This window comes from Clavelina lepadiformis, chromosome 4, assembly GCF_947623445.1.
Source record: "Clavelina lepadiformis chromosome 4, kaClaLepa1.1, whole genome shotgun sequence".
Classification (NCBI taxonomy): domain Eukaryota; kingdom Metazoa; phylum Chordata; class Ascidiacea; order Aplousobranchia; family Clavelinidae; genus Clavelina; species Clavelina lepadiformis.
In genome coordinates, this window is record NC_135243.1 from 20,255,046 (window position 1) to 20,309,763 (window position 54,718).

At 37.0% G+C, this 54,718-nt stretch overlaps 7 protein-coding genes across 14 annotated transcripts in view; 4 read left to right on the forward strand and 3 right to left on the reverse strand.

Annotated features, from left to right (window-relative positions):
- LOC143452586 (mothers against decapentaplegic homolog 6-like) overlaps window positions 1-4,323 on the forward strand; it is a 5,829-nt gene extending 1,506 nt beyond the window's left edge. Inside the window, exon 4 of the mRNA XM_076953617.1 lies at window positions 3,579-4,323. Coding sequence (XP_076809732.1) covers window positions 3,579-4,174 — 596 coding nt within the window. The 3' untranslated portion in view covers window positions 4,175-4,323. The remainder of the gene's footprint in view (window positions 1-3,578) is intronic.
- Window positions 4,324-14,442: 10,119 nt separating this feature from the next.
- On the forward strand, window positions 14,443-17,464 carry LOC143451965 (uncharacterized). 3 transcript variants are annotated; one of them, XM_076952755.1, is made up of 4 exons: window positions 14,443-14,797; window positions 16,681-16,767; window positions 16,910-17,013; window positions 17,125-17,464. In XM_076952755.1, exons 1-4 carry the CDS (start codon window positions 14,788-14,790, stop codon window positions 17,227-17,229), a joined length of 306 nt encoding a protein of 101 aa, XP_076808870.1. In that variant the 5' UTR covers window positions 14,443-14,787; the 3' UTR covers window positions 17,230-17,464. The 3 variants fall into 3 exon arrangements, with proteins under 3 accessions (XP_076808870.1, XP_076808871.1, XP_076808869.1); XM_076952756.1 differs by lacking the exon at window positions 14,443-14,797 and adding an exon at window positions 15,551-15,871 and having other exon boundaries at window positions 17,125-17,462; XM_076952754.1 differs by lacking the exon at window positions 14,443-14,797 and adding an exon at window positions 15,558-15,866 and having other exon boundaries at window positions 17,125-17,451.
- Window positions 17,465-17,719: 255 nt separating this feature from the next.
- Window positions 17,720-20,839, forward strand: LOC143451966 (microfibril-associated glycoprotein 4-like). Its single transcript, XM_076952757.1, has 9 exons — window positions 17,720-17,849; window positions 18,347-18,400; window positions 18,579-18,632; window positions 18,789-18,830; window positions 18,948-19,099; window positions 19,186-19,282; window positions 19,418-19,514; window positions 19,600-19,667; window positions 19,747-20,839. The coding sequence occupies exons 1-9, from the start codon at window positions 17,783-17,785 to the stop codon at window positions 19,992-19,994; spliced, it is 879 nt and encodes a 292-aa protein (XP_076808872.1). The 5' UTR covers window positions 17,720-17,782; the 3' UTR covers window positions 19,995-20,839.
- Window positions 20,840-24,833: 3,994 nt separating this feature from the next.
- LOC143452547 (catechol O-methyltransferase-like) lies at window positions 24,834-25,562 on the forward strand. Its single transcript, XM_076953563.1, has one exon. The coding sequence runs from the start codon at window positions 24,834-24,836 to the stop codon at window positions 25,497-25,499; it is 666 nt and encodes a 221-aa protein (XP_076809678.1). The 3' UTR covers window positions 25,500-25,562.
- Window positions 25,499-28,983, reverse strand: LOC143453026 (monocarboxylate transporter 7-like). Its single transcript, XM_076954178.1, has 8 exons — window positions 28,751-28,983; window positions 28,418-28,564; window positions 27,944-28,119; window positions 27,469-27,588; window positions 26,679-26,878; window positions 26,383-26,524; window positions 26,000-26,228; window positions 25,499-25,773 (listed from the first exon to the last, which is right to left on the reverse strand). The coding sequence occupies exons 1-8, from the start codon at window positions 28,935-28,937 to the stop codon at window positions 25,664-25,666; spliced, it is 1,311 nt and encodes a 436-aa protein (XP_076810293.1). The 5' UTR covers window positions 28,938-28,983; the 3' UTR covers window positions 25,499-25,663.
- Window positions 28,984-32,707: 3,724 nt separating this feature from the next.
- LOC143452548 (monocarboxylate transporter 5-like) lies at window positions 32,708-36,791 on the reverse strand. Of its 6 annotated transcripts, none has more exons than XM_076953565.1 (9): window positions 36,696-36,791; window positions 36,236-36,475; window positions 35,928-36,071; window positions 34,546-34,740; window positions 34,035-34,154; window positions 33,707-33,905; window positions 33,407-33,534; window positions 33,034-33,262; window positions 32,708-32,866 (listed from the first exon to the last, which is right to left on the reverse strand). In XM_076953565.1, the coding sequence occupies exons 4-9, from the start codon at window positions 34,591-34,593 to the stop codon at window positions 32,757-32,759; spliced, it is 834 nt and encodes a 277-aa protein (XP_076809680.1). In that variant the 5' UTR covers window positions 34,594-34,740; window positions 35,928-36,071; window positions 36,236-36,475; window positions 36,696-36,791; the 3' UTR covers window positions 32,708-32,756. The 6 variants fall into 6 exon arrangements, with proteins under 6 accessions (XP_076809680.1, XP_076809684.1, XP_076809683.1 ...); XM_076953569.1 differs by having other exon boundaries at window positions 34,035-34,117; window positions 34,565-34,740; window positions 36,232-36,475; XM_076953568.1 differs by having other exon boundaries at window positions 34,035-34,123; window positions 34,565-34,740; window positions 36,232-36,475.
- Window positions 36,792-39,277: 2,486 nt separating this feature from the next.
- On the reverse strand, window positions 39,278-43,023 carry LOC143451802 (uncharacterized). The gene has a single exon (XM_076952540.1). It carries the CDS (start codon window positions 42,873-42,875, stop codon window positions 40,635-40,637), a length of 2,241 nt encoding a protein of 746 aa, XP_076808655.1. The 5' UTR covers window positions 42,876-43,023; the 3' UTR covers window positions 39,278-40,634.
- Window positions 43,024-54,718: the final 11,695 nt, after the last annotated feature.

A 54,718-nucleotide genomic window follows, 5' to 3' on the forward strand; every position in this document is an offset into this window, starting at 1 on the left:
ACCCGCAAACTCCTTTTTGTAATGTACCGTATATAAATTGTATACTAAAAATTGCTTTGTCGTCACAAATCTGCCTTTATGCGTGGTGGTATGTGACTCGTTGGCGCCAGGGAGGTTCTACTCATGAATGAAATGAATTTAAACTCCAACAAGCGGTCTTTTGTCGTTTTCATTGTTCCCCACTTCGCATTTTGTAATCTATCTTATCAGTAACTGATCATTTAGCTTAGGCATGACTGTCCAATGTCCATTGTCCCTAGACCTTGCCTAGACACTTACTTGATTGGTTTAGCGTTTCAAGTGCACAAGTTTGGAATATTTTTGCAGTCGGTAATCGTTACATTTATGATGTTTAGTTAATTTTGAAGAGTAATACGAATTTATTAGCTCATATACTCCGCAAGCACGCAGTGTCAACGCTTCTTGGCGAGAATCCGAAACAATACTTTTCAGTGTTAAATAGCCAAGTCGCAATAAATGCGATAAAATTAAAAGTTAAAGTACTTCCTTGCGCAAGCAAACCCTAACCCGTAGGACACCAACCGTTGTTTATATTGAAGCGGATCCCAACTTGCTTTTTGGTTAAAATAATAGCATGTATTTTTATCATTGTTCTCCAAGGCTACGCCACTTCGTTGATGAAGATTTATGGAATCGAACCGACTCGATCATTGAATGATTTTATTTCAACATTTAGGGTCTTGGGTTAGAGATGTCTTTACACACGGAAGCGTATTAATTACATCAGTGAAGAAGCTATTGCTGTTTTTAAATTGTGTGTTTTTTAACAAAGAATGTTGAAACCAGATTAAAAGCAAATATAGCGATTAACTGGCCAGTTCGGCGGCATAATACTTGACTATTTCTGGTAATGACCGTTTTCTCTAAGAGTTTAATCCATTTTTTCGTTGGCCCAGTGTCACGAAATTTGTGTAAGACAAAAACAGTACGTCAATGTCTTGACGCCAGATTTAAAAGATAATGGCAGCTTCTTCATAGCACAACGCTACTTCGTCATGTATGTGGCGTCGCCTGGTAATACTAATTAAGTGCAACCGCCTCACAGTCTTGTCTATCGGTTGGTAAACATGAGAACGCGTACGTCCGCCGTGTTTGGTTCGTGCTTGTGGTTTAAACGAGTTTGAATGCGGTAAAAATATAAATCTGAATTCGATTTTGGCGAATTCGCACAGCAATATTGTAAAGCGGTCGTTTTTGATACGCGCAGGCAGTTTTTGTACAGAAAATTTTACCTTACCGCGCGGGGTCTTAGTTTAACTTTTCTCGTAGTTTATCTAACGCTCTTCCGACACTGATTTCACTCCTGCACCGCACAGGTAATTCTTTATGACCGGCCAAGCGGATCGTGGATCTACCTTAGTGTTTGTTTGAAAGACGCGCACTGCCGCGAAGACCATTGTGACAACATTATGTGTCCTTATGTTTTGTTACAAGACACGGCATCTCTTTAGTTTCTTACGAAACGGTCCTGGCCGCTATCCAAATAAGAAGCCTTAACTTGGCCGGTTGCTTGAGTAAACCGCGCGTTGTACCAATAACCCTTTCTGTCACTGCCATAGCACCCGAACTACTTTTTCAGCGTTTTACCAAAGCACAACTGCGTTTTGCGGAGTGTTTTGAGCGCTGTTTCCAATATAAAAAAGCATACGTACCTTGTCTTAACAAAACACCAATTTTCATGCACAAATATACCGTATATTAAAAAAGCACGACAAAATGACTTTTTAGGCATTTTGCATTTGCTTGTTACAGAAAGCCCCGACTCCGAGAGTAATATTTGAGTTGGGATTGTTGTAGCCTTGTAGGTATAATCTCAGCCATCGTTTACTTACATGCGGATACGAAAGTGAACGAACGACATTAGAACACGATCTAATACTGTACTATACTTGAATTCTTCCCGTAGCTTTATACTTTATACCGTAGCATACTTTAGTGGACGTGCGTTTAGCGTTTGGAATATTTTTAGTATTCATAACGTATCTCATTGGCGTGAATACTAACTGATCTTTGGAGTATTACTCATTTTTCAATTAAAATTTTTCTGAGATTTTTCTATAGCAGGAAATGATTAAATTGAAGTTCAATTTTAAACTCGTCAGTTAAACCAAACATTTTTATGCATTGAGATGTAGAACACAAACACTTAGTAAAAGGCTTCTTTAATCTCGTTTAGTTTGCAATATCTTGCAAAGGAATTGGTAATTTTAAAATAGATATTCTTTACTCATTTTTAAATGGGAAACTTTTTAGAAGAAACTGTAGAGGCTCTTTTCCACAAAGCTAACTTACTCTTGTATTGAGCCAACTCAAAGCTAAGAAAACTTTTTTGTGATTGTAAGATGAACAGTCAGTAGTTTGTTGCGTTGTTTTTTTAATTTCAACGTTTATTAAAATGTATGAATTTGGTCTATAATTCGTCGAAAATTCCAGGTGTATTGTTTTCTTCGCCGAAAATGGGTAGTTCGGTCTATGAAGTGTTTTTGTTTGTTGAATTATAGAATTTGTGTCGGGACGTAAGAAAATAACGGCCGAGTCATTACCAGATCCAACCCCAAGTTTCTCATAAAAAAATGAGTGTCTTATCGATTTTTCGACCTAAAGAGTTGTTTTTATAACGTATAAAAAACATTTGACGGACCTGTGCGTAATATTTACTGTATAGGTCATAAATGCACCGCATCATCATTTTATATTTACTTAGATGTATGTATATTACAAATTAGTTTATCTTAATTTTTTTCGTAAACCTTTTCATAAACATAAATTGCTGACTGGTTGTTTAAACATCCAATCTATGGATAGAACGGCGTCACTGGGGCTCGTAATACGTAATACTAACCGGTTTTCCAAATCTAACTTTGACGCTGATGTTATTAGAATATATTGTAAGTATATCGTATAATAAAAGTCCGGAGCCAGACTAATAAACGCCGCAGTGCTCGCCGTCTACCGATCCTCAGGCACGCGACAGAAATAGGTATAATAGAGATAACATTTTGAAAGAAAGCAATCGACTTGGGCCCACTCACGTTTCATAAAGACTGTCGCCGAGAGATTTTACTTAAACTTTTATAAGGTCCTTTCCCAAATCCCCAGCCTTTCTGCCGTGACGAAGCCACGCGACTTTGTGTCCCCAAACCAAAACCACAGTGGCACCAGTATGCCATTATTGACCTTTTTTTCAAAATGCGTCTTGCTTTTGCGTCGCCACGTAAGGTCCACGGCGTCAGTACGTCGGTCTTTATTTTCTAATTGCAGTGCATTGGCATTACGATTTTGCCTAGTTCTGTTTTTAAAAGCGTTTCAAATACAGCTGTAATTGCACACCGTTTCCTAATACTTCCGCAGTAATAGCGATGGGAATTGTTTCTGAGGTAAAATTGCATGCTTTGATGAAACATGCTGTATTTCGTTCCAACTCTCTCACGACATTTATACGTAAGGGGTAACATTTGATTTGCTTAAAAACAAATAACGTCGGTATGTCGTGTAATGTATTAACAGCTAATTTCTGGCTATCTGCACGTTCATAATCCACGTTGTTTGTTTCGCAGATGACGATAACGACGTCATTATTCCGTCTCCGCGGACACCTCCGCCAGCTGCTCCGTATCCGATGCGTACCCGTTCCCACAGCGCCGGATGGTGCTCCCTTGCTTATTGGGAGGGCCGCAACCGTATCGGAAGATTGTTTCCCGTCCACGAAGATTATGTCAACGTTTTTGAATTCTTGCCAAAAGGCGACGGCCTCTGTCTTGCCGCGATGACGTCATCAAATCCAGAATCGAAAAAGGTGAAAAAGACGATTGGTCACGGCGTTACCATAGCGATCGACCGGTTACGTCAGGTGTGGTTATTCAATCGGGGCGAGCACGCGATTTTCGTGCACTCACCTGTACTTGAACCAGCAACGTCGCGCACCCAACTCGTCCATAAACTTCACAGCGACCATTGCATGAGGGTGTTTGACTTTGGACTCGCCACCAAACTGCGAACTGTTAAGCCCCATGTGGGTCCATACGAAGCCCAGTCCGTTCGTTTAAGCTTCACAAAGGGCTGGGGCGGACCAAACTACCGAAGGCAATGTATTACTACTTGCCCGTGCTGGTTGGAAATTTTATTTAACGCAAATTCGAACGATTCGTTGTGACGCGTCTTTCGTCAGAGTGTTTTTTCTTGTTTATGATGTCATCATTCCGTTTCAGCGATGTCCACGTGTTACTGTTGTATTTTTTTTCTTTTTATGAAATTTTTCTTCATGTTTTTCTTTAACCGCAAAATAAATTATTTCAAAGTAAAGTTACGACTGATTTTGTCCTTATACAGAGAGTTGCTGCTCGCTGGTTTGTACTGCATTGCCGCCACCTAACGGCGACTAATGCGCCGCTTCAATATCTGCATTAATTTTCACGAAATACGACTTATCTTTTTTTCCAGATGGTCTAACACTGCTAGCAAAAAATTGTATTTAGATCTTTTTTTGGAAAAAGCGCTCCGTAAGGTTATACGCTAATGGAAACATTCTCCAAGTCAAAACCAGAAACCTTGATGTCATCGCCTGCTTTCTTGTTTTAAACTCAAACCAAGAATAGCTTGACTCCGGCTTCAGGGCGAGATGTATAATCACAACTTGTGCTAGACATGAACGATTGGCAAGAAAGAAAATATTAAATCAGCATCCGTGACCTTATTTCTTACTGTCTACATGTGCTGTGTGCCACATAGTTTATCCAGAACTAATTTTTTGGTATCGGATGTGTTGTGTAGCGTTATTTTATCAGAGACAAATCCGAACGCGCTTTTGTCGTAAACAATAAACCATGAAATGCTCGATATATAGTTTACATAATAGTATAGTTAGGAGATATAGTTTACATAGTAGCCTATAACATACAACTTACAGGAACATAGTATACATTGCTGCCAAAGCGCACTAAGACTTCCCCAGGGCGAATTAATTTCGAGGAATCTAACAAAAATTCCCTTAGTTCGTTGTCCGCTGAACTTACTTCTAGTCTCCGCTAAAGTCGAAGATTTAAGTTACGTTTCAAAAACCTGCTTAAAAATGTCATCATTGCAACCTGTCACAGAATATCTGTAAAAGTAGCGGACATGATTGATGTTGCACGTAACAAGGAATCTAATACGTCAGTTCATCCAATGTCAGTTACAAACCGTTTTGCCGCAGGTCGCACAGAAGTGCAAGTTATTTGAACAACCTTATTTCCTTGATCGCATTAGTCGCGATGTTGCTGCTTTGTCCGCTTACACGATATTTTCAACACTACATTCGGAGGAAATGTTTCGTTTTTTTTTCGAAAAATTCTGTTTCATATCGAACCCACAAATTACCCTTTGTTACACTTACATCTTAAGGACAAGTTAATGTTTAAAAATTTAACTTACTATGACATTCTTACTGCGTAATACTGAAAAACCAATAAACCATCCTCATTGGAACACTAGCATCGTCTAACGGATAAGTGTAGTACTTCAATATGGTTTTTGCTTATTGGAATAAAGTTAAAAATCAATGTCTTCACAAAATACTGTAACTTATTGGATAGAAAAATAAAAGAAAAAATGGGATCTAAAAATGTGGTGAACACAATACAGGGTTACTATAGCGTACTATTGGGGTATTTCTAATGTGCCTACCAGTCTTCCTCGTGCGAGAGTGACAACCTAGTCGTCAAACTCGAGTCGCAAGTAATGCCGAGTTGAGTTATTTGGAAAATAAGTGACAACAATAGGTGATCAGTGTCATTGCTATAAGTCCCGAGTCAAATCAAGTCAATTGATATGTGAAGCCAAGTCATACAATATGCAAAAATATAGCTCCCGAGAGGTTAAGAAGTTTTGAGAGACCGCGTCCGTTAAAATTTAACCTAATTTCTTGCTGTAGTTGCAGAAGTTTGAGAGAACGTTGGACAAATTTTAGAAAACGTTTTGGGCCCAAAAAACACTTTTTTTTCGAAAAAAAGCGGGAGCCAAGTATGTCTAAAACTCCATGGGGTAGAAAGTTTCAGTAAAAATTTTTCTTGGGTCGTAAAGCCCATGCCTTTCTCATGCTGACACATGTTTTCGAGACCTCTCCAATCATTTACTCTTGTTTTTTTTCTATCTTATTTGCATCGACTTTTATCGGCTATGATCGTTGCATAATATAGTTGAGTTTTATGGCATAAAATTTATGAAGACGACACTGATATGGAAAAGAAAATGCACATTTTTAAAATAATTACTTGATTGTCAGCTACAGTTGGTTGCTTATCAGTGCTTTTACGAGAATATTCTTATTAGCTTTGGTATTAACTATATTAGGATATTATTAACCATATGCAGCATAGTTGCAGTATAGAAAACTTCCGATGGCTTATTTTCAATAAAGTTGAACCTGCGGCGTATTATTCTTACTGTATAAAGCGATCTTGTTGAAACCTTTTAGGATTCTGTATTTCTTTCTGATCGATCTGTGACCATGCCCAGTCAACATATAATTGAAGTAAGGCATACTTTGCACGCACTTATTGCATTTCTTTTTTGCAATGAATACATTTAACGATTTTTTATCTTAACGGTGTTTCCGTTTTAAATTAAACATTTCCGTTCCGTTTTTCCTTCTTTTGAAAACTCTTTGTCAATTAATTACAACGATGATTTCTACACGAAAAATAAATCTGTTTTAAAGCATGTTAGTTGTTACCGGCCTTTTTCTAGTGCTGGTTCGAAGAGACCTGCAGTTAACTATAGGATTGTATTTCAAACCGGTAAAAACCAGGCACGTCTACACAGCAGTACAGGCATCGGTAGAATGTCCATCATCACTCGTTCGACAACAGGCAAGGCGTTATCACATTTATCAGTGCTTCTGGCCGAAGGCAGAAAATACAAAGGCACGTCAACCCAAGCAGAAAACAACGTAACATTAGTTACTTTGTGTGATATAAAACAAGTTATTTTTTTTTAATTTGATCTAAAAAAATTACTTATTGAAGCGCAAATCTCCTTCATCTTTAAGTTGCTTTCATTAAGTCATAAACTTATATGATGGACCTGTTCGGTTCGGTGGTGTGTTTAGTTCACTTTGTAGATGAACTCCTGATCACACCATCAGGTTAGGAACCGCAGAACGGTTGAAGGTGCGTCTGGGCAAACGTTTATGAGTCCCAAAAAGTCGGGAATACTTTTCACATCCAGAATGTTTGATTTTTCGGGCCGATTTTCTATCGCCTGCTTATAGACGTTGCTTTGCAGTAGTTGCAGTTAATGTTGCCTTTATGTTTGACTGCTACAGTAGTAAAAGCCCGACCACTTACACGATTAACGTAAAGTTGAATTCTAATTGACTGTTACGGATAGCTGTCTTATTGGCTTGACATCAATAAGCACAAGTGTTGATATTGATTTACCGGTAACTTCATTACATTGTTTCTTCGTTGATTGACATATCGATGTACAATACTGACTCGAGACAGCAAAGTAACAACCTTCGTTAAGCTGAGGTTTGGAAGAATTAATTTAGGGCGTGAACGATTATGCAATATACAGCCGTGCCAGCTTTTTGCTAACTGATTCATGAAAAATACGTCACGATGAAATAAACACCAGAGCGATACGAAGCTCACGGCATGAACTGTCGACAGGAAATTCTATGCAAGTTATTCAGAGTTCCCGAAACGTTCGGGAAGCTCATACCTTGTGAGTAATAAAAAGACATTTGTTGGAATTACATAATTTCAGTTAATATTTATTTTATTGCCGATATTTATATAGCTGTATCTTATACGTCACAGCAGACTGAAGAGACAAGATAACGAGAAAAAAAGTTGGATGCGTTTGATGTACTGCTTCCACAGCCTCATTTATAAGAGCTCTGCTATAGAAACCTTACTATTTTAGGATTTCAAGTTAGTAACTTAATGAATACTTGAGTTTTATTAGTCACTATAATTGCATTCTCATTTTATAAGGGATACCTCATGTAACATTGCCATTGCCTTATACAGCATTACTGCTTGACGCGACTTTTGTTCGAGGCTTGCAGTTTTTTTTTAAAAAAAACCGACAAACCCTTTCACTTCTAGTCGCTCGCTTCACATTTGATTGACAGCATGTTTTTGTTACAAGATTTAATATAATCAGGTAACGGGGTCATTCCATGTCAAATCACCCAAAAAAAAGTGAAATCTTAACCCCTACCTCTTCGATTTTGCTTAAATTTGGTATGTAGGGAGGTCTTAGCATAATTAGCACAAATCTAAAATATTAGCTCAATCGGACCAGTGGTTTTAGAGATATAGGCCTTCGAATTTTCGAATTTTTGCAAAAACGGACGCGGTCGCCAAATTTTAGGCCCTGATATTTTGGTAACCGGTGGACCAATTTTGATGAAACTGGTGTCATTGGAAAGGTAATTTCACAAGGAATCCAAATTTGTCATTCTTTTCTTGATAGGAGCAAGTTAAATGTGTGTGACCTTTTGACCTATTGTTTGACCTTGAATTTGACTTTGTGGATCACGTGACCTTGAAATTAAATTAAGTGCAAACTATACCCCAAGATGTTACCTACAACATATAAAAAATCCAGAGATGTAATATTTTTGGTTTATTAATAAAATACACTTTAGTGGGCATGCCTGACCATAAAATGACCATTTTGAACCTTCTAATGCATTAATGTACACAAATACACTACAGGAGATATGCCATAGTTTAGTACAAATCCAAAACTTATAATCCTTATTCAAAGTATGATGTCATATTGTATTAACACTATAACCAGGGTTGCCATACCGTCCTTATTTTAAAGGTCCGTGTCTTAGAAAATATGTTTGTCCTTTTTTCTAAGAAATGTCCTTATTTTTAGGGCGAAGGTGGGCACTTTTGTCCTTATTTTGGGCATTTTGTCACTTTTACGGATACCATTTTGTACCAAAGAGATACCAAAATTATGAACATGCAGATAGTGTCTTGTTTTTTTTTTTTTTTTTTTTTTAGGAACATTGGTTGCTTTCTCTTGTTGTACACTGTTTAAGGTGGTATTCGTCTTTCGTTTCCTAGTCGTCCTTATTTTTGAGTTGAGACTGATGGCAACCGGAACTATAACAGGCTTTGCTCATATTAATTGACATATTTTAATTAATTAATCAGGCCTTCACGATGCTTTTCATTAAAATAATGCAAACTTACATAGGCTATACAAATCAATGTAAAAGTAGGCTATTAACAATATGATAATACTCCTGAAGTTAACATTTCCATTTTTTGCATAGTCCAGTTATTTTAACATTGTCAGGCTTGCCGATGCTGTACATCCGAGTGGAAAGTGTAAGAGATGGTGTGTTGATGACACAAAGGATGCTCTTCTTGTCAAGCCAACATTTGTCTTCATCTCTAGGCCAATGAAAGAGCTTGGCGGGTCCATGGGGATGCATGAACTTTATACTGTAGTCCCCATGCTCGTCTGAAATATCCTCCACCAGGCCAATCCATGGTTCGTTGTCATAAAGACAGCAGACATAGTTCTGTTCGGCAATCTCAATGTCAATCAGCACTTCCGATATTCTGTCATGTTCGGCATCCGCTGTGGCGGCTACCACAACAGGAGGATCCACTTGTGTACTCAATTTATACACCGAAAGATGCGTTTGCGAAAGTGGTACAAATCTGTGAAACTGAAGAGTTCCTTTAATAGTTGTAGCAATATCGAATCGATTTCTTAAGTCTGTGTCAACTTTTGTCACTTCTTCGGGTGGGACATTGAAGAATTTGATTCCTGGAATCCTTTCAACACAGAATTCCACGATGGCTTCTATTGTCAGAATCGGATCCGTGTAGGGTCTCTGGAGACTTGCTTTGGTCAGGAGTCTCTTTACAGTTCCGCCAATACCATCACAAGCACTTTTGCCATGGGATGTGGCAAAGAAGTTCCATTCGGCGTCCAGGCCAAAGTCCTTCTGGTGGTTGCAAAGATTGATGAAGTTATGTTTGTTCTTATATTGCCCAGCACAGCCATCCGTGAAGTAGTGGACTTTCTTTACTACTGGGAACTCCTTCTTAATGTACTCAATCACCACTTGCTGGAAAGCATACACAGTCGAGGTTGAATGTTCCTTTACGTCACTTACTACACAAATGTTCCGGTGTTCTAACGTACTATCTTCATCATTGAGTTTGCAGTAGGCAACGAATGGATGCAGTGTGGCTTGTTTATTTTCCCAATGAAAACTTTGGATCTCATCCTGAACAACATATGAGTAATTTTCAGCGAAATCCCCCTGTAGAATAATCTCTTCCAATGGTTTCATTGATGATTTAAGGTCCTTCATGTATGTACTTTGAGATTTTGCGGTGAAACTGTGGTGGGTGAGTTTTAATAGCTGCGAGAAAAAGTTATCTATGAAGTCTTCTTTTGATTCCGTAATAGTGGTAAGTTTCGTGCGATCGGTGCTAATCCATTGCTGGTATGTCACGTCCTCAACATCGTTCAGTTCTTCACAGTTTTTAAGGTGATCGATGAGCCCTTCACGACCAAGGCAGTCCTTACAGTGACCCATCATACACTTTTCGTTCTCTGTAGAGCACACACAGAATTTCATAAGGTCACGAACAGAAGATTTCAAACACCCTTCTGCCATCAACTTAGGGTTCTGGTGGTACTTGCAGACACAGACAGAGTGAGTTCCTGATGATCCAGCAAGTACACAACACTTGGGACGCAAAGCCGCGAAAGACGAGAATCCAATCTTCTTTTCGGGATAAGTTTCTTTCCAGGAAGAATGCAGTTCCTTAAGATTGGATAATACCAGTCGCTTCTGATGTTGAACTTTCTCACCATTCTTATTTCGAACACTAACCGAATCTTTCATTCCAGGACACATTCGACTATTTTCATCACATTCATAAAAACCACAGACATCATTTTTAAGTTCTTCTGACAGCGTTTTGCCCTTGTTCTTATCACATATTCCCAAAATCCCCTTTTGCTTCTTCACATCACGACTTTTCTTCACTAGGTAGTTAGTGGCTCCAAATTCCTTCATAGTTCTATCTATTGTAAATGGTGACAATGTTAGTATCTGTACTCGTTCTTGGTAGCTCTGAGACTGTACAAACTTTTCTTTTAACTGTGTCATTTTGCTTTGGTAACGTTGGTAATCCTTTGCGCATTTTTCATCATCAGAATCTGAACTGTATAACGGAACTTCGTACGAAAGTTCTAGCTTCCTCTTCAATGTCCGGGTTGCTGATGCAAGTTTTTGTTTACCTTTAGTTATTTTAGTGGAGGTTGGCATGTGAGCGGTTTTAATTGGGGTTTCATCAAGATCAACTAATGTTGTATTGAGATTGACAAACGAGCTATTCACATTTTCAGGTGAACTATTGTCGACATCCATGTGCATTGCACGCGTTTCTTCGGTTTCATCTTGTTTTGATTGAACCTTTTTCCTTTGAAGAATCATTAAACACTCTAAACACACTTTAACACCAGGTACTACAACACATGGAGGATCACTTAGTTTCTCAAACATATCCAAACTAACGACACGTAATGATTTAGTCCTAGATTTCCCCGGATGTTTATTCGTTGGATCGCAACATTTTTTCAGCAACAGCAACCTCACAAACAAAGCTGGCTTCTTTTAGACTAACTAGTCTGCTAAACGAATGGATTGCTAGTGATCCACTCCGCTCGCAAGCTGTTAAGGTCTGGATAAACTCTCACATATCTCCTGTACTGTTAAAGTGTAAACATGTTGTGTATATTATGCATTAGAAGGTTCAAAATGGTCATTTTATGGTCAGGCATGCCCACTAAAGTGTATTTTATTAATAAACCAAAAATATTACATCTCTGGATTTTTTATATGTTGTAGGTAACATCTTGGGTATAATTTGCACTTAATTTAATTTCAAGGTCACGTGATCCACAAGGTCAAATTCAAGGTCAAACAATAGGTCAAAAGGTCACACACATTTAACTTGCTCCTATCAAGAAAAGAATGACAGATTTGGATTCCTTGTGAAATTACCTTTCCAATGACACCAGTTTCATCAAAATTGGTCCACCGGTTACCAAAATATCAGGGCCTAAAATTTGGCGACCGCGTCCGTTTTTGCAAAAATTCGAAAATTCGAAGGCCTATATCTCTAAAACCACTGGTCCGATTGAGCTAATATTTTAGATTTGTGCTAATTATGCTAAGACCTCCCTACATACCAAATTTAAGCAAAATCGAAGAGGTAGGGGTTAAGATTTCACTTTTTTTTGGGTGATTTGACATGGAATGACCCAACGGTTAATGCTTTTTTTGAGCTGTTTCTGGTTTCTGAGTCAAACATTGATGTGTCACAACTAACAAATATGAAAACTGCCGCAGACCTTTGTGTCTTTTTCATAGCAGCTATATAGATTAAACAAAGTAGCAAGGATTAGGTTAGAAATAAGAAACTAAATTCTTTCTCCTGGCAGATTACAAAGTTAATCTTTTAAATTTCTCAACTTTTGATTTTACAATAATGTTTCTGCTTGGTGACTTCCGGTTTTAAACTTCCTGTATACACGCAATTAAACATGGCTTGGCGACATAACACGTAATTAGAACTGACAACGAGTTTGGTTTAGTGGGTGTTTGTGACCAGCAAAAGGGTCTTAAAATATATTTACGTCATGCTGCAAAATTGTGTGGGTTTAACATAATGCCCTCAATGACGTTTTACCACCCTATTAGAAAAGATGTCACCTTTGTGACAACTTATTGGCTGTGTATGATATGATGGCTGTGTTTACGCATATACGTCTTTTTCATATACAGTCGAATCCGCTTAATTCGGACACCGGATAACCCGGACAACCGCTTTATTCGGCCAAAATGCTCGGGAACGGAACAAAAGTAAAAATTGAACGTAAAAAACTCCTGTTAATTCGGACAATTCTCCGCTTAATTCGGACACAGGTTCGCAATTCCATCGTTAGGTTATGATACAATAAACAATACTTCGTTCGTTTTAAGACAAGATTCAATTGCATTATGAGTGATTATGGTGAAACAATGACGATTCATGCAGTAACAATCGAGAATGAACTCATATAAGGCCGTGCCAGCTTCATAGTCGCTTTTACTTCGGTACAATTGCGTCCATCTTGTAGGACAAAATTGTACAGAAAAGTTTAGCACAAAAAGTGAAATTGCTCACTAAAGTAAACGAAGACGTTTTATGCGATCAGTGCCAGTTACTGCAGTATAGCGCAGCTGCAATTCATTTATTACGCAACAGTACAGTATTTTAAATGCATTTTTTGCCTTTACGCATGACCATGAAACGAACAATTGATTTTCTGCTTAATTCGGACAAAGCCGTTTCTCCGCTTAATTCGGCCAGAAGTGAGCGGAACCAAAGTGTCCGAATTAAGCGGATTCGACTGTACTTTGCAATCATTAGTACAAAAGGGAAACAATAAGATAAAAAAAACAAGAGCTCTTTAGCAAGCTTTTACAACCCAATTGGACCATTGGCTAACGTAAACCTTATGCGGTGTAATGTTAGTTTATTAGAACCATAACGTTAGAACATTTTCAACTTTTTGAATTTATAACGAATACGCACCGAAACTAGTCAAAGCAAAACAATACTAGAATAAAAAGCGCAAATATTCCTATAAGAAATGAAGTTTTAAATGTAAGATAAACAAAGTTTATGCTGAAATTTCAATTGCAGTAATGAAGGTACGAAGGTTATATTGAAAGAGAAGAGCTTCGAACATTTGATGTTTGTTGTAATGTGTGACAAAGTTTACTGCAGCTTGAAAATGTCATACTTAGAAGCAGAGGCCAGATTAATAAATCGCGCCTCTCGAAATAGTTTATTTTTAATTCGTAATTTACACTGTTTTAAAAAAATTTGAAAGCACTAATTTCACTATTATATTGTAATTGTAATGTAATGTTTATTTTTCGCCATTAACTGTGCGAAGCAAAAGTTACGATGATAACCGTTGTAGTTAGAGCACAGTAAAACACATGCTCACGAACAGTTAACGAACAGGAAAAAGTGGCAAAGCCCAAGGGCTTAAAACATGCAAGATAGCAATCATACAATTTTGCTATGAGATGGTAGGTTCGCATGGCCACCAAGCCTACAAAATAATTCCCAAGTTTAACTAATTTAAGGCCAAAATAACACAAACAACGGAACAACTACACTGTTGGAAGATGTAGAAGACATGTTCCCTTGCTTTAAAAACACATATATTAATAACCGAAATAAATATATAAAGTGACCTGATTAGATTAAAATGACAATGAATATCTTAAGTGCACAACAAATGGATGTTTAAAGAAAACCGCACAAAAGAAACTCCATTCTAGGGACCGGAATCCCATTTCTGTGGTCATTGTCTTCTTGTAAATGAGTATTTTCAAAATTGTTTCAAAGTAGTGCCCAAAATTTATAAAAGCTTGCATAAAGAAATTTGCAACATCAAGTGAAACTTTTTTCAGCTGGTATTCACTTGCGCGGGCTTTTCAAAGCGCAGATCCTGTGGAAACTGCCACATCTGCCATTATGTTAATCCGACAGCATAGTATGTTAGTATCGGTTACGTATTTTTGGTATTTTGAATATTAATTAGTACTATAGTAGGCCTAGTTCTGAAATAATTCAAAATGAGTCCAGGTTGTGAGCTCATCACACAAAGGAAATAGTTATTGGCCAGTTTTGGCTTCGCTCTTCAGCCTGGACTTTACAATGTTTTACAATGACTTCAGGTAAGTTGTTTGATTTCCTATTATAAAGTTTGAAGAAACTCAACCCTAGCATTAGAGCACAGGTAAACTGGACTGGACCGTAAACTGAACAATCTTAATATAACATGACGTCAAGATCGATCAATTTGGCTTGTTGTGGCGGAGTAATGACGAAATATATCTCTAACAAATATCAATATTTTTATAGCCAATTAAATACATCAGCACAAAAGAATGAAACAAGCTAATATATATAGTTTGCGTGGTAAGACTAAATTCGCCTACTTCCTACCAAACAAGGAAGTACGACATTGTTAAAACTGCAGTATTTCTGTATTGTTCAATTAAGATACTTTGCAACTTTAGCGGCAGGGCAGTGTAAATAGATAACGTAAAAGAAATCAGTCCAAGCAATTTTTTATGTGTAAAATTACTACAAAATGCCGTCAAGTAGACACAGAAGTTTAGTAATTCCGATTGCTAATGAGATAATTTTTAGATGTTTTGCATCTTATCAGGTGCTTTAGTAAAGTCATCTTCGAAAAGTTCTACGTTTTAACAAAATAAGGTGAAATACGAAAAAACGGGTAACTATATAGGCTACTCTCGTTTGTTAAAGTGTTGTCTTAAGTTCCCATTACAACTTCGAACAACCTGGTTGGCAACAGCTCTGACGATATTGCTGACAGTCAAACGTTGCATGTATAGGCGGTGGTTATTGTACCAAATAAGCAGACAAGGTATCTATTATAATAAAAAATCATGCTTATTTTCGATGATTGTGGTTTGGACAAAGTAAAATGCTTATTTAATGTATGAAGGACATTTTAACAAGCTTAAGTATGAGTAATTAAAATCACGTCCAAAAACAGTTTTATGACTTTGTGACGTTTTTGAAATATACTTAGCCTTGGCTTGAAGTAAGCGACAGCAAAACGTAACCCTACAATCAATTGTTTCCATTGCCATTACGCTTGCATGTATATATTTTGCAGACTAAAAGTAAATAAAGAGCTTCTAATAAAATTTGTTTCTTATCAAACAATAATGGTTGAACTTGGACAAATGGCGCAGATATCTAATGATACCGGTAAGGTAAATTCTTGTTGAAAGAAATAGAATTTTGCAGTATTATGGAATTATATTTTGTCTTAGTTCTTGTTCGTTCGCATCCACTCACAAAAACCTTTACTCCAGCGGTTCTTAACCGTTTTAGAACTGCGTCTCCCTTGAGCGATGGTTCTCCCGTTCAAGCCCCCCTACACTTATAGATAAATGCAAACAGCGATGTTGCAATTACATTTTATGTATTGATCACGAATCGGTGAGACACTTGACACTGTTTCTTAGCAACTAGCTCTTTAATACGTGGTTTAATCCCAAGCAGCGCGCACCGCAAGTCTCCTTCAACTTCCAGCTTGTTTCTGTACTTGGTCTTAATGAAGAATAAATATATTGCAAGGCACATTAGGGCTCGTGCCCCCTTGAAAATTTACGTACGTACCTCTGGGGAGGCGTGCCCCCTGGTTAAGAACCCTGCTTGTAATGCATTTTGGTAAAAACAGAGTTAATGTTGCAACAAATTAAGCGAAAAATTCAAGCTGTTGCAAAATTCTTAAAACTCTTTTGCGAAACGTCTTTTTCTTACTTTCATCCAAAACCTCTTAGACATCTTTTACAAAACACGATCAATGTAGGATTAAAATTAAAAAAAGTTGCAATGAATTTTGTAGCAATTGGTGAGTGATGGTAGCAAAAGTTTAAAAAATGAAAACTAGCACAAATGAAAAACCAGCAATAGAACTACGGAGTTGATATAAAGTATCAAAACATAACGTATATCATATATTACAATATAGTGAACTGAAATAACCTGATTTATATTTGTCTATAATTTCTTTTAGCGCAAAGCATGGGAGTAAAAGAAAACATCTACGAAAGTATGCCTGTGGAACAAATTAAGAAGAGTGCTAATTCAAGAAAAAGCAAAAGTACGAATATAAGGATATTTCAAACTATTTTATACTTATGATGTCTATGTACAGTAGATAAGATGTTGGGTTAGACTTTTTAGGCTCGCTGTTGGAAACGTTGACATTTTTACAACGACTATGATTTTTCCATTTCTTATAGGTAGATTCTACGATTGGATATTGCTATTTATTGCCGTTTGGTCTTCTGTTGCATTGGGTGTTGCTATTGTTAGTTTACGGATTACTACTTTGGGTCAAAACAAGGTAATAAGTTAAGAAAATTAACAATTAGTTTTTGCCATGATTTGTTATGATCGCGTATATAAGATGTTCAAAGTCATGAGACTTGTTACACCTTTTTTGTAACTCGTAAAGGAAAGTCTTGATATAGCATTTGAGAAAGCCTCACCGACAGGAAGTGACTTAACAAACGAAGAAAAAGGTATTATGACCCAATTACTATTAGGCCTATACATTTAATTATTATAGATGATGAAGAAAAGATAGTCATTAATGGCTTAGTAATTACATATGAAGTATATACTGATCTTTATTCTATAGACCTACTTGTTGCTATTATTGATTTAAGTAGTTTTTCTATTTTTTTACGATTCTAAATCCATTAATATTGCTTTTATAAGTTTTTGAACTATTTCTTTGTATTCACGATTTACGCAGAGATATAACAAAACTGTTGTTTTGTATTAATAGATAATTTGGACCTAAGTCTTCGTGAAAGCAATATTTCTGGTATAGCCTCAGCAACCGCTATATAGTAAACTAGTTTACTAGTGCAATATAATACAACGTACAACTTCCATTAAACGCATACTGATACCCAATGACTTCTTTTTGCAAAATATAACTGAATATTTTCAAAATAGTGATAAATATGAAGACAAAATAGACAGCGTTTTACCCGTTTTACCGTTTAAGGTGGTTACCCCCGTTTTAACAAAACCTCTGAAACATACATGATGCGGAAATCAAAAGCATCTAATATTTTTATAATTGACAACATCCGTCACGAGAAATGTTTACCTTTGTTGTTATAGATCGTTTGGAAAAACGACTGGAAGAAGCTTTGCGCAACATTACAGGTAACTATATATAGTGCACGTAAGAGATCATAGCATCAACGTTGTAAGTAAGTCGTCCACTAGCGGTACCTAAACATTTTGTTTAACGGTACCGGTTGGGTCTTTTGATATGTTCACGTGTACCCATAACCAATACGATTTTATTAATTATTTCAAAAAATTGTTTATTATTATATTATTGTATTATATTTATTATTTATTATATTATTTTTTATTATTATTTCAAATACCGATTTCTTGGTTAATTCAAAAAAGATTTTTTTTAACTGTGAAGCAATTTTTGTAAAAAATGTTTGTAAAACAATCTCTGATTTAAACCAAGCTGGTAACAATAATTCAGGCGATAGGTATGTGTAAATGTAAGGTTAATATGCCTGAAGATGTTTCGAAAACGTTTTAGATAACGCCACATTTTACAACTCGTCACCTTTTTATTCTTTTAAAAAATTTATGGCAAATACAAAATTTTAAAAAGTATTTTCAAACCAATTTTACAGTGAGACTGTCCAACTTGGAACAACAACAGAGTGAACCTGTTCAAAATATTTCAGGTAATACATCATGAAATTAATTAGTACATGGCGTGTAAAATGTATTACAGTGGCGGACAAACTTAGAATCCTTCTTTTAATAAAGTTTGATATTAATGCTATTATGTGATGCAAATAGGCTGGTTATCTAAAATGCGTTTAAGTGAAAGCTTAACGAAACTAAATCGTTTTTATTTAGAAAATTTGACTGCAGTATACGAAAACTTGAACCAAGCTGTACGAAGCTATTCAGGTTGTGCAACTTCAAATAAATATAATGTACAAATGTAAATGTTTTTACTATACTGTAAATCGTTTCTTTCATACAACCACATTATTGAAAGTCTATTAACTTATAAACCTATATATGACTTTCTTTGAATCTTGCCTCCCTCGTTGTGCATTATAGATAAATTGGACGAATTGAGAGAAGCTGTAGAAGATAATACAGGTAGTAAATATACTCAAATTATGTATATAAGTGCGATTTTGAGTTATTGTTGTAGCGTGCAGTTATACAGTGCAACACACTTTTGTCAAAAAAAGAAGATTATTGGCCTACTTTTAGGAAAACTCGCAACGTTAAAGACCTTTCATAGACCCAACTGCAAAGCTATTCTGGAAGACGGAAATACTGCAAGCGGAATTTACACAATAAATGTCGGTGGTAAAGTCACAAAAGTTTTTTGTGACATGGAGACAGACGGTGGTGGATGGATTGTGAGTAATACGCTTAAAAGATTGTTTTCACAAGGAAGATTTATGTTCTGTTCATTCATACAATCCTATACTGTATTGTCGATAAGGTTTTTCAAAGACGTTTTGACGGAAGTATGGATTTCTTTCGAGATTGGGATTTTTACCAGCAGGGATTTGGAAATGTAAACGGAGAGTTTTGGCTTGGTATGTACGAATTTTACAAATGTTCTACAAATGAGAATAAAAATATTTTTCTTTGAAAAAGATTGCGCCAGAACCTTATTTTTTATTTCATTGAATGACGGTAAGTTCTAATATCCAGTAAGCGGTTTCATCAAGGTTTGGAGTTACTCCATCAACTCACAACCAGTGCAGACTACAAACTGCGCGTGGACTTGGAAGATGTTGAACATAATCAAGCTTACGCCGAATACAGGTAAAAACTATATCAGATCATTTTATAATAAATACCATTGACGTGTCTTTCGTCGCAAGATGTCTCTTATTTTTTAAATTTACAGAACATTTTCTGTTGGCCCAAAATCATCTAGCTACCAATTAACTATTGGGGGATATTCTGGAAGTGCAGGTTTGATACGAAATTTTGCAGATTATTTTTGTAATTTTAATCGTCATTTTTGTAATAGCCTACCATTAATATTTTACAGGCGACTCAATGAAGGTGCACAACGGCCAACAATTCAGCACCTATGATCAAGATCATGATTCTTCTAGTGGCTTAAATTGTGCCGAACTTGGTCACGGTGCCTGGTGGTATAATGAATGCCATAATAGCAACTTAAATGGAAATTATTTCACATCTGGAAATTCAAACATAAAAGGAGTGTTTTGGTATCATTGGAAAAATGACTGGGAATCAATGAAAGAAACAAATATGAAGATCAGGCCACTTTAAATTGGTTCATTGTTTTGGAAAAAGACCTTTTTCGAACGCTTTAAAAACACATTTTACTTTGCTGCCAGCTTTTATCGTAACTTTCTTTGGCTTTGAATTGCTAAGTCAATATTCTGTTGATGTGTTAGAAAATAATGTCACACGTGGGCTCGTGACTCGTGCTAATCTGGAGTTAATTTTAGCTATGACCTTGTTTTTCTGATATACTTCAAAGTTTGTATATGTAAATGAGTCAAAGGACTATAACAGTGTTCCGGTGTCCGTCGCAAAATATCAGTTTTCTTTTTCTTTGACTTTAAGCCAGCTATCTATCTGACTCTACCAAATCAAGAGTCTGCCAAGTCATTTTAGGTCATACTCGCATCAAAAGACATGTAAAGTTTTTTCAAAATGTTATTGCTAAGCAATAATTGAACCTTGAAGTTGGTAACTTCGCAGACGGCTTTAAAAATGAATTTGGAATTAAATTAAACATTTTTTTTTACATGTTTTAAACTTACATGGCATTATCACTTTTTAAAAACAACTCAACATATCCTTGCATGTGATGATTATATATTTGACCTAATGCCCAATGTTACTTTATTGCGTTTAGTTAATTTGATAAGACTTGAACCTTATAACAACAATTCCTGATTTATAACAACACAACACTGTATATACAACAGCTTGTTAAAAGCCTTGAATCCTTTGTCAAGTTTACATAAGTCTTCTTATTATTGCAAATAGCTTTTGTACAGAATAGTGACTATGTTATTGTTTAATCTTAACCGCTTTTTGTGTGTTTGAAACATTTTGTTTTTGCTTATTTGCTAAATTAAAGATTAAAACGGCATATCCATCGATATACCTTGTCCTTCACGAGAAGTGGTACCTGTCGTCGAAATAAGGTTTTTAGGTAAAAAATCAATTCTAGGTGTTATTCACTAACGTAACACACCGCTTCAATAATCTCGCTGGCAATATAGTCACATAAACAAGTTAGCTTTAGTTTGTAGTTGATTACAAATTGACTGGTATAGGCAGTATAGGCTTACGGAAAATGTATCTAGTAATTTGTTTGATGTAACTTATGTATTTCGTTTTTTTCCTCTTTTGTTCTACTTTCTCCAGCAATACTGGGTAGCAGGTCATGTTCTAGACATGTGTTGCGTGCTATAGGCCTATGCTTACATATCTAAGTTGCCGTATATCCAAGTCCCTCGTCACCAATTTCTTTTCCTTTATCTTCTTTTGCGTCCGTTTTATGTTCAACAACCTTCTGTTTAAATCCTGTACGGCTCATCTTGCTTATGCAACAAACACGAAATTTTGTTACTTGTTAGGCTCGTTGATTTCAATTATCTTATCGTTTTTATGTTGCATATGTATATATGTTTATTGTTTAACGTTTTTTCTGTATTCACGTGCTTAAGATTTTTATCTATCTTCATGTATTGTTTTGTGTTGCACAAACTCAGCACACCCTGTAGCACATGCTTTGATAAGTTCACCTGTTTTGTTTTTGGCCGTACAGTATAATCATTAATTACAGTAGGAATTTGGCACCGTTTTTGACATCTTACTTTAGTTACGCACGCATTTTTGCCGAGACTACCGCACGTATTTTCATTAATCACCTCATTCATGTCGCATTCTTTTATTGAGTATTTGTCTGTTTTTTGCTATTTAAATATGCCCGTCAGGGCGCTTCGAAATCTGCAATTATTTGATTTATGTTCGGCAGTTTTCTTCCAGGATTGCTGGTAATACAACTTGGAATTTACTTTGGGCTATGTTTGGTTTCTGTGCTGACAGAGAAAAATACGCAACCTTACCTGGTGGAGTCAGCTAAACAGCCACCTACGGTTACATTTCTGTTGTTGTTCATCTACATTATGTAACTTATTAGATTTTCTGGATGGCTCATCTTGCTTATGTTTCAAACACGTGTTTTTGTTACTCGTTCTGCTCGTCGATTTCAATTATCTTATGAGTTTCTATTTTAACAAATATGTAAATACGTTTGTTGTTTGTGGTCTTTCTGTCGTCACGTGCTTTTGATTTTATGTTTTGTTTATTTTGTTTTTATGTTTGTGCATTGTTTTGCGTTGCAAGACCTTAGCACTCCTTGTAGCACATCATTTACTACGACCGGTTTTTCTGTCTTTGACCGCATCGTGTGCTCGGTAATTACAACAGAAATTCCGCACCGTTTTGCTTACGTCTTTAATTTTGTTACGCACGTTCCCTTAACCTAACGTGTGCGACAGCAATCCATTTGGTTGGATGGCCAGGTTCTTCAGATAGTCGTGAAGTTGTTTGGATCATACATTATATTGTGAGTTTTGATAAGAAGTCAATGCATGCTTTTATGTGTACAGTTTTTAAATATATGTTTCAACCAAAACTATGAGTGACGTTGGTATGACGGTTTGCCATTGGCGAAGCTGTAGTTCCTGACCTAAATATCTGCGTTTTATGTAACACTTATCATTATTTATGCATTTTATATGCTCCTCACTACTATTTCGTGATAGATAGCAACAATCCTGTTGACCGCTAGATAGCAACAAGGCATCAGTCCATGTTTCAGAAAGAAGGTACCTTGTTTTTTTGCGCGTTTCGTTTCTGATAATATGCTTTATGGCAACGGTCTTTGTTTAGATATGGGGTACCCTGACGTTGTTGGGCGACGCCTCTCTGCAACTAATTATGCCTATGCTTCTGTAAACGTACTTTATCCTAAAACAGATTCAAGTTAGCCTGAGTTGTAGACTAGGAAATGCTTGACAATAATATCTAGGCTGTAATGTCTATCTTACGCTATAGTGCCAGCATATACTGTAGGTAAGACTTTGTGTGAAATGTGGTAATTGTTCAGACCAAGTGAAGTATCACTGCTTAATAAGATACCGCATTACAAGTTAACAGTTCAATGCTGTTTGAAATATGTTGTTCCTCGCAAATCGCTTGATATCACTCAACAAAGGCATATAATAGTCAGTAAGTAGGCATCTAGCCGTCTATAATTAGCTTGGTCATTTTTAAGTAAGGCACGATCGTTTTAGATGACTTCCTTTCTTCTAGTGGATTAATGATTAATTAATTAACGTTCCAAGCCTACATCGCCTCAGTCGTGTACATTTGTCTGCTGAACCAGTTGAGTTTAGATTGGGCATTCTGTGGTTATCGAGACTATAACGTGAAACCGCCCTTTGTTTTCTTAAAGCGATTAATTTATTATCTGCTCTAGCTGTCAATTATATAAAATTCTCCGTTGCGTTAGGTTGTCAAAAGTACATGGAGAGGTGTTTACTTTTTTTGTTTGCGTGTTAGCGTGCGTGCGTGCGTGTTATTGAGTAGTACCGTACTAGTTCGTAGAAATAAATGTTTGCTTTAATAAGCCTATGAACTAAGTTGCTGTACTTCCATCTTAATATACTAGTAGTCATAATCTTGATAACTTTTTCAAGTTGAAGCGGCAACGACTGTTGCATTTTACGCCTAGAAGATTCTCCCAGTGTTTGGACTGTCGTGTTCGTTCGTTTTTAAAATTCATTGAAATTTATTCTTTTTTCATGTTGCACAATGTCTCACGTGACAATGTGCTACGTTGCACTTGTGCTGTAATATACTGTGTACTTTTGTGGTGACAGTAACATCCGGGCACACCAGAAGGCGTCGAGTATGTATAGAAATAGCTATTGAGGCAGTCGAAGCTATCAAGCAATCGTGACATCATAGCGTGAGAAGAACTTACACGATACTGTGTTAACCAACAACAACAAATACTCTGCTAACGTTTGTTATAGTTCTTGCTTTAATTAAATATCATCTGACTTCGTGCGAATTCGTCAAGTGTCTATCTATAAAATCAACTTTAGGCTATTGTGTTCAGCATACCGCGCTTTCCGTGTTAGGCCGAAGTCAACTGTATCAATCCAAACAACTCGAAGCACAGAGTAGCAATTGTCGCTTGCATTTGCCAATTGAATGAGTACCTGAATAGAGCCGTATCCGGGAATATACAGTTTTGAATGAATTGACGTGGTTGGTAAATGCATCGACGGAAACAATGCGTTCACACGCCAAAACAGTAAGTGACTATCAAGTGGCTTTCTAGGCTGTACAGTGTACATCAACTAGCCAAGCGTTTAAATACCTTTTACAGGTATGAATATGTTAGCGCGAGATCTGCATAACCGTCGCCATACAATAACATATTAGCAAGTACGGTATTACAGGTTGCTGGATAATCTTAAGCCATGCTTATACAAATAACCGTGGAATCTTTATCAATCCAATGAATTTGACTAACATTGTTTACATCTGGTGAGTTAGTTCGATAGGCTACACAACTTTGTTTTGTCATCCACGTTATGACGTATCGCAGTTATATATACATGCATATCGATATAAACTGAGCAGATTAGTTGAAATTAAGGCAATAACTGGCTACAGCCGCAACCTGTGAAGCCCTGCAGAAATTGTCGAATGCATTTCTAGCAAAAAGTCAATCTCTGACTTAAACGTTTCTAAGCTTATGTGAGAGTATCACCCTTATTTCGAACAATTTATATAATTCAGTGGTTGGCAGTTTGCGAAATGCAATGACTGTTACGAGCTCCGATTCTGTAAAAACACGCTACTGTTATATTTTCATGTGATACTTCTTTTGGTTCTTAATCAACTGAAATCTCTATTAGCGTGTAAGTCAAGACTAGTAGGCCTATACGTATTTATCTATTTATTATTTGTTATAGAAACTGCCTTTAAATAGTCGTGTATATTGTTGATTGTTTGTGGACACTGCATAAGCCTATAGTTCTGACTTCAAACAATTCGCTTTGGAGAAAAATGCCGAAACCCAGACAAGTGTCCGCTGAAGGATTTCATCGAAGACTTTTAGAACACGTTAAAAAGACCGTTGAGCCGGGAGATGCATCGAATATGATCGCGACCATAGACAATTACTGTTACACGGTAGAGTCTGGAATGAACGTTGGCGATGTAAAGGGCAAAATTCTAGATGACCTCGTGCTTGAAGCTAACCCAACGACCGTTCTCGAATTGGGGACTTTTTGCGGGTATAGCGCGTTGAGAATTGCAAGAAATCTGCCTGAAAATTCTCGCTTCTTTACGGTGGAGTTCAATCCGGAACATGCGGCTGTCGCCAAAGAAATCATTCATACCGCCGGCATGGATGACAAAATCCAGATGCTAATTGGTGCTAGTCAAGAAATGATTCCACAGTTCAAAGGAATGGGGGTGTCTCACTTCGACTTGGTGTTTGTGGATCATGAAAAAGATCTTTACAAACCCGATGTCATTTTGCTGGAAAAAGAAGGCCTGCTGAAAAAAGGGAGCGTGATTGTTGCTGACAATGTCGTGTACCCAGGAAGTCCGGATTACATCGATTACGTGAGAAATAATCCGAAATTTGAAAATACCAATTATATGTCGGAGCTTGAATATCATAAAGACGTTGTAGATGCAATTGAAAAATCAATTTATATCGGTTAAGTGCTCCGTATTATTTATATGTTGCGAATAAGTGCACGACAATAAAAAAATCATAATATCTTGTGAACTTTGATTCTACTCCAATTTGTGCAATTCAGCATCGTCCAAGCACGAGAGTCGCCTTTTAGTTACTTATGAACAGAAAAGCAGTTTTGTCATTTGATTTATTCCCAGAACTTCTGCTTAATAAACAGCGTAATTGCAGCCAAGAGATAAGTAACGCTTCCGATGTAGAAAGCATTTGATAACTTCTTGGTGAGATCAACCAGCGCACCTATACATACATAAAGTGGGTATTAACCATAACGCAGTCGGGTGCTTTACTGTGACTTCAATTAAAACTGATAAACTGATTCCTTGTAGGTTAAAGCCAAAGTTTCTGGGAAGCCTAAGCTAAACCTTTTCCCAAAATTTACATTTCTGGTAGGTCTTATTTTAGGAAAAACGTATAGTTCCCCTACTGCATTATTGTAAAGTTGATCTGACCCAGTCAAACTCACCAATCAAAATCGACGAACAGGTGTTAACGACAAAACTGATCGCAGTTGTGTAACCGTACACAGCTGGAGCTAGTTGATCGCCAAACCAGTGGACTATGAATCCGTTAATGGTACCATCAACACCACCACCAAATAAACCAATTAAAACTGATAATAGGATTGTGACGACATAACCACTCGTGAAAGGAAAAATGAAGAATATCACAGAGATCAAAGTTAATTGGCTGATCTGAAATTTACGTTCAGTATTTCAAATTTGATGCGACAGTTTACGTAAAATGCCTACTGCAAAACTTAACTCCGACTGTACTTTAAAGTAACCTTCGCAAAACGATTTAGGCTATTATTTTTATCTGTAAAGGTTTCTAAATGTTTTTCTTTACCATGAAATAAAGTTGTTTTGATTTCGGAATTTGTTCAAAAAAGCAACCGTACAATATTTTGGAAATAATTTCTCCAGCTGCGACCGCTGTTGGCAGAAAAGAAGCTTCGAGTTTGCTCATTCCAACATCTAGAAACAAGTAAATTCAAGTTACCCCGAAAAGAATCTTGAAAGTGCTTAAAAAAATACGCAAACAAAACAAATTCGCTTTAAAATAATCTTGAGCAATTTATGTTCATCTTTGAGATTTCAGTTTGAAAGATTCTGTACACTCGAAAAAATTTTGAACAAATTCCTTACCCACGCCACCGTACGGCGCTAAAATGACAATGTGGAGTAAAAAGTGACGGAATGGAATGTGTATGTGAGCACCAACAGGTAAATGTTGGTCTTTTGAAAAGTTGCAAATCAAATTGCTTCACGAAAAGACTGAGACATCTTGGTTGACTTCTCGTCATTACTTCTTCAGATGACGGATTTTCGGTAAAATCTACGCTCTAAAATTTCCGGGAAAAAGTTTTGCTTACAATGCCAAGGGCAGTACAATTGTAGCGCCATTGGGTATCGAACACGGTGCGCATTATTGCAAGCCCATCGGTCTAGCTCTAACTCACTTCGCTATACGGAGCAGAGCGAAACGTTATGAAAGAATAGTAATTTTTCTGCATGAGAAAACTTAGCAATTCTAGCAGCCATCACTACAGTACAATATAACGCATAGTTTAACCTTGAAGTAGTTGATGACAAAACACTCCAAGCGCAGAAGTTATTGTCAAATAAAACAACTGAAATTGGTTCAAAACACACGAATTATATTTTTATGTTGTTGTATATTCACCATGGCCTTTTTCGTTCATATGATTTGTTAAAACGTATGCAAGACAACAGTAAAAATAATTTTTTAAACGTGGTCATGATAGACTATAAATGATCGGTGGTGCTTTAAGTGTTGAAGCTTTAAGTCGTTTCATAAAAAGCTTAAGATTTACAGAGGCTACAGTAATACATTTGTAATATTATCATGCTAAATCTTGGTACAGTATTTCCTTAAACATATTACGGATAAATGCTTGACTGCACTGAGCACCTCATGATCTGTGACGTTGGTTGCACGGCTGACTTCTTTTAAGTCTGAAGTGACAGGAGGATATTCGGGTCTCATTAAACCGCCTAAAACTACGCCATTTAATATGGTTCCAGATATTATCTGCCATGAAAATAATATATAATTACAGTAAATACCGTTTTTCAATACAACTATAGTCTATACAGTTAAACAACATGCATAACTACAACAAATATTTGTTCAATTTTATTCCAAATTATATATAAGTAGCCCAAACTGTATGCAACGTTACAACAAAAATGTTAGTCAAATAAGAACTAGGCCTACAATGCAGAATACACCATATTCTGATGAAACGCAAAAAGTAAAAAAGTAAAAAGTATTTCAAAAAGTAAATATTCAGTTGAAATGCAAAGAAAATCGCTTTATTACCTTGAAACTAATTTCAACGAAGGATTGTAATTTTAACTCTATATATACAACATACAGAACGCACCAGTATAGCTCCGTTCCAACGATAAACATCAATCAGTATCTGGAAAAGTGGGCATCCTGCCAGTGAACCAACGCTGTAGCCGAGCATTATGGCTTGCGTGCCGATATGAACGTGATGACTGAAGGCTTTCGTAGCGGCGGAAAACGTAGCTACGATTTGCACACAGAAGCAGAAACCTACAGAAAAATCCATCTTTGAAGAAGGTTGACGTCGAAAGCAGCAACTTTCGCTTACGATTTACTTTATTTACTGACTTTATTACTGATTTACTTTATTTTACGATTTTACGATTATTTACGATTTAAATTAATTTGCCACACGTCTCCGCCAGGTTACAAAGCTAAAAATAACTAAACTTTTTAATCTTTAAGTAAGATTTCTCCATAGTGTTTGATATAGTACTAGTAGTAAACAATAATAAACACAAGACTAAACCAAAAATATAAACCTTCGGTGTAACAACCGGTATACCACCTGGTATGAAACCATAGCATAAAACCACACGCCAGAATGGACCATCGAACCACACCAGAGCAGTTGAAAAGCAAATTAGCAAAGCACAGAAGATAATGCATCTCTTGTGGCCAAGGCGCTTCAAAATTGTAGACGAAAACAAACCTAGTAAAATTCGGATAGAATTAAAGACGTTCTCTCCTTGAGGATGATAAATTTTTAACTATTTATTCAAACCGCGGCTTTTGTTTTGCACGTGGTGTTCGATCGAATTGCACACAAAAAAAAACATTTTTATATAACAAAATTTAAGATCAACTTCAGAAATATAAACATTGGAAGTGTACTCGCCAGCAACTCCGTAGCCTATATAGAAAGAACCAAGTACTTGTGAAACCTGTGCATAGCCTATGTCATATTCGTTCATCAAAGGCAAGTAAAATATGGACATACACCTGCCGACACTCGCTCGTATCGCCGCTATTGCCAAGGAATAAAGCAGGAGATACCATCTCGCTGTTTCTGTTTGACGTGAACACATCGCATTTTTTGTATATACGTGTATCCTTATAGAAATAACCTTAAAGTTTTCCTGCAAGATAAGACAGCGTGTTTTCAGTGGTGCTGGCTTGCCATGGCAACGCCCAAGGGCACTGAACCTGAACTAGTTGGTTAGATGAACAATGTTGAATTTAGGCTAGCCCTAGATCACAGCAAGCTTGAAGTCTATGGCAATAACATATCTAACGATAAACCCACAGAGACGACAAGATCATCCATGAAATATTTGGAAGACAGACAAAATAAACCAAATGGGGTTCGAGTTGTGAGAAATCATTTTTAGATGGTAAACGCTCAGGCCATTTTAAGTGATAAACGCTTGACCAAAACTGATGCAGGTCTAAAAACAAGCTGTCTTTATGTGTAAGGCAAAAAGAATGTTTCAAAAAATGTACTCGCTATTATTGCCAAGAATGAGGCGCAGAAACAGTTTTGACACTAGTTACAACATAGGAGGTGAAAAATTCTACGTCATAGCGTCATATACAAGACGTTAATATTTAGATTAAGTATAAACAGAGCGTTTCGCGAGGGTTACAAGAAATAACAATGGTTAAAGCGTACTTAAATGCATAGGAATATCTAGCGTTAATTTAGCCTAACTTCACTATCCGTTAGCGTATTCATGCTCGTGAAGATAGATGCTTGGATACAGCTCACTGAGCTCAGTCTCGGTTGACCGCTACATATTATTGAGGAAGGTTTTCTGAGGCGTACTAGCTAACAACCTCTTTTGATTTAAAATCAACTTGTTTCTGGACTTGCCCCTCACTTCAAGCATTTTCCCTTGACGTGACGTGACATGACCTTAACTACAACCGCTGTTGAACCCGAGCTGTAACTATTATCTGCGCAGCGCGTACACCCTTGTTCATTCGCAGTGCTCATGTTCAGCTATAACCGATTGAATCTATAGAAATCGGGCTTATCCGGAGAGGTATTTTGAGCAATACTGAACAGCTGCACTGCATGTTTCCGATTATGCTCATGTCAATCAATGGTATACCTTTGTTTGTAGCTACATTGCAGAAAATGAGGCCTCAGTAAAGGTTCTGAAATTATGTCACAAAACATTTTTAGAGCTCAACTGCATGCAAAAATATGCCTAACTGCAGGTGAATTCTTAAAATATTTGCTTCGGAAAAAATTAACCTTGGCTACGGCCTTATATACGGTACTGTGACTGGCCTATGATGTAAGCATGTAATGGCTGAGGCAACCGCATCATGCAATGCAATTAAACAGACAATACCGCACCTATGACGTGTTGATTGGAAAACCGAGCGCGGAAACCGGTTGCTTTGAAATGATGTTTGGTTTTGTTGCTTTTTTTGCTATCTTAGATTATGTACAGTTCTAATCAAGTTCCCGTTTCAAACTACAGTTGCTTTTATTCCGTGCTTGAGGGGCTGTAGGCCCATCCGAAGCCCTATCTTAAACAATGCAAAGTACCATTTTTCAATTTGAATTTGCTTCTAAACAAGCCCGGTCACCTCGCTGAGTTTTTGTATCCGCCGAGATGTAGGACAAAAGGACTTAATGCAGTATTTTGAACAAATTCTCGTATCTGGAATTCTCACACCAAATGCTTCAACTTTTTTCCTTGTATTTTTCCAAAAAATCAGCCAAAAAGCCTTAACTTTGAACCAACACAAAACGTCAACTTTAGCCTGAACCTACACTCCTACACTCAGCAAACGCCATAACAACAAAAAACCATCACAAATTAAGGTCACGTGCGCACTGGACCGGAACCATTGATACTTTTTCTATAGTGACGTCTTGCGTACATGCGACCTTCGTCACAATCGCCGTGGTGCCGTTTTAAAACTGCTCAAAATGGTACTACAGGCCCTTGAATAACCCATGCCATTTAGTAGCCACCTCACGAATGATGAAATTAAAATGAACTATATGAGATTTCATTATGATTCAAATTTATATTTTTATTATTTGTATGGTTATATCGTTATTAATATTTTCTATGCGCGTAGCAGATGTGACCATCTACATTCTACAACGTCATTGATACCAGAAAAACTACACAAAAAATGAGTTTTAAGCAAGCAACTACGTGCTTACGCCATTTGCGACCTTCGTATTCTGAGTCGTTCGATGAGCAACATTAAGCAGCGACTTCGGCAGTATTTCTTACTGTAGAGTGTGACAGACTCATATGAGCTGAAAGTTCGTGTTTAGATTGACTTAAATGTGCCAAAACTCCAGCATATATTTCACCTCAAAAGTCTTTACTAAACTTTTTGCATATATTCTTTCTATCCTATTTGACCGAAGAATATAGTTTGTGTTTTACCGTGATTTTTATGACACCGGAGCTAGCCTACAGGAGATTTCAAAGCTTATTTATCCCTGAATCTCAGTTAAAATCCAGAATTTTAAAATGTAATTAAAGAAACTAAAATTTTTGTAAACTAATTTTTATTAAGAATATTTTTGATCATTCTAATTCTGAGACCGCAGTTACCGAAGTCGTGACTTGATAATGACTTGAGTCAGTGTCTCGACCCGAGATTTTCTCGAATTACTTTGGGAAAGTCTTGACTTGACTCGAGGCCCTTGCAATAAGAAATTGTACAAAAGACTCGATTTAAGTCAATTTATTTTTGAATGTAGGTTTCGGCATTAAGTCAAAGCAAGTTTTTCATTCTTTCGTCCAACACATCAAACTTTAATTAAAGATGAAGTTTTAGTCCACGAACGCGCATGGTGCAGCAAAACGAAGCGGTCTTTTAAAACTTCTTAACGTTTCTTATCGACAGAATAAGTACTTCTGAATCCGTATGGCACGTTTTCAGATATCTATTGACATGATTCGGAGTTTGGTTGCCAAATGACTTGACTTTAGTCATTTTGAGTCCCATAATCTCAAGGTCGCGAGTCAATTTATTACAACTTCTTCCAAAAGATTTGATTTGCGACTTAGTGTGATGAATCGGTTAGCCCACGACTCTGGCCGTTGCCTACATTAAAAACCTATATCACACAAAAGATAAAACGCTATCAAAACTTTTCTAAGAGAATAATATCATCACCGAAATATGTTCAAAATGGCTTGAATATTATAAACATAAACTATAACTTTTCCATCTTTTCAATACTTGAATATTTACACATGGTCTATTTTACTCTTTTTCTATTCTTTGTGGAAGATTACTGCCAGAAGATTGTCGCTTCTTCGTAAGGTAAGTCCAGGATCAGGTGTTGCATAGCACCAAAGAAAATATTCACACCGCTGGTAAAACCCAAATCCACATGAACCCATTGATGACGGTCGAGAATTAACTGTATTCTAAATTTTTGATCGATACAAGTTTCGCGTTTCGGCTTGATGTTTGTGGATCCCGCTAAAAAATTTTACAACTCCGATGTTAACTTGTACAAAGAAAAGAAGGCTTGCTCAAACCACGGAGCGTGATTATTACTGACAATGTTGTGTTTCCAGGAAGTCCGGATTACATTGATTATATGGGAGAAGCAATCCGAAATTTGAAAGCAAAAATTATATGTCGGAGCTTGAATATCATAAGGATGTTGCAGATGTAATTGAACAATCGTTTTTTCATTGGTTGGGTGTACTGTATGTTAATTATCTGTTGCAAATAATTGCACGACAATATGCGCGGCAATTATAAAATCCATATAGTGCTTTTTCATTAATTATTACACATTGATTATAATTATCAATGTGTATAACTTATAAATAATTATTTATCATCAAAATACAATTACTGTCGTAATTTTTGTTTTTTATTCCGTGACCAAGAAACAACTGTTTGGTTTAGTTCCAGAACTTCTGCTTAATAAACAGCGTAATTGCAGCCAAGAGATAACTAACGCTTCCGACGTAGAAAGCACTTGAGAGCTTCTTAGTGAAATCAACAAGTGTGCCTATATAAATGACATTGTGAACTATAAGCTACGGTGATATAGTAAAGAGTTTATACATCGAGATATGCTTAAATCTGATAATTTTGCATACAAAGCGTTGGTCGACATTCTAAAAAGCCTGTCTCTATTGCATTATTGTAAAGCTGATCTGGCCCAGTAAAACTCACCGATCAAAATCGACGAACCAGTGTTAACGACGAAGCTAATCGCATTGGTGTAACCGTACACAGCGGCAGCAAGTTGATCGCCGAACCAATGAACTATGAATCCATCAATGGCTCCGTCTACCCCACCTCCAAATAAACCAATTGTAACCGATAATAGGATAGTGACGACATAACCACTCGTAAATGGAAGAATGAAGAATATCGCGGAGACCAGTGTTAGTTGGCTGATCTATTTCGGAAATTAAAGTTAAAGTTTACACAACCTTAGTAGCATCAAATCAAAATAACATCACACGTCTATCTGGTGTTACCTTCGCAAAGGCGCTATGAATGACAGTTTTATTGGCAGTTACACTTGAAGATAAAACTTTACCATGAAATAAAGCTGTTTTGATTTCGGAATTTTTTCAAAAAAGCAACCGTACAATATTTTGGAAATGATTTCTCCAGCTGCGACCGCTGTTGGCAGAAAAGAAGCTTCGAGTTCGCTCATTCCAACATCTAAAACACAGGTAAAATCATGCTCATTCAGAAAAGACGTTGTAACGTACTTAAAAATGTAGGATTGCAATTTCTCCTTAAGATTTTTCGGAGCTATTTTACCCAAAACATAGATTTTGTGCTTAGCGATCTTAGTGTTTTATTGGAAAATTTTGAACAAAAAAATGCTTACCCACGGCACCGTACGGCGCTAAGAAAGACAATGCTGAGTGAAAAGTGACTGAATGAAAAGTAAATGTGAGCACCAACAGGTAAAATGTTGGTCTTTTGAAAAGTTGCAAATCAAATTGCTTCACGAAAAGACTGAGACATCTTGGTTGACTTCTCGTCACTACTTCTTCCGATGACGGATTTTCTGCGCATAGCACAACCTAAAATTCACATGAATAAAGATTTTGCTTCGGTGTAAACTGTAAATCTTTAGAAGCTCGTAACCAACTAAATACTACTAAACAGTACTCAATGAACATCTTTATAAGAATGAAGTAGGTATAGGCTACCTCATGATCTGAAACGTTGGTTGTACGTTTGACGGATTTTATGTTTGAAGTGACAGGAGGATATTCGGGTCTCATTAAACCGCCTAAAACTACGCCATTTAAAATGATTCCAGATATTATCTGCCATGAAAATAATGTATAATTACAGTAAATACCGTTTTTCATACAATGCAATTATAGTCTACAGTCGAGATTCATGACTATATCAACTATACAGTAGTTCATGACTTGGGCCTACTACATGATTACATGTTCAACAAAGCAGTTGATTGAATATATATATTTTCGTGCAACACTGTTATTACATTTTACATGTCTTCGTCTTGCGCACAAACTACAAAACTTACGTGTGTAGGCTAAAATAAGATTTTTTAAATTTGAATCAACAACTACAATGTATGTCAGACCATATCAGGACATAATCTTAAGATCAAATATGAGCATAAAAATCTAAACCGAAATGCAAAACATCTATGTATACACAGAACACATGGCTATAAATTTTATGTACCGTACAATACAGAACGCACAAGTATGGCTCCATTCTAACGATAGGCATCAATGAAAATCGGGAAAAGTGGACATCCTGCCAGTGAACCAACGCTAAAACCAAGCATTAAAGCTTGCGTGCCTACTTGGACGTTATGACTGAAGGCTTTTGCTGTGGCCGAAAATGTCGCTACAAATTGCACGCAGAAGCAGAAACCTGAACAGAGAATTCCTTTTTGAAGAATGGAAAATCAACTTACAAGTTAAGTTTCACGTTTAAATCTTATAAGTTCAGTAGTAAAACTAACGTGACTCACGTAACGACGTTACAAGGTTTTTGTAAGATCTATTAGGCCTAAAAGTTAATCAATTTACTTATAGATGGTGGTATCAAAATTTAACTGGCCAGACCGAATTACAATTTTACCTCAAAATTCCCGTTTGATAAACAACACTGATATGTTAAGTTTGACACAACTTTAGCTCGTATGCACACCCATGCAGTGAAGTCAAACAACGTTTGATTAAAGGGTTTAAGACTGTTATGAAAATAGGTTGCTCAATATCAAGCTGATATAGATAGCAAAAAGTTAGACGTATGCGGCTTTTATGGTAATACCTGTGTAGCATAAACTACATTTAGCTTCAGCTACAATTACTAGCGCAACTACAAAAATTCCTAATCATGTTGTTTGACAGGACGGTATAATAGCACTATAGCAGTTGGCAAACCGTTGTACAAACCAGTGGTTTTCAAACAATTTTCGCTGCATAATCCTCGCTTCAAGATCAGTTATGAAATCCGTCATAACACATGAAAACTTTTAGCAAACGAATTGTATTTTCGACATGATGTAATTAAAAGAAATATGTAGACTAAACAGTATTTGCAATATTGATTCATCTATTTTACATTTTTGTTGGCATGCAGACCTGTGACAGATTCCATTAAATTTTACGAAATAAAAAAACTTTGTCAACTTCACGTATTCTACTGCAATATCACATCTAATTAGATTCTACACACGCTCGAGAAACTGAAGATCAATCAATCACTCGTTTTATTTTTCGTCAAAAGCGCGGTGGGGACGAAAAATCAAGCCAGTTGTTACTAACACGCGCCAATGAACAGGAAAGAGTCACAAAGCCGATGCCTTTATATTTTTTAAGAAACATCAACTGTCTGCTAGACTTGAAAAACTTTAATAAATTTTATTTAGTGTATACCTACATTTCTACTAATACAGTAACTTAAATGTTTGCCGTTATATTGTTCTCGTATCTGTTTGGTGCTACCCTTGGTACTATCTTATGGAACCCTAGGTTTCGCGAAACTCAGTTTTGAAACCGCTGGGCTAAACAATATAAAACTTTCAGACCAGTATAAACTAAGCTATTAGTTACCTGGTATGAAGCCATAGCATAAAACTACTCGCCAGAATGGACCGTCGAACCACACCAGAGCAGTAGAAAAGCAAATGAGCAGCGCACAAAGGATGATGCACCTTCTGTAGCCCAAGCGTTTTAAAATTGCAGACGAAAACAGACCTATAGTGACAAATCAGGTTCAAACATGGCATGTTTAAAACGTTGACAGACTTTTTACATATGTACCGTAATGTACTTTACAATAATTACCAGTTTTTGATATTGTAATTAGTGAGCAAACGTTTAAGTATAAATATTAAACAATAGAAATGCAGCATACTTGCCAGCAACTCCGTAGCCTATGTAGAAAGAGCCAAGTACTTGTGAAACCTGGGCATAACCTATGTCATATTCGTTGATCAAAGGCAAGTAAAATATCGACATACACTTGCTAATACTTGCTCGTATCGCCGCTATTGTCAAGGAATAAAGCAGGAGACACCATCTTGCCGTATCTGTTTGCTGCAAGTGCATCGCATTCCTTGAATGCCAGTATAACTTCAACGACAAATTTTACAAATCTCCTGCAACATTGACGAAAGTTTGCGTGTGATTTAGTGAAGCTATTTTGTTGCAGCAAAAGTAGATAGCCTTAGCCTTGGACGGTTTTTCAGTGCTAAATTCAGACTAAACCAACCTAAGCAAAGATAAAAACAGAATCCATAAGGAAACGCACGCAATCAAGTTCATATTTACTGTATTGAGCTCCATATAATCAAAATTCTAACCGCGGGTGTCACTTACGTTGCAATACCCTTCACACTGATGATAACGCAATATAGGCCTACTGCTCAACATAGGCACAGTTCCCACCGATGAAGAAAAGTAAACCGCTTTTTCCATCTCATCACGTATTGTGTTACGTATTAGTAGTAATCTATCCAGCAGAAACGAGATGGTAAATAAAGGAGATTGTAAATAGACGAGATGGTAAATAGACCGTTTTTGGACTGACGTCGTCCTTTTGTCTTTGGAGGCAAACTTTACTATCGCCAACTACTACTTAACAAAAGGAATCGTCGCACCGTTTTCAATCTTTTACTATTGCACGCGTTTTAGGCATCAAATTGTGAAAATTTTATTCAGTTGAAAAGATCCTTTCCGAGTTAGCCTGGGTGGCAAGAGTTTTTCGATCGCCTATACTTAACAATGGAAATTGTCAAACCACTTTGACTCTTTCTCTAAATTGTAAACGTACTGGGCATCGGATCGTAACGATTATGCTCATGTAACTAGCACATGACTTTCTTTACATCACAAAGAAAAAGTATTCGAAAATGTTGCCTAGCTCACATTTTGCAGCGTATTTCATTCCTACCCACTTGACGTGTTCGTTATGACGTCTCGATATGTGGTCAGTGAAGCATGCGACGTGAAATGCGTGAGAGTTTGTAAGGTACTGGCACTAATGGATAGGCCAGAGGTCGGCAACCTTTAGCATTAAAAGAGCCAATGTTCCCAAGTTTATTTAAATTAAGACCTTTTCGGAGCCATAACATGTAACTGTCGAGTTGGCCACTAAAACAAAAGGTAATTATAGCCTACACTTCATGCAGAATTTCTTAAAATTTTTGCTTTGTACATGCGAATATTCTGTAATTTCAACAAACAAAACCCGACTATTAAACACAACACTTTCAAATAATCATTTATTCCACCCAGCTAATGCGATATTTGCTTCTGAATTTCACTGCACAGCACATCTACATTAGCTTGATAAGATGACACTTTGAATTTCATCTGGGACTGCAAGCTCTCATCTGTTAGGCGTGAGCGTTGTTCATTTTTTAAGTAATAAGTAAGTAAGTAAGTCACGGGAGCCAGAGCAGAGGGCTGAAAGAGCCGCATGCGGCTCCGGAGCCGCAGGTTGCCGACCTCTGGGATAGGCCAAGTGGGATAAAAACGCGTAATCACGGGCGATTATTATTCGTTAACAGAGAGTGAAGTGGTGGGTTGGGTCGTTGTTGGCCAAAGTGTACGAAAACGTTAATTTGTGTATAGGCTGGCGACTGCTGATGTACTTGCAGTTACAGACTGGGTTTAGGCAATATAATCCATAGTAGAAAGTGCATATCCTCCACACACAAGATTTACCAATGATTGCAGTGATGTGGTTTAGCAAGCAGAATGCCACGGTTAATGGGATCAAATTGCACGCCCATCTTTGTTATTTCTATACTTGCTGTTTCCAACTAGTTTGGCCAATAACGATTCCAACCCACAACTCCTATCTTAGTTCACGCGTGATTGTTCACTTGGTGATCGTGATTGTTTACTTTTGTCCGTTATAGCTTGCTAAGTTGTCATAGCGTGGTATCTGCGGCGCATGTAATTAAAGAAGTTTCGTTCATATTTACCAGCTAGTCTTTATTTTAAACCTTGCTTTAAACATGCAAGGCAAAATCACACGTGGAACGAGCGGGAGATACCACAGTAACGTTTACACATTTCACGTCTCATGCTACGCTGACCATGTAATTGTAAGGTTTCAAAAAAAACCAATGCGTAGGATTCAAAGCACTGTAAAATAAAAACTTTTATCGATATTTTTTCTTTGGCTGTGGTCTGCCACTAGGGCCTATTTCACCAGAAAATATCGTGTGTTAAAAGATATTTTTTACAGCTTCTTAGTTGAACTCAATTTTTAGCAAATTCATTCTCGAAACCTAACCGGCTATCTGACCCAACAGGCTGCGTGACCTACTTACGGTGAAATCACCAAAGTGCGGGTACCATATTTTAATAACTCCGGCACAAACAACATCTACGTAATCTGTAGAAATCTAAAATTAATCTTATTTGCGAAGATTTTTAATGTAAAAATAGCGAATACACGTAGACTTGATTGGTAAATAGCTCATTTTTTTAGTTCTGATTTTAATTTCAATGCTTTCTGTCTTGTCTCCTCTTCTGTCGCATACTCAGCGTCATAAATTATCCTGAGTATTGATACGCGACGGTAAAATTGGTTGGGATTTATCTTGCTAGGGACACTTTTGCATTTTTGTAGAACTACTCAACTACGCAAGAAAACGTTAACCCCAGAATCATTTAGGAATCGGAAAACGTTGTCTTGACCGAAAATGGAAAATTCCAAAAAAAATTTTACAACAGTATTTCCTGACTTCATGCAAACTAAAAGGAGCAAATTAAGTTTATTCAAATTATGTACTGTACTTTGTCAAAGCGGTTTTTAGTTTTTACCAACAACTGAATGCTGTATTCAAATTCAACAGATGTAAAATTTCAATAAACTGATCGTTCACAGCTATACCGCTGAGGTCATGTCTTTTAATAAATGGCATTTTGTGCAATGATGCATGGAATTCATATCTGCTTCACACAGTTTTATTAAATCTACATTGTACTGAAACGCACAAAAAGTTCTCATTTATACACAAGAACAAAATGAATTTCTTGATCATAGCCATTGCTACAGATTGGTGCAATCACACTTATCTTAACATGTACGGTCTTTAAAAGACGCTATACTATACGCCAATTACAAGTTCTGCATGCCTTGCAAACAAAATCCGGCCTTCTGATTTCAGTTGAGGTGTCCAGAAAAAACATCAAATTCAGTTTAACGTCTCAAATTGTTCTTTGGAGCTTTACGAAAAAAACATTTGGTACTTTCAGGTGTGCACAGTTTTTGAGCAATTCTTGTACCAAAGCAAGCAAGTACAATACAGTTTTTGCGACTTGCGGTTTCCTTTTTCAATAACAATTGAATTGCAGTTTCTATCTCACTGCTGTACTGTACTGTAGTTGCCTTGGCATTCCTAAAAAGATGGTATAAAAATTAAATATAAACTTCTTCAACAGTATAATGGGGCTATAAGTTTATCTTTAGCATGATTATAAAAATGAAACAGTTAATCAACCAACATGTTTTGAAGTTTCACAATGGAGGTATGAAGGTTTTATACGGACTATTGTAAGCCATACCCACTAATTGATCTTATGAACATAAACATTGTGCAAGAACTTGTCATGATGGCGATGGAGATCACCAATTTAAAAGAAAATACATCATGGCAGTAATTCGAAGAAAGCGAATAAAGTAAAATAAAATCAAGCATCATTGCCAGACTTGGTGCTAGTATTACAGTTACTGACAGTGCTAATATATCTAATTTCCAACGTTGTATCTAGACTTTTAACTAACAGCAAAACTTCGAGTTGAGACAAAAACAGCAATACACCAATTTTTCAGGAGAATGTAATTACATTAATTGCATGAACCACTCTGAAAATATTACACTGCGACTTTAAATCACCTTTGTATGCAACCTGTATATATAGTAAAGAGATTAATGCCGTTATTTTATGTGTTAAAAAAATTCTACTGGCAAGTTGCAAAATTGATCAATTCTACAAGAAAGGGTTCCTGGTTGTAAACACCATTTAGATGTTATGTGATATTTTACATGATCAATTTAAGATTGTTCTTTTTTATAGTTCGTTGCCCGCTTTGCTTTTATTTGCATTGTGATGCAAATGCATTGCGAAAGCCACTCGAAATTACACATCTTGCTCAAGGCAATCTCCATACGTTTGTAATCGCCACTCAATGCTCCCTTGTTCTGAGTGAGAAGTCGTTTATAACTGTACATACACAGTACAAGTTCGATTGTTGTCAATGTTGTTCACGGAGTCGTGACAAATGTCACGAGGCCATATTCAACGCCTGCTGCTGTGACGACTGTAACGGCTCCCCTCCCTTCCTCTGTCGCTTCCACGGGAAGAACGATGACCAGGTCTCGAGTAGGAATCATTTGGGATCCTGTTGCTGCGACTGGATGAGACTGATGATGAAACTGAGCTCCTGCCACTTGCCACCCTTCGTACAAAGTCATCACATGCTGCAGCATGCGATCTGGAGTCGTAAATACGCTTCGAGAAAGATCCACTATCGTACGACCGGCTGCTTCCGGAAGAGCCAGTGATGCGAGATGAGACACGACCACTAGATGAACTGTACTTATCATATTTATTATACTTATCGTATTTGTCATATTTATCTGAACCATACTTGTCAGCTGATACAATGGTAGAGGATGGTTGGTTGGGCGTCTGGATGGGTGGATAAGCATCTTGATAAACTGGATAGTGTGCATACTGGTTGTACGGTGTGTATGGATCAGATGGGTAGACATTCGGGGCCGGTCTCGGTGGTGGCATGCTGCTGTTTCCATGCTGATAGCTGTCGGAATGATAATAGCCACCATTCGACACAGGTCTTGCATCACGTCGTGAAGAGGAGTACTCCGCCCTTGGTCGTTCAGCTCTTGAATTTCTAAAGGTCTTGGTCGGAAGGTTTCCACGACTGCTGAATGTTGGTCTTTCTCTAGGTCTGGGCTGGGAATTCTTCCTGTATGGTTCGACATTGGATGGAAATTTCTGAACAGGCCGCCTATTTCTCGGAGGTCCAGGTTTCCTATCTTCAACGGGCTGAGGGGGTCTGTATTTTGGTGGACCACCGGATGCTTTCTGCTGCTTCCTGACATGTTGTATGACAGCTTCTAAGTTGATCTTATCATCATGAGGAAACTCAAGACAGAGCATTTTTCCGGCATTTGGTTCAACTTCCTGGCCGTCCCTACCTATCTTCACCTGCTTGTTTCCGTTAAAGGGGTTATAAATATCACTGGTTTTGGCAAATGAAAGCTCACGACGGCAAAGCCAGTCGAGCTTGAAAACACCACCTAATGCATGAGCTGTTAAACCTGGGGGAAGGACCCAGTGGACAGGTGAAAGGTCGTGCTTTGCTTTGCTAGCCACACGTGCAAATCCCTGGAAAGCTCCACTCTCTTTGATGGAAAAGATGAGGATAACATTTCGTGCTTCTCTAAACGATCGGTTTATTTTGGCTTCATTACTTGGAGGAGTAGACCAAACTCCTTTGGCTTTCGCCAGGGATACGTTCTCATAATTGTTGCTTTTTATAAGATAGAAATGGGCTTCTCGAAAAAGATACTTCAACATCTTTGCATGTCTTTCTCGTCGCTCAGCACGAATCTCCACAGGGGGGAGGATGATTTCTTTTTTGGGAATAACAACATCGGATTCACCTGGCGGTGAGATTTCATCGTCTCCTGCTTCTTCCTCACCCTCTTCATCATCTGTCGTCGTGTCAGTTCTATCAAAAATGATAGGGGAGATTGCTCGGACCCGCCTTGTTGATTCTTCACCAGCTAGTTCCTCATTTTCCTGCTCATAAAAATATTCACTTCCTTCGTCCAGACTTTGCTCACTTCTTGCATCAAATTCTTCAGCGCTCTGAGGTTGCTCAGCATCCATGGAATTGTTAAACTCAAAATCCTCTTTATCAACTTCAGGAGTTCCATCACGGCTTTCAGGAATTTCTCCGTTTTCTTCAAAACCTTCTCCATCTTCGTATTCCTGCTCATCTATCGTCTCTTCAACGTTCTCGCCGCCATCATATTCATCATCTTGAAGTTGGCCTTCTTCTTCCTCTTCTTCATGCTCATGCTCATTCTCCAATTGATTGTTTTCAAGATTCTCTTCCTGTTGGTCAATATCGTCTTTTTCCAGAACATCATTTTCATATTCTTCTCCCGGTTGATCAAATTTTTCCTCATCTTCTTGGTAATCAACCTCAGGTTCGTCTGAACAGTAAGCATTTTCCATTCCCTTTAATTCTACATCTTCAACAATGGGTTCTTTACTTTCCTGCAATAGCGATTCCAGAAAAACTTCTCTCTTGTCCTCCAGCAATTCTTCTTCATTTAAAAGGACCTCCGCATCCTTTTCTTCAATAGTTTCAATTTCCGGTGCTTGCTGCTCACCCAAAACAAAATCATCTTCAAGGTCAGGAGAATCACGAGACAAACGTTTTGACTTTCTCTTCGGAGCAGCTTGTGAGGTGGTCGACTGTCTCTTGGTTCTACGCCGAGGCATATTTGCAAACACTCAAAAACAAAACTAGGTTATACTGAAACTATTACATCCATCCAAATATTTGCCCAGAATATCTGAAAGAAAAACTTTGGTAATGTATGCAGGCTGGTGCTAAACCATAAGGCTTCTATAAAACATCATAATATGCAATGCGCACTGCAAAACATAAATTTAAGTAGCAAAAATACTGTCGCAGAGGCCGTTAATTCCTGAACTATAACATTTTATATACATATTATTGCAATCTAGTTTATACCACTCTCTAAAACATAAACAAGATTGTGGATCTGCCAAGTTGTGTCCATATACTTGTTACAAATTATGAGCATATCATAAAATACAATCATGTTTATTCAATGTTTTGTTTTTGCTTTTAAACCTGATTTCAATTGCATGTGTGTTAAATTTAAGTTGTTTGTAATATAATTTTTAAAGTGGTGGGCAAGTCCAAGTTGACCTTTAATCCAAAGTCCTAGTTGTCCGGAAGTATATAAAAAAAAGAACTTTTAAATAATATGTTTACAGTGGTTAAGCAGTTATTAGAGAAATTATAAGTTGCAGTTAATAGATATTTTCTGCATTGAAATGTCACAGCAAAAAGTAATATGCACTAGTTAAGGACTTTTTCAGCAATTACCGGTACCGAACTAGGCTAGCGCAACAGTAAAGGTGGAGCTCAGAAAGCTGTTGCTAATACCTTCATTAATGCACAATTACAGCAAGTGCAACTTGGGTTCTAGAATTCACTGACGCAATATATTCGTTTTCTGCACTTAAACCTTAAGTTAATAGAATTCATTGTAAATTTTGACTGTATATACTTATTTCTTGTCGGCCACACTTCTATTTGTTGTTTCTATTTATTTGTTCTACTTCTATATACTTGATTCAAATACAAGCTTTCAACTGCCACTACTCAAGTCATAATGATTGCCAAATTTACATTTTTGCAACATATGTTTAGTAACATTTGCATAATAGCCTACTAAATATCATTTTTACTTTATCTCAACTCTTCTTTGACTTAAGTTAAGTTGTTTTTGAGCTCGTCCCTCATGCTTTTGCTCCCACTTATTAAGAGTAGTAACTTTACTTACTTATAAATACAGTAGAACCTGGTTAATTCGACTACTCTCGGGTCGGGACCATAGTGGAGTGGTCTTGAATTATGACATCACTATTGCACACCAGACTGTGTTGCCTGTATAATCTAGACTAGAGTTTGATTTTGAAGCGCGTTTTTTGTGGTCCTGTTGTATTTGTGACATGCAGAATATGCATTTAATGCATAACCGCAGGCGTTGTTGTGACATACATCTAATAAATGCGATAAGTGATTAATCGCTTTCTACTATGCTTAAAGAACTCTCTAATAGATGTTTGTTTTAACGCAACTGTTGAAATTTCGTACTGTGAGGCAGGGAGAGGATGGGCAGTAGCTTTTTAGTTCAGAAACAGTTTCATATATTTTTACATGTTTCATATAATATAGTTTCATACGTTTCAAAACAATAGAAAGTATTGTAAAATATTGAACTGATTTCTTTGCAATTTGCGTATGCCATGCAGCCCACGTACTAACCTGTGTGCAGCCACGCAAGAAATCGCTAAAAGACAATTTTAGATGTTTACGGCATATAGCAGCAATTGATTAATTATGATTCAACAACTTTGAGTTAAAAAGTATGCAAATTTTTCTGTAATTATGGATTAATGGTCATGTTTGGCGGGGTTCAATCATTGGTTTCGTGCCAACTTTATTGCGGTTGTGGTCTAGATACCGTAGTGGTTGTGTTGGCGAAACAAAATGTCATTGCAATGATATTCCGTGTTGTGTTGAAGTGGTCGTGATAACAGGATGGTCATTAACCAGGGTTCCACTGTACTACACATATTTTAAAAAATTAGAAGGTCGTAAAGTAAAAAATACCGATACCTAATAAAATTACTTCACCTAACAAAGTGTTACACAAGCAGTGTAGTTGAAGACATTAAAAAAGTATTCGCTTGGATACTCTAATTTGAACACTATGTGTCAGTACAAGGTAGTTATGTTGAGCGAATTACCTCGATTAGGATTAGATCAGATTAGTATTAGATTACCCAGAGTGAGTCATATACAAGTAGGTTTGCAAAACCTAAACCCAAATTGGAGTAAAAGTGTGCACTCTTTTTAAACGTAGACAGGAGTAGAACTGGTAAATTGAAATTTTGTAAAATCTGAACTGAACTTGAAGCTTTTTTAACTTCAGTTCGTTTTCCTGGCCATAGGCCATAATTTGGGAGCCAAATAAATAACCACTCAAAAGTCTAAAGTTAGTTTTCCATACAAATTTGTTCGATTGATAAATAATTCTGTGCTGCAACTTTGTGTTTGTGACATCCATCAGAGCGAGACTTTACAACTTAAGAAGAGACCACAAACGAAAAGTCTACGCAGCTGACTATGTACACTGGACCATCAGAAATTACTATTGAGGTGATAGTCGAACACAATTATCTAAATATTATCAAGTGGTAGGCGAGTCTAATCACCACAACACTTTGCAAGGATAAATTGGTCAGAAGTAGGCTAACACTGCGAAAGCGTTACAAGTGTTAGCCTAGAAATGCACAAGAGAAAGACTGAATAAGTACACATTTGGGCAGTTGTTGCACACTTGCGTTAGCACATCTGCACACCTCAGAGATCTCAGCGAATCTTGCCATGAAATATAGACTGGCCCCATACGGGCTGCCGTTAGTCCAGACTGGAATCTAAGGTCTTTCCGCCTATCTATGGCGGAAAGCAAAATGCAATTTTTACATCGGTGGATTTTGGTGTTTGTTAATTTTTGACATTCATTCATCTTATTAAAATTGACAGATTTTCTTAAGTAAACTATTTTGACTGCTGGCATAAATCTTTGGCAGATAGAACTTACTGATTCTACTCTGGGCTATAGCTGCTGGTGTACCTGGGTCCAGTAGCCTACCGTTTCGGCCAAAAAATAGTGAGTGTACACCTACCATACTCTGACATCTTGTTTAGCTAGTCCTAGCCAAAAACTTTGCAAGTGCTTAATGAATTACAAAATCTACAAAATGCAGTAACAAATATAACATATATATCTATATTCAGGTATTAAATTAAGTATGTTGCTAAATGCAATATGTTGCATAGAATTATTCGAAAAAATTAGTATTCGGTCTGATCTGTTTGAAATAATTTTAGAAATTTCACAAACCTACTGCAGTAGGCTATAGTCTGAGAGTGCAGATAGGCTAAAGTTCTGATGCAAAGAAAAGTAGTATCAGCAGGCACTTTTACTTTTACACTTTTACTAGGTTGGTTATATTCAGATATTAAATAAAGTTGGTTGCTGCTGCAATAAGTCTACTGCAGTAGGCTATAGTCTGTGAGTGCAGATAGGCTAACTAAAGTTCTGTCTGTAAAGGAAAGTAGTATCAGCAGGCACTACACTTTCACCACTAGGTTGGTGTGATATGATAATCTCTATCCTCGGACGGAGGAAAGTTTTGCACGACTTAGCCCAATTTTACACAAGTGCTAAAAACACTGAAAATACACATGAGGGGGCTATATGGCAACGTCTTAAATACATGTTTTGCTTAATGTTGAGTTATGAAATTTGGCAGTCATGTTAATGAATCCCTTTAAAGACTACATATTAAAAAATTAACAATTTTTGCATTTACATTTTTTGTAACTTTAAGTTAAACATGAGCTTGCATGACTTTGTATGAACTTCTTTCTATTCTGGCAACTTTTATTTCAAGTTTTTGCCCCAATCAAATTTAGTGGATATCGTGCTCCATACTTTAAATTATATATACTTTTTCTGGAAAAATATTTATTTATGACCTTGAAATAAACTTCCTCTCGAAAGTAAAGAAGCATTACGTTTAGCATGTTTTATCTCTTTGCGTAGCAGTACAGAAATAAAGCGTAAAGCGTGACCAGGTTTTCTTATTACGTCACCTGTATCGTGCTGAGTATGTCGACAATTTGACGCGGAACTGGTTGAACTACTGCAGAGAAAGGAATAAAAGCATTAATCAACCGCATGGCTACCAACAATTTTTTTTCTACTGTATATTGTCAATAACCAACACTTCTGCAGGTTGCATGTCATAATCGATTGAAGAATGTTTGCTTGATGGTCATACTTCAACCGACTTACCCTACTCTCACATGCAAACATATCATTTGAAATATGCATGAAACTATTCAAAGCACAATTCAACAAAATAACTTACAATAATAAGTATAACTGCTAATGTGACAAGCGAAGAATGTAAAAAGTAAAATTTTAGTTGAAGGTTTTGTTGTCAGCTTTACTCTTGAGAAAGGGAACAAAGTGTGTGAGACTCATATCAAAAACTTGGCGAGATGATATTTGACCAAACCAAATTGAATTTAGTATACAAGTGCACAACCAGAAAACGTCATAATGTGGGTAGCTGAGGTCAAGTACAAAAAGGCATCCTGTGGTTGTTCATTTGCATGCTAGACCCACAAAATCTAACTCGGTGAATTGAAGCTCAAAATCACTGACAATTATAAAGAATAAAATTGTCCAATTGTAATTGCAAAATTTTACAAAAATAGGCGAGACTTGCACAAAATCTTTGTTCTGACATGGTGATGGTCTGCTTTGGGTCAAAAGGTGACGCAAAACAGGTTGAAATGTTAGACATATACGTTGCATTGATGGAACAATGCAATGAAGATTTCATACTTTGGCGTCAGCAGAACGCATAGAGAGTAAAGCCATTACGTCATGCAGAAATGAACAAAGTTCTGCAAAATTATAGGCTTAACAAGGAAACAACCATAACTTAAACATTTATTCTCAACAAAGACATATAAAATCATGAATCAACAGATGCATGAAAAATATTTAGGAAAAGTCAAGAACTCTTGACTTATAAGCGTGCTCTAGTTTTGTTTAAAACTATAGCAATTATAGAGGGGGACTAAAAAGCCCTTTCGTGTGTAAAATAGGGTTAAATCTGGTGATGAGCGTCATCACTCAAGCTCTAGTTACTGAGCTAATCTTTGTGCAAGTTCCGATAGTCACACATCTTTATTTGATTTTTAGATAATATTGACCGAATTTAAAACTGTCCATCAGGTCCACTAAATAGTAGCAAGTGTCGTTGATGCCTTGCCCAAGGCCCTACGTCTGCATAGCGCCAGTTGGTAAGGAGGTAACGAACAGAAGACACAACTTAAACAAGCCACATTTGTTGCGAGGCTAACGCTCGAACCATTCGGCTACTGAGCCGACACGCTGCAGTTGTTCGACAAACAGCCGCATTATTACCACCCTGTCCTAGAAAACGCCTAACCTTAGCCTAGCCTTAACTGTAACCAAGTGCGCGCTCTGGGACAACCATGCAGCATGCGGTATCCATTTTATTAATCAACAAGTGACGAAATGAGTTAGCAACATAAAAATTGAAACAAAGTGAAAATAAAATTCTGTATTCTCAAAATAACTGCAAAAGTACAAACATTTTTACCATTTTCTAATCATTTTATTAAACTAATTAAGTAATTGAAAACTCTTAAATACACAGTAGTCGAGTTAACAAACGTATTTACCCAGCAAAATTTTACAAAACTTTAGTCATTGATTTCAAATTTCTTGTTTCTTAAATAAAGAACACTTAATCATCGGTCTTCGTGAATCTTAACAAGCGAATTTTTCTCATCGCATGCCGGGTTTTCTAAACAAATAAATTAGCTCAAAATGTTCAGTTTTGTTGCACGCAATACATTGTTCTGTATATTTAGTTACTGCTGATTTTGCGTAAGAAAGTTTTAATCTCAAGTGTTCCTTTGTATTTCTGCCAACGTGTCATGGGCACAAAAGGCATCATGTTTGCATCTTTGGACACAGGTGACGTGGGCAGTATGGCACTAGGGATTTTCTATTAAAGTAGTTTCCTACTTTAAAAGAGGCAAAGATGCGCACGGTGTCGAGATTAAATTTCTTGTTAAGAATTTTGATTATTTTGCATTTGAAGGGTTTGGTAACATACGGTATTTTAGGGTTAACTTTTCAATGCGTTCCTTTGTTGTGTACTGTATATTTTGTATATTAGCCAGTAACTGTGCGGAGCGAAAGTTACGATGTTAACCGTTGTAGTTATAGCACAACATAACATACTCACGGACAATTAACGAGCAGAAAAAAGTGGCAAAGCGCAAGGGCTTAAAACATGCGATACAGCAATTATAATAGAAGCGTGTTATAAGATTGTGGCGGTTGGCGTCAATCGCTGTAGTGTAGAGTTATCACTCCGCGCAACAATGATAACGTCACAAAAATGCAATAATAATAACCTAATTCTGTTTTCAAGCTGATATTTACAGGTTCGCCGCAACCGCCACTACATTTCAGATTGACTTCGATGTCGTTTCTCGACCAGACCAAATCTGAAGGGGGACCAGGGTGGCGGTTTGCGTCAGTCACTTTAGAATTGACACTCCGCGCAACAATTATGACGTCACAATAATGCGATATCGCACACGGGCTGCAATCAGAAAAAGAACTCAGACAGTCGAGCGGTAGACAAACACGGATGAGATTGCGAAGCTGTTGGTTGTTTATAATGTTGCATCACCACTTTACCTGTTAAACATACTGCTAGTTGGTTTGTGTCCTCATTGTACGCTATGTATAATGCACTCAAGTTGTTTTTATTTCTTTCTTGCCCGATTATTTTGAACAGTAAAGGGTTCGAAGTGCAGCATTTCTCAATGAGAAAAACAAACCTTTCTATTTTGTTATTTGCAGCCAGATAGTTAGTTGTCAGTCTTTTGATGAAACCTCACGGTTACCTAGAGGACTTCGGAAGCCACGTGTTAGCATTGCTACCAAACCTACAAAATAGTTCCTAAATATATCGAACTTAAAACCAAAATATCACTAACAACGAAACAACTGCACCATTGGAACATGTAGAGGGCAATGTTCCTTAACATTAGCAACCCGGGTATTAACAGCCGAAATAAATTTATGGAGTGACGAGGTTTGGTTAAGGTGACAATGGTGAGGGAGTCATGTTGAGTGTTTTTTTTGTGACGAAATAAATGAATCCAGTGTTCTTCCGAACATTTGCCAGGGATTATCATTACTCAAGAATATTTCGCTGAGCTTATTTACTTTAGTTTCGAGTAATGAGTTGTTTGAGCAAACACACCGGGCACAGTGAAATGAGCAAAAAATTAAACCTATTTTCCATTTTGTGGGTGCTACTCCGTGAAAGTTTTAGAACAGCACAGTCATTTTTTCTAAGACTCGAGTCAAGTCAAGTCATTTGAGAAGTTGAGTTAAGTCAAGTCCAGTCAAATTACTAATTGGATCAAATCAAGTTAAAATGTAATGCAAGTGAAATCAAGCCGTGTCGTTGGCTATACTTTATCCGATCGTTCGTAACGAAATCAAATGTCTGTGATTCATGTCATTCAGTTAGTCAATAAATTAACAACTAAGATTTTAATGAATTACGTAAAGTTACTTTCCGAGACTCGAAAGTCGAGTAATTTAAAAACGTGACTCGAGTCATTACAACACTGAAGCCCAATATTAATCTTTTTTCGAAATAACCTTGCGTCAAAGGAAGTATCGGTGCGAATTTCTGTATCCAAAACAGTTGACGTTGGATTTCCCTTTTGTAAGGTAAATTTATTGTTAGGATGAAGCTCGTTTAGTTGATTTTGGAAAGAAGTGGCGTGGTGTGGATTTTCAAAGATGGTAAATGTGTCATCCAGGTGTCGAATGTACGTTTCTTACAATAAAAGGTTTTCAACTTCACGACGTGCTCTACGACCTCCTCTCATTATGGTGATACCGACCCTACCACATGGGCATGGGTGTAATTTACATAAACAAAAAGATAACATCATCATCAGATTAAGTTCGAAACGGCTTCATTAAATACATCAAAGCAGTACTTACAATTTATATGATTTTGTCGTATCTCTTCCATAATTAGGCCTGGTCCAAGTATGCTAATTAATTGGCCTGTATAGACCATAGTAAGCTTACCATGATCGTTTTCTTGCACTGAGGAAAGTATCTGCACAACACCGCTAGGGGCCAGATTATAACGGCGGGTTTGTCTCTGTGGAAGTTCCGATTATATTAATAGCTATATTAGGTATTTGGATTGTTGTACAGTACAGCGCGAGACAAAATTTGGGATGGTTTACCAAGACCTCGGGACAAGAGCAATCTTTATTACACAAAAGCTTAAAGCGTATTATCACCACGCGGTGATGTCAACGACACTTGAACATCTTACCCGGAACTTTAAACGTATTTGGTATAATCTTTATTCTCGGACTGAACACGCTTTTGCACGACTTCTTCCCGGTGATGATTCCTCATCGCTCCAGCCCCGGTTAGCGATCGAGCCAAACTTTGTAAAAGATCCGATTGTCACAACTTTCTTTATTTTTTTATATCGTTGCCCGAATTTAGAATTCTATTCAGCAAGTCCCTTGAACAGGAACAAATGTCGTTAATGCCTCGCCCAAGGGGCCAAAGGTAATGCCATAGGATATCCAACTCGGAACAGGCATTATTGCGAGGCCGGTGTTAGGACCAAGCCGACATTGCCAATTACATACTTAATGGTAGTGTAGTAATATCAATAGTATGTGCTCGACCATTTCAGGTATGTCTACGTGTCCATCCCGAAAAGACCAATAGTAATGCAGCACGAAAATAAATGTTGGTTTTAGGAAATTGTTACATCCTTTCATTTGGAGTGAGATGCCAAAAACCGACTTGTCAATGATCGTTCACAAGAAACAGTTTCTTACAAGTGCTTTCTGTTGTTGACATTCCACTGCAGTTGCGGAGTGAGATGACGGTGAAACTGGCGACAGAACTTAGGCTACTGGCCTACCTTTTAACTATGCTAATCAGCTAATGAATCTCTTCACAAGGCATTTTTCTTGTTTTTTTACACGACTTACACGTGGCCAAATAAACGCATAGGCTACAGCAGTGCTCTTCAATCTTTGTTCTGTGGTACACCTTTTACTATTTTTTAAGAAGTTTGTATGCCTCAAGAAGAGCAATATTTAATTGTGCACAGAAAACAAAACAAACTAAAAAATAGGTGGTTAATCAAGTGATTATATCAGTCTTATACTGGTGTCAGACAACTAAACACGCAAAAGTTGACTTAGTGGCTTGCTTGTTCTTGTATAGTTTTGGCAATTTGGACATAACTCTTTTTCAATTCCTCCTAGCATCAAGTTACATCAGACAAGTGATAATAGCACAACAGTAGGTCCGGTGAAAAGTTTACAAACTGTGGTGAATGGTAATAAACATGCCAATATATTGTCACAGTTGTGGCTTCCACTAACACTGACCAAAGCTGTATACCCTTCCTATAGCCTACCATTTCTCGGTTGTATACCCTAGGTTTGATCCAGTATACACTTTGGTATGCGGTATACCCGGTTGAAGAGCACTGGGCTTCTGGGTGTTGTATTGTTTAGCAAGTCAAAGGCCATGGGAAGCCCGAAAAAAACAGTTGTTAATAGATTACAGCTCTGCGCCATTACATAGCCTACCGTTTCTATGTTGAGAATAAGAATTTAAATGTCTGGAGGAAAGCTCGTGTTTGTTTGTACAGGTAAAAGATACCATAACGCAGCAAACAATAGCAACAATGTGTTGTTCTAGTGGTGAATACGACCGCTCCCTAGTATTTATAGCTGCAGAGGCCACCAGCTGCCGGTGTTGCTTCATAAAAATTCTGAACACCATCTAACGTATTGTCAAACTCAGAACCACTCCAAAGACTAGCTTAAACACAAAAAGTATAACAGAGCCTAAAATCATTCCAACTTTTCACATTCTGTACCTAACTCAAACATTTTCTTTTTAGACTTTTTGCAAACTTAACATCAATGTGTGCATAGTAGATGATTTGTAGAAGGTAGAACTATTTTATCAAACATGGCAGAGTTATACTCTGAGAGTACGACCGTTACAAAGTAAATTACTTAACATTTACAAAACATTTAACAGTTGCAGCAATGTTTGAAGGTTGATTTATTTTTTATAATTTCTAGGGCTAAAATCGGTTTTAAAAATCCCAACCCACCATAAAAGAAAAAACGCAAGACGAAACTGAAACTAACCTGCACACTCTGCAGATTGGGTGGGGCAACCACAATCGTCAGTCGTCATTCGTCAACCACGGCAACACTGCCAGTGTCAGCGGTCTGCAGCAGACAGGTCTTTGTTAGTACTGTTCCATTGAAAGCAAACCCTCCAGACTTGTAGGGTTTGGAAGTCATTTCAGAAGAATAGATTGATCCTAAGATTCCGCGCAAAATTATCTTGAAAATAACAGCTAGAAAGTAAGTTTTTTTCTGGCTTCGACTTTAGCATTTAGACGCGTTTCTTCAAACTTTATTGGAATTTGAGGTACCACTTATGACCAGTTTTAAAGCGTAGCCAGGAAAATCGTTTCATTTTGTTTTATTACAACAATATTAAGAAAGCTGCCACTATTTCACCAGAAAAATCATACGTTCCAAGCTACATTCTGTGCTTTCCAGGGTCTTTCTTTGGGGCAACGGCGTGCACCAAAGGCTGAAGCCCCACTGCTTTGTTGATCTCTGTATTTATTTTGAATTTTGATTTGTGTCTAGGGCCAGAGGGCATTTCGTGCAATACTTACACCGAAAGTCAGTTTGATATGCATAATCAGAATACCAAAATTGTTTTATGCCAACTGCAATATCTAACAAGTACAGAGACTAAAGAGAAAAATTAATTTGTAGTTGCCATGGTTTCAATGTATGGGCCAAGAAGTGATGTGCTTCTAGGCCAAACCAAGTTTTCTCCGTTTGAAAGTATTCGGCTAAAGTCACGTGGAATGCACCCTGGGTCTACATTTATTTTTTCAGCATTATGTTAAATCGGTGTACAAACTTTGCTTTGTTGATCAACATGAACATGTTCAGCTTAGATTTTGATAAATTTTTATCTCATGTACATGTGTGTGTGCTACACTACCAACTTTAGGTTTTCCTGTTTTAGTAAACTTTGTATGTATAAATATGTTGAGCAAGTGTTGGATTACTGTATGTTATGGTCATGTATGAAATTTTTGCACCAATCAAAGCATTGAATCTCATTTTGCTTTATTTTTTGTTACTTTTACCTTTGAACTTCAGGCAATGACAGACCGGAAAGTTAGCAATGGAGTGGGACTTTTCCCACCAAATGAAGCCATGGTGGAAAGCATGGCTACTGCACTCTAATTTTTCAAGACTACCGGATATGTTTGCTGTACTCAAATTTCAACTTTAGACATAGGTTTGATCTCAATAAATGGAAACCTTCACTTATTTCTTATATTAAAAACAGCACAATGTCTGCTTCTTTTGAGTCATAAAATAAAACTGGTAACATTGTTTCTTTCAACTCTTTCACAGTAATCAAACTTGTAGTTGTAAGCAAATTATTTAGGCTATTAAAATGGGCAATTGGATCATAAGAAAGAAATGATATAACTTTGACAAAAGAGTATTATAGGCTATTTGTATATGTAAATAATAAGGCCAGTGGTACATTTGAAGTTATTTTCCATGGTTACCTATTAACTTGAACTTAAATATTATGACCTAGTAACCTAAATCTTCCTGCTAATCTAACTTCAGTTAAACCCTAAATAGCTTACATAGACTTTGACCTTTTGCATAACCATTCTCCTAGCCTAGCCACCTATCTTTAACAAGAAGCTACATGACCTACTTGGATTGAAATATTGACTCTGATATAATAATAAATAGG

Excerpts from the sequence above, each read along its gene's own strand:
- LOC143451965 (XM_076952754.1), top strand. The coding sequence starts at position 15,755 with ATGTATATATTTTGCAGACTAAAAGTAAATAAAGAGCTTCTAATAAAA. Across the intron at positions 15,867-16,680 it reads GCAGATATCTAATGATACCG|CGCAAAGCATGGGAGTAAAA; the intron begins GTAAGGTAAATT and ends AATTTCTTTTAG. Across the intron at positions 17,014-17,124 it reads CTACTTTGGGTCAAAACAAG|GAAAGTCTTGATATAGCATT; the intron begins GTAATAAGTTAA and ends TAACTCGTAAAG.
- LOC143451966 (XM_076952757.1), top strand. The coding sequence starts at position 17,783 with ATGTTTACCTTTGTTGTTATAGATCGTTTGGAAAAACGACTGGAAGAA. Across the intron at positions 17,850-18,346 it reads AGCTTTGCGCAACATTACAG|TGAGACTGTCCAACTTGGAA; the intron begins GTAACTATATAT and ends CCAATTTTACAG. Across the intron at positions 19,283-19,417 it reads AAACGGAGAGTTTTGGCTTG|GTTTGGAGTTACTCCATCAA; the intron begins GTATGTACGAAT and ends GGTTTCATCAAG.
- LOC143452547 (XM_076953563.1), top strand. The coding sequence starts at position 24,834 with ATGCCGAAACCCAGACAAGTGTCCGCTGAAGGATTTCATCGAAGACTT.
- LOC143453026 (XM_076954178.1), bottom strand. The coding sequence starts at position 28,937 with ATGTGTTCACGTCAAACAGAAACAGCGAGATGGTATCTCCTGCTTTAT. Across the intron at positions 26,525-26,678 it reads GCCGTACGGTGGCGTGGGTA|TTACTTGTTTCTAGATGTTG; the intron begins AGGAATTTGTTC and ends GGTAACTTGAAT. Across the intron at positions 26,229-26,382 it reads CAAAACAACTTTATTTCATG|ATCAGCCAATTAACTTTGAT; the intron begins GTAAAGAAAAAC and ends CGTAAATTTCAG.
- LOC143452548 (XM_076953565.1), bottom strand. The coding sequence starts at position 34,593 with ATGCCTATCGTTAGAATGGAGCCATACTTGTGCGTTCTGTATTGTACG. Across the intron at positions 33,906-34,034 it reads CCAACGTTTCAGATCATGAG|GTTGTGCTATGCGCAGAAAA; the intron begins GTAGCCTATACC and ends TGTGAATTTTAG. Across the intron at positions 33,263-33,406 it reads CAAAACAGCTTTATTTCATG|ATCAGCCAACTAACACTGGT; the intron begins GTAAAGTTTTAT and ends TTTCCGAAATAG.
- LOC143451802 (XM_076952540.1), bottom strand. The coding sequence starts at position 42,875 with ATGCCTCGGCGTAGAACCAAGAGACAGTCGACCACCTCACAAGCTGCT.